The sequence below is a fragment of the Saccostrea cucullata genome, unplaced genomic scaffold (genome assembly GCF_032062105.1).
Source record: "Saccostrea cucullata isolate Sc308-1 unplaced genomic scaffold, CSIRO_AGI_Scuc_v1 ctg784, whole genome shotgun sequence".
In the NCBI taxonomy this organism is placed as follows: Eukaryota; Metazoa; Mollusca; class Bivalvia; order Ostreida; family Ostreidae; genus Saccostrea; species Saccostrea cuccullata.
The window spans coordinates 615,804-678,544 of NW_026935833.1; the positions used below are offsets into that span (position 1 = coordinate 615,804).

Here is a 62,741-nt window from a genome sequence, read left to right on the forward strand (position 1 = left end):
TCAAAGTTCCTCTAAAATACAATTCGAATAATGAGCCTTAAGAACAAAAACAATGTTGAATACTATTCGTTATATCCATATATCCACGTAATAAAATCTTTAAAAAGATTTGAATTATGATCAAATTAATGTATGACATATTATTAGGTTATTTTTTATAAGGGACAGTAAATTTTATGACTTAATTTAACAGTTACCGTTAGGATGTAATAATGCAAACCACTAGTAAACTAATAATTAACTTTTTATTATTCTGTTTTTCCTTTCACACCACTAACTTGTAATTAAATGAATCAAGCGGATATTAGGAATGAACTTGACTTTCAACTACTAGTATTGGAAATGAAATAACACTTTTATCCTAATTATTCGTGGTGTTACCGAACATTCTAAAACTATCTTTGTTTTTCTTTTCTATCGAAAAAGCAGCAGGGAATTGTAAAATAATGATAAAAATAACCCAATCTGACAAAATACAACCCCCACTTTAATCTATATTTTATTGATTAGATTGATGAAAAATAAAGCTTTTAAAAATATTTTAAGAAGTTTGGATGATTCAATTTACATTTTCTTCTTCACAATTTGCTACATTTCTCCCACAGCAAATTAGACGCACCATGAGAAGAGATAATGAAGACACAATATTTACAATTGAAAATAATTCTAATTTTTTGAGGACTTTAAATGGAGCTATTTGAAAAGTCTTTCCTTTTAATAAGAGAGCTTAAATACTGTTTCAAAATTATGAACTGAATTGAATATTTTGTTTGCATAGTGAAGAAACTCATATTTATTCCACGTTCTAAATATCTAAAATTAAGCTTCAAAGGCTATGTTTTCTAAATCTTAACAGCATTTTCTTACAAGACAACGCATTCATTGTTCTTAGACTATGGTAATTATGACAACTTCTCTATAAAAGTTATGTGAAAGAAATATCTAACATTATAAAATTTCAATATAAAAAAAAAGATGCCAAACAGTAATCTTTGAGAAATTCATAAACAAAAAAAACAAAAAAAAAAAACTATGAAGAAGGCATGAAACACGGGCTCTTGAAAATTACAGAGGTGGGATCAGGTGCCTGAGAGGCTTAAGTATCCCCTGTTGACCGGTCACACGCCGTGAGCCCATGATTTTATCAGGTAGACAGAATATTCTGAAGTCAAAATCAATGTATAAAGAAAAGCCTAACAATTGGTTTGGAAAAAGTTAACCTAAATACCCGTTTGACCGAATGAGAGGAATTATATCCTACCAATGTCATTAAAACGATCAGAAAAATTACGAGATGCTGAATTGAAACAGGGTTTTTTCGAAATCTGTGTAAAATTTTCTAAAAGATGACATTTTTTCTCACAACATTTTCATTTCCCCTTTCGAAAGGATTGCAGCCTTTCAATTAGATAAATCCAAATTCCTTTAACCCAAGTATGCTTTATGCAAGATTGATTCTAGGAAAGGGAAGGAGTCAAATGATATGTAAGGCTTAAATTTAATCTGACTGATAGACGGATATTCAGACGGACAAAGAGACGGGTGAACATCGGACAATGGGTTAAATGCAAAGTTTGAGAGTAAACAGCATTATGCCAAGAACACTATAAATTCCTATAAAATAATTTCCATAGTTTAACTCTCCAGGTTTCCAAAGCAGCTAAAATATAAAATATATAAGATGTATGTATAAAGATACATAGTTTATCATTATGTTTGAAAAACATCAATTCCCATTAATTATCATATTATTATATTACTTAAAATATAACATATATAATACAAATGTATAACGATACACGTATATTTTTTTTTGAAAAACATCGATTCACAATATTGTTCCACTATGATATTAAAGGAGGTCATTGAACTCTGGATGAGGGATAAGAAATATTAACTTGATTACCGCCATTACTCTTGTTTCTTGTTGTAAGATATAAAAGATTCTGAACAAGGAATCTTCATTTGAACTTTACATTATCAAAACGATGTTTTGATCTTTAATTTCTTCATTTATTATATTTCTATTTTCATTACTATAATCTTTAAAGAAACTCTATAACAGAATTAATCGAAATTGATTGGTAATTGCAAAATGAAATGATATGTTAAATTGATAGAAGAATTCATACTTACCTGATGGGTCGTACACATATTATTTTTCTAATGTTATTATACTAAACAAGCATCTTTAACATGCAGGCGATTTTTGCAATGATGGAAGTAGGGCGAAGCAATTTACAGGTTTTATTATCTGGAATAATAAACCCTTATATGTTGATAATTTCCTATTAACTAAAAGGATTTCTACTAGAAGAATAATAGTGCGTATAAGTAAACATGTCAAATCGGTAAGTGCATCCCTTATAGAGTAGAAATAGATATTCACAGTGTTTAAACTGTTTCATTGCGCCAATTACGCATCTCGGGTATCTTCTACTATACATGAGAAAAAGATATGTGCAAAATATTTTAGTACAGTGTTTGTTAGTCACACAGTTCAATATGTGTTTCTTTGTGACAAAACTTGCAGAATTAATAAGAAACAAGTTAGAAAAAATAAATGGATATTGGAATTTAAAAGAAGATATTCAAGACATACGTTTTATGAAAAGCATAATCATATTTAATGTGTTTAGAAGTAAAAGACATTTATTGACTGTGGTACTCATCTTATATACGATGTACAAAACTGGTCCGTTTTACAAAAGAACTTAAAAAGAACTAAGACCAAAACTTTAGTTGATTGTATACTTTTGCAAAATTAACGAGTAAATTTAAAATTGCTTTCATGAAAATATCTAACTACATTCCTTTTAAAAAGTTGAAAATAATTTTAAATTTACTACAAATAAAAAAGTTATAGGCAAATAAATTTTGGTTTTAGTCGTAAGTTCTTTTGCGAAATGCTTTTTAATACTAGTAAATATCTAAATATCTAAACGCTGTATAATTATGTAGGGCATCATAATAATTTGATAAAACAAAGATATATATATGATATTTTGGTTTATATTCGGCGAAACTTCTATTAAGAAGAAAAATATTTATATGAGAAATTGGCGGTAAGTATATAATGATTTTGCAGTGAAAAAAATGAACATGGAGAACACAAAATCAACATCTATTATTTAGTAACTTTTTCTACCGGTAAACAGTCTCATCAAGAAATGCAAAACAGAAAGACGGCCACCCGTCAGTCACACAGCGTTACTAACCAAACACTTGTAAATTACAGGAACTAATGACAGTTCTGTGAATCTTCATTTCGGCCTCAAGCAGGCTGTTTTTGACAAGTTGCTACAGAGGGCTTACAAATCACTCACTCCGCAGAAAGACAACATGGCGGGGTGCCTGTGATTACGGAGATGGACCTCCATTTTAGATGTACGTCACCTTCCGTCTATTATTGGTAAGAGGGATTGGATAATGAAGCAAAAATGTCACAATAAGGAATGAAATTCATGAATATTCACAACGTAATAAACACATATTCATGCAGATACAACCAAAAAGAATCGTAAACGGCAGGAGACCTTGGATAATTTGATGACGTCATCATTTTCTTAGCGTTAAAACTTCCATAGGATAGTTGCATTTCTCACTTGGAAAAGCTGTTGCAATAGGAACTCATGAAAGGTAAGACAATACTGATGTTTTTATGTTATGAAATATCTATTCAGATACTAGGATTTTTGTTTTGGATGAGGAAAAAGAAAAGAATAAACATTCAAAAAAAAGAACATTGAATATTTTCTTTCTGAGAAGTAACGTATGTACGTTTTTAAATTAAATTTTAAAGCATATATTTAACCCTCTGTCTTGAAAAAAATTATAATTTTAAAAAGAAATTTAAAAAATGGATAAATTGGATAAAACAAGAAGATTAACAGAAGGAGTTGAGAACATTTAACAAGATATTGTTCCATAAAGAGAATAATTTGTATTTGTTATATTAGTCATTCCATATTTTTATAAATTAAACATAAGGTACTGAAAGTGCATGATTACTTATTTTCCTCTTAGTTTTATTGACTTCCTTTTGCATTGTAAAACTGTGCATGTTTTATTCAAATGATGATATGTAGTCATACGCACATTCATTTATTTCTAAGAGCATATTTGATACTTGAATAACATTTTAATCAAGAGTTATAAATCTGACAGGGATATTGTTTCTTGCTGCTTAGAAAAACTAATCGAAAAGAAATGCTTAATTTTCTTCATTGAAGTAATGTGGGTTTATTAAAACAATTGGAACGTTAGTTTTCTAGATTAACTTATTTAGTCATTCGTTGTTTTCCGCTTATGCGTCCGCGGACGGATTGGTTTTGAGGTAATGGAAGTTAAACAAAACACCAAAAAGTATCAGCATAAAGTAAAATAGTTTACTCTTCAGGGATATGGATTTCTATTTTTACATTCTTTTTCAAAATTTGGTTTGTTAAAATGCATAGCGTTTTTTTTTTAAAAGTATTATTTTTTAGATATACAATGTGTAGAAAATACTAATTTTTTCTTATTAATGATATATGTATAATGCTATAACATTTTCCCCTGTTGGCTTTTGTGTGTTTTCGAATTAAAAAAAGATATAATAATTTCGGTTTTAGGGTGGACGATTAGCACAAAAAGGATGGAATATCCTTATATAGTAGAAGTAAATGTTCGTTACATCCTTGTTCCGACTTTGTGAATCGTTTGACATAACAATTTTATTTCTTCATTCCCGAAATATTTTTTTCTCTGCATTATTGAGGTATAATTAATTCATATTACTCACATCATAAAGAGAATGTAAACAGATAAAGAATCCAAAGAAAATTAACTTGACCTTTACTAAATTGATTATTAGTATAAATAAAATGACGACAGATCAGATCAAGTAAACAAATTATATATCTGTAACTGAGAATAATGAGTACATGAAGGTAATGATACTGATTTTATTGTGATATGGATTAAAGCATTAAATAGAAAAACATGACCTATGTAATTACGAGATATTGATGTTCGCTAATTTACATTTTATTGGAGATCATGTTATCGTGACGATCAGGTTACCTGACTGTCTTCAGGGTTTTAGTTTTTACCTTGCTGCACTTCCTGTTGTTTGTCGGTAGTAAGGTACGAGGGCTGTTCAATAAATAATGTCCTCGGTGCTCAGAAAGAAGCAGACGACGCTTTTCAATGATTAAGTCTTCATGATTTTACTTATTAATCTCATTTAATTCAAACACATTTCCGTAACATTTTTCATCCAATTACTGATAGTTTTTAGAACTCATTTTTGGGTATGACCCTTAGTATACTGGAAATTGGAAGATCCAATGATTTCCTGGACTTGTTTTTCTCTTCTGAGAGGTTTTTTTTCAAATTTGGAAATAGAAACAAGTCAAAAGGTCAAAGATCTGGCAAATATTGTTAATGTGAAAAAACATTAACTTTCTGTTTATCCAGAAAAACCCCTTCTACTCTTCAGGGCATGCGGGTTTGGACGCTGTCATGAAGAAATTCAATGTGGTGGATTTCTGATTCTGGGTCCTTAATAAACCTTTCGATTTTTTTTGCAAAATTTTTTTTTCTAGACTCCTCCAGATATTATACTGTCTCCCCGAATACGAATTTGAACAACAATACCACTTATATTTTAAAAGATTGCATATAAATCTGTCTTTGTGCTCTTGCATACCTTTGCTTTTGTCAGACCTTCGCCGTTTTTATGAAGTACATCTTATGGTAAATTTTGTTTTGATGATTGTAAGCAATAGATTCATGTTCCAATATCTGTTTGAATATAAAACAAACGTGGATAAGTACAATTACAGATATCTTAAAATAATTGTTAAGACTTTCGTACACGCTGTCGTTTTCACTCATTTTTCAAAATATAGGGTGACCTTTGAGTACCGAGCTTATTTACTGTCAAACGTTTCTTAAAAACAGTGTAAATTACTCCCGATATGATGTCTATCAAATTTTCTATGTGTCTTAAAGTCAATCATACATCATCAAATATTATTTGTTGAAATTTGGCAAACAGTACATAAGTTGTTATAATTTTTGTTGGCAAAGGAGGGTTGCCATTTTTGATACCCATTAAATAATTTTTTATCATTGAAATCCACCCGCTCATTTGTCTATAAATCAGGCATCGGTTGCTGTAAATGACACATATTTCAATGAATATTTCTTAGGGATTTTTAACACGTTTTACAGCAGCTTTAATGTAGCCTTTATTTTCACTCTAATTTACTGATTCTTTAACATTCATTTATAATGCAGTGTCTCGAATAGCCCTTGTTTCCCAGCTTCTCACGATGAAACTATGTGATAAAAAGTGGTCACATAAACTGTTATAAATTCAGTAAAGATTCAATAATGAGAGAAAGTCAAGTTTAATGTCATATGATATCTGTATTGTATGTCATACAGTTCAGGACATGATTTATTGAATAGCCCTCGTATTATCAGATAAAGATGCGTGCACACAAAAAGAGAAAAAAAAATTAAGAACATCTAAGAATGTTCAAATAATGACGATTTTTCAAAATCTTAAGAATGATTATAGCTAACTCACTGAAGGATAAAATCCAACATCCAGGAACTCGATGCAACAAATTAAATGTAGAAGGAAGTAAAATTTGCAGTGGATTTAAACTGAAGCATATTTTATCAGTCTTCCTTACTTTTAAAACACATACATGCATGTTTCAGCTTCGTTTTACTGGAGCATTAATGATTTTGAATAAGATTTTTTACGATAATATTCTTGGGTTTTGGGGTAACTAGGGCAAGATCTATGATCTGAACAATCTTACTGTAAGTTACACGAGTAAACTTCAAGTTAAACTACAGTCTCAGATACTATGAGGTTATCAAGGAAAAGAATGTTGATTTGTAATGCCCATAAAGTCACGAATTTTCCGATGATCACATTTTGCTTTCGTCTAGATAGGAACTCATTGATAGAAAATCATATAGGAATTGTACAAACAGGAATCTTTTTCACTCTAACACACTATGACGTCTCGTAAAGAGAAACTGTTTTCTTCACTAATTGTCTTTGCTGGAGAGTAGGTAAAAAATATCAATTAATTTGATACTGTACTCCAAAGTACGTATGACATAAAGAGGGATCAGGGACGTCAGAGAAGACTGCGAGGGTGTTCAAATCCGTTGATTTGAAAAAAAAAACTTCCGTTAGATTTACCTAAACACTAAGAAGTTTCAACAATATGCTTATTTGTGACTAAGCCCTGGAAGATTAAAATAAATCTCAACTGAAATTTTATAAATTAAATATGCTAATTCATCTTGTCGTACAAAACGTTTTACTTCCGATTGCTTTCTGTTTTTGACATTTTCTACTTGACACTCGTATTTCATATAAAGAGCCATACAGCCGCATGTAAAAAAATATTCGGTCTTAAATTATTTAAACTTGTCATATATTTTTAAATTTCCTTTCCCGTGAGTTGCAGTGCTGAGTTGATTTTAACGTCACAGACTAGAATCCCACTGGATGACGTAAAGATTTGTACACTAAACTAGAGGTACTGTGAGCAATGAGCTCACTAAATGATACCCCCGGCCTCCCATATGATGATAATGGTAGTGTCCATGTTTTGCTGTGGGAAACCCAAAATATGTGTTGGAACAAAAAGTAAAATAGGAGGTGCACAATGGCTTTATATAATAAAGATTCTGTGAAAGTTTCATCAAATTTCAGCTTTTCAAGCGGGGGTATAATAAGACCGTATTAAATTGAGGTTATGCTATGCAGTATATGTGTAGATCTTCGTATAATCTGCAATTTTTAATTTCCCTATATGAATGAAATATTATTAAAAGGACATAAAACAAGCATAAAATTAAGAAAGACTCCAGCTTTTGAATTCTTTTATTTCAATTAATTCTATTTGCAACTGCAAAATAATTAAATGTAGGTAAAGTGATTTTTACATTAAATATTAAGATGAGATTAATATATTTGTTAAGAAAAACAATGTCGTAACACTGTCGTTTATCAGTTTGTCAGTATCTATTTACCTAACCATTATTATTTTCAAATATAACACTAAATAATTGTTTTTCTTTGATTGTTAATACAGGAATAAACTCTGTAGCTGCTGCAAACAAAAATAACATAACCCGTTCATGCCGGTTATGCATTTTTCCCTGCAAAAGCTACAATATTGATTCTCAGACTAACAACAGAATTAAAGAAAACATTTAATTGTTCAAGTTAACATCAAATGTTCATTAAAATAAAGATGTAACCTTAAAAAGGGTTTTCAGGGAATCATGAAAAGAATTACGTACCCGTATTAAACAATTACTATTACGAAAAACAATCAGTACTGATATGAAGTTGACATTTATACTCTTTTTGAAGGGTATTTGCAGAACACTCTGAAGAAGCTAAGCATTACTGGAATATGTTTGCTTCAAATTCAATAAGTAGCTTTATTTGTTTGATTATCAACATTTGGAATTTATAATTGTTACCTATACAACATATATCTTAGTAAGACTTCTTTGTGGTGATAACAAAATAATGAATACACAAAATATAAAGGGGCAATTTTCTCCGTTTCAGGTATTATGCCAACAAACTGCGTGTACTTCGTGTTACTGGTGACTCTGGTCTGTGTATACACAGTGCTCGGTAATGACTCCTTGTTACCGCCTAGTCGACCCTCAGCCTTCAGGAGTCCGGCACAACTCAGAAGATACCTGAAAGCTCTCAATGATTATTACGCTATAGTGGGGAGGCCCAGGTAAGAATTCGTTAAGAGGAAATATTTAATAAAGTCTCTTCGTCCTCATTCAGTTAAGTTGTACCAATACTTATGAAAAAACGTTTATTTGATTTAATATCTGAAAATGAAGAAAACATTCTCAGTATTTTCTGTATGTCAAATTATGATTTAAAAAAATAGATAAGGATGAAATTTTTAAAGAATGTTTGCTGACACAAATTGTTTCATATATAGATAATGTACCAGTAAAAAGGGTATTGATAACCTTATAACAAGAATCTATGGTTAGATTGATAATTTTAACTTTTTCGTTTTCCTAATTTATGTAGCAATATACCTGCATATGGGGTTTATGTCACTGAGTTGATTAAATTAGAAAGAACATGCTCTATATAAGATCAATTAAAAAAACGCGATCTAACAAAATACAAATTGATGAAACAAGGATATCAACAGTCTCGTTTCAAGTCATCATTTGCGAGTTCTATGTGATCTATCGGCAAGGGGATGCTTACTCCTCCTTGTCACCTGATCCCACCTCTGGTGTTTTAGAGGTCCTTGTTTGTTCTGCCCCTGATTTATATTATTTGGATGGACCTTTCAGATTGAATACTGTTTGTTATTTTATTCGATTGTCAATACAATGACCTTATCAGCAAATACAATTAAACGTTGAGATTTAACGACATTTCAATACTTTAAATTCTTTCTAATTTTTTGTCACAACGAGATATAACAAAGATTTATATCATCGGAAATTTTTACTACATGTACTTTTACTGCTATAACTGCTTTCTAATTCAATTTTTGCGATATTTAAGAATAGCTGAAATATACAGTGTATTAACTAAGATTAAGTTTCCCAACAATTGTATAGTCAGTTTGGGAAACGATTTAACTGAGCATTTTTTTACTCCTTTGTTTCAAAAACCCTTATTATGATCTATTTAAAAGTAATGGTTTCTACGTGTACTTTTATAAATTGAAACAAAATATTCTATATGTATATCATGTGAATCATTTAGATTTTATATTGTGACAAAGAAAATTTACTAAGTATTGAAATGTTTCTAAATAAGTTTGACAAAATGATAATGAATTATGACGTTAAGTACCCCCTAAAACTTTTGATGAAGTCAACTCTGATTGAGAGGGTATTCGAAAAACACTTCGGAAAAAAAATCAATTGAAAATAGGAATATTTTTTATAATATGTATTTAATTACTTTATTGATTATTCACGTTAGAATATTTGGAATAAACGTGTATCTTGGGTGTAAAAATGTAGGTTTTCTGCAGAAACAGCCGCATCGGTTAGAATTAATCTTATTGGCATATTGAAAGGGTTTAAGTCAATTTTCTATTTTTTTCCTAGTTGAAATAAAAAATTGAGTTTTGTCCCTTTTCACGTATGCTGGTAGAAATATGTTTTTAATTTTTCATACACGTATTTACTTATCATCATGCGCTCTATAAATGAACTTTTTATTAAAATATTTTGAATAATATTATGGAAGGTTAGGACCATTTTTATGATTAAGGTAGATTTTTAACAGAAAAAGATTAGAATCATTTTTTGTCTTAATTTAAATGACGGTCAAAAACAATGCTTCAAAAACAAAAATCTGCCTACTGCATTGAATTCTGAAACTTTTAACTTGAGAAACTGTGAGTATATTTCAATTTACCTTAAGATTGAGTTTTTAATCTGAAAAATAAATAAATCCATTTTTGTTGTGTATTTTTATAGATTCGGCAAAAGAAGTAACGATTATTCATTTACAGACCAAGATGACGTCGATGGTAAGTTAAACAAAGAATCAAGTTTTGTTTTATTTTAAGTTAAATAACCAGGTAAGCAGACTCTGTTATATTTGTTTGTTTTTTTTTTTTTTTTTTTTACATATATGTAAATCTTGTACCAGTGATGTAGATGCAAGGTAGGAATTTATGTTGGTTTGAAATGTTTTATTTGAAATCAGTCACTTATATTTTTAGTTACAGACAAACCATGAAATTGTAGATCAGTAACATTTTTTAAAAGTAAGAAATTTGTTCTAAAACATCTTTAAGTTTTAATTGTTAAATCTTATCCGCGAACTTTCATATTTAATTAAAACAATAAAAACATAAGTTAAGCATCTGTTACAGTGTATATTTGAATTAAATTGCTTCACAAGAATAACTCTGAGAATGTTCAACAATATTTCAAATTATTATATACATTAAGAAAATAACCGAACATAACAAGGAGCACACGCAGGGTGCGACCGGTCGGCATGAGATGCTCACTCTTCCATGACACCTTATCCCACCTCTGATGTTTTGGAGGTCCGTGTTTGCTCTGCTCCTATATAGTATTGTTTTATGGATTATGGCTGATCTTGAAAACTGTTAGTTATCTATACATGTATATGTTTCAATCAAACTATGTAGTTTTTTTCAGGAATGGGGTTTCTATATTCCAGTCGAGATAAACCAGACAATTCAGGACAACAGTGGTGGTAGTCTAATTTACCACACATTTACCACATTTCAAATGGATCATTACTCCTTGAAAAGTGTACTCGTATGGACAGATATGCATGTCAGTGTTCATCATCTAATTTTAGACTTAAGACCGAAATATTATTCTGAAAATACATTACTTTTAATATTGACAGTTTTCTGCCCGGTACTATTTTCAAGGAATGGGTTGGACTTAAGTTTCAATTCAATATGTATTATAAAAATCATTTAAACATATTCATTACATGTGTGGATATATTAAATTTATGAAATAAAATAAAGAAAAAACTTATAATAATGGTTTCCTTTTCCTAATTTTGGTGCATAGACTAACTACATGTGATATGGAATCATCAATGTTCTTGGGGAAACCAATGTTCGTGAATTTCGTGGATAACCTTTATTCACATCCCTATAAATATCTTATATCTCTGTTAATTTTTTTGGTTACAAAAAATTACCCATTAAAAATTCATTCCAACGAATAAAATTTTGTTCAACTACGAACATTAGCTCTCCACAAATTAAAATAATTCCACAACATTCTGTAAAGAAGAATACCAGGTTAACTCTTCATTTAAAATAAATTCTTTGAAGACTTGGAGTTCAAAGCCTGCTTGGAAGGCAGCATACACTGCCCCAGAGGCTGTATTAAAAGCAATTCAAAAAGTATAATCATAATACATCAACAAACGCCATCAAGTTTACACATGATGTCAACTCAAAAGTTTTCTATGGTAACAATGGATGCGGATTTAAAAGCTTACTTCGTCAATGTTTCTCGCATCAAACGATTGAAGGACATAAAGAAAACAAATTATCCTTCTATGTTCAATAACTCAATAGTGTGATGAAGGCAGATTACAGGATCAGTATGTGCTGGTCCCTGCTGACAAAGCTGGTAACAACTTAGAGGAACTGGGATATACATTTTTCTACAAGTGGTAATCTTATCTATATCCACAGTTCCCTTAGGAGGAGATTCTTCAAAATCACATGTCAGTTTTATTACTTTTAATATTCCTAACAACCAAAATGAATTTAGCATATTTACCAAATCTGTATTGGATTCCGAAACTTCATTAAAACCATTACAAACAAAAATGCATTTCAGGTTCCAGTAAATGTTCTACCAAACCTCTTTCTTTACTCCTCACTAATAATAACGCCATGAATGAGAAACCTCAGGAGTATACTGCGCAGTAATATACTCGAGAAGGGTGTACATGTAAATCAGTTGTAGATACTCAATATCCAAGATTTTTTTTTGGAAAAGTTGAAATCACAGAAGTTTACTGAAATCAACCTGAAAACTTACGACTTTTCAACTTTATATACAACTAAAGTGTCCAGACTCTTTGACAGCTGTTTTTTTTTAAAATAAAAATCGAACTAGTAAATTTACTTTCCTTTTTATTAGTCATTTGTAAAATTATTTTGTTCTCTGTACGTATAGTTGATTTTAAGTGGGGAGGGGAACTGGGGTTTTATTGTGGAAAACCTACAATACAGAAACTCTCTAATTTAATAAAATATAATACATACATTGACTTCAGTATACATGCCAAGTCTGAGGTAAATCTACCGCCTAGGTATTCTTAAAGGACCGTCTCAAAATTGCAAAATTATTTTGTTAAAAAGCATTCTGATTGTACACACATGTACGCTGAAGTCGTCATTAAAAGATGCTTGAGTTTCTGATTGACAATGTCTACATGATTTTAGGAAACCAGGTCTTTCAACAATCAATTGGAATTCCCATGGGTTCCAAGTGCACCCCATTTTAAGCAGACCTTTTCTTAGTCATATGAAGCTGAATTCAAATATTTGAGATTCAAAAGCTTAAATGTGAAAAGAAGAAAACAGTAATCTAACAATAAAACTTGACGAGTTTCCTTGCCTGGAAAGGTTATTAAGTATAAGTACTGGAGAAAATAATGCTAAGATATAAAGATTGTATCCAAATGTCACACTTTTTTGTTCGGCTTAGTTTAAGTTTTGATCTTAGTGATTATCGTATTTGAAAATATGATAAATTATAAGAGTAATCTTTCACAGTTAAAGACCATCGACAGATAAAAACGAATGTCAAAGTGAAACTAGGTTTATTCTTTATGTTATAAGATAATGCTTTCTCAATCTTAACCTTTATTTTTTTTCGACTTCGATTTAACTTTCAAGTTTTCTGTTTCATTTAGAATTGGTAAATCGTGGTGCTAATTCACCTAAATAAACAAATACATTGTATGAAGTCTGTGTGACAGAATAATCTCAAGAAACCTAAACTTGACACATATATTTTTTATCTAAATAAAAATCAGTAAAGCTGTTTTCCCCAGTTAAACGTGACCGTCACTAGGATATGTACTTCACTTGTGAAATAAAATGGACGAAAAGAAGCTTTTCTTTTTAACGTACTCCAATGGGTATTAATGCATCATTGCAATATCTGCAGTTATCTTTCTTTCTGCTTAAGCAATAGGAGTTGCATTTCTGAAAATTTCATTTTGCTGTTAAGATATGCTGTTTTGAAAAATCTGTATGTGAAATAAACCTCTATGATAAATAAGAACAAAATAAAGTATTAAATTGTTTCTGAAGACAGAATTCAGTACAATGGAATGTGTAGTATAATTTGTACATGGCGACAATAATGTAAGTTTATAAATAGTTCTTCTACTGCAAATATGAACGAACAAAATTGTTATTTATTAAATGTTATTTCTTATGATATTGTAAAAATTAATTGCAATACTGCAACAAAAATTTCCGACATCAAAGTTACAGCTCATATTGCTTTAAGGAAAATGTGTATCCCTGAAAAGATGATAAAGAGGCGTGAGTCTATGTATGGAGGACCCCCCCCCCACCTCATATTTTTGGAACTGAACTTCTTGTCATGGGGAGAGTTGTATAGAAATTTTAATTGGGTTTGGGCCTCCTACTTAAAATAAAAAGCTGTATCCTGGCAAATGTGTTTTCTCTTTTTTTTCACGCTTTTTTAAAATTATGTCTTCTGGTATATTTTTACGGCTTATAAAAAAGATAAATGGTGCCTAATTACATGTAACCCTTTTAAAACAATCCAAAGACTTTTTAATAAAAATAAAATGATAAAAATAACAAAATACAACTTTTCACAGTACTTATAAACATTTAGGAGGGTTATTAAAGCTGAACAATATCGCTCTTCATCATGCTTCTTTCTTTTCTTTTCTTCTTCTTCTTTTTTTTTTTTTAGAAAGTTTAAATTGACTCTTTACAGGTAAAATTATTTATTCGGTTAATTTGTACAATTTTAATTCATCTTATCGAAAAAAAAAACTCTTTAAAAATCTTAGCAACACTGTTATGTAATAACATAACATGACAATTTTTCAAATCTACTTAGTCATGTCACGCAAGGCTTGTGATACGATACTTATTTACATACTGATTGTTAGGTCATTATTTACACACTTAGTTGTCCACTGATTTTTTCCGTTATTTCCCGATCATGACAAGGAGCACACCGCAGGTGTTACTGGTCGGCAGGGGATGCTCACTCCTCCATGGCAGCTGATCCCACCTCTGATGTTTCGGAGGTCCGTGTTTGCTCCACCCCTTTTTATAATATTTAATCATGTGTAATGTTTGAGCCCAAATACTCTTCGTTATCTCCGTTTCCTCACAGACCCTCCGTCTTATTTGCGATGTTTTTTTGAACAGCCTTTCCATTCTTCTTCTTTTGCTTTTATGAGACTGGATACTGTTCGTTATTTCAAATTTTTTACCATCAAGTTTTTCCCACTTAAAACTGTATTTGCCATTTTTACACAAATACAAAAATCAAATTTGGTATAATTTTTGCATTCTCCGAACTTTTCAGAGATTTGACAAAGGTTTTTCACAGTGCATGGCAAATTGCATCGCTACTTACTATTCTATGACGTCCTGAAAAATGATACTTTTTACCTTAGAAACACACAATACCTGTCTTCTTTTAAGTCGTACGCCAAAAACAATATATTTACCTATACCTTGTACCTTCTACGCCAACATTCATTCACACCGATCGCTCTCCAAACAATGGATGCAGTATCTACGCAGTAAAGATACATGTAATCGGTAATTTGCTACAACTAAACCAGGGGCTGCTCATAGCTGTATATATTTTTGAGACAGTTTTCATATTTTGATCTTGCAAAAAAAACAAAAAACAAAAAAACAAAAAAACTAGCAATTGTTCCCCCTTGGCATTTTATGCTCTTTTAGCAGAAAACAACTATCCAGCCTTTCATGGATAAAAACTAGAAAAAAAGGAAAATGTATTTCCAAAAATGAGAACTTTTTCCCTGAAATAGTCGGAAATCATCGCAGTGTAAAATCAACTGCGTAAAAACCATTTGATTTTGGACTTTCCACATTTTTGTCTTTGTCATATTTTATTTCATACATTTTCATAAAAAAACTAATTCTAACATAAGAAATGAATGTTTGAAATAGATCAATTATTTTATTACAACGTGACATAGTGTTATGTCTCAAGAGATGTTTATTTCATACCAAGATTAAATATCTATTTTTTATGTTCAAAACAATAAAGTATTATGTTCGTATTTAATAAAAATATCTGTGTTTTCAATAAAACATTGTCAATACCTTTTAGATAAATTCATTTAAATTACATGTATCAAGTATAATTTTAAAGCCTGGAATTTATAGCAGTCACTGATTTATCAGGATTCCAGAGGCTGCATGTACCAAGTTTACACCCAACACAAATTTTCCAAGTCTGTCTCATACATTTATAACGTTGCCGTTTTTGAGACATGTCTATTAGATTCGAAAAATATATTAATTTTTCTTTATCAATAGATATGCATATTGGTTGATTAAGAAAATACCTTATGAAAATTTTACCTTAATTTAATGACCACACAGAACCTCTGTCTATATTTTAACCATATACGCTGCTATTTCCTTCTCCCCTTTCGTCCTGGAAGCAACAAATGCAGGTTCAGAAGAATTTTTTTTCCTATTAAACTAGATTTTATGTTTTATCATATATTTTTTAAAATTTTTAACTTTAAATGCTATTCAATTTTTTTTTCTCAAAAATTGACAAGACTGCAATATTTGTTGTGCCATTTATTAGGTATTTAAAGATAACAAGAGGTATTTTGTAATATACACCCAATAATGTCCTCATTGCTTTTACAAAATACTCAAGTTTTTTTGGGCTGTATATTACCTGTTTGTATGTATAATTAAATATTCATTTCTGCTATCCAATAAACTCAAGTTTCTCAATTTTAAATAAAAAAAGATTTGAACTTTCTAAGGAAGAAATTCTTCCAAATCATATGTCAGTTTTGAATATTTTTAATATCCCAAAGAACCAAAATAAATTTGAACTATCATATATATATTGCATTCCGAAACTTCATAAGAATCCGTACAAACAAAGATACATTGTGGGTTCATATATTCAACCAAGCCTCTTTCATTACTCCTCACTACTGTAGTGAAGGAGAGTCTTCTAGAGTATTGTGCAACAATATATTCAACAAGTGGTGTTAATAAGATGTGGATGCTTAAAAATTCTAAGGAACTTTTGGACAATTTGAGATCACAAGATTTTACCAAAATCAACAGCTTAAAAACGAATTTTCAACTTTATACACAACTATTTCCCAGGATGAATTAAAGTCCAGGCTTTTTGATATCATTGACAGCTGTTTTTTCAATAAAAATGTAATCGTAAATTGACTTACTTTGTCGTTGGTCTTTTGCAAAATTATTTTGTTAAAAAACATTCTAAATGTACACACAAGTACTCTGAAGTTGACATCAAAAAGATGCTTGAGTTTCTAATTAAAAGTATGTGTCAAATCATAAAGTTAAATGAAAAATGGCGCTATGTAAGAAATATTCTGTGAAAGTCTCATCAATTTTCCATCAGTTATATACGAGGAGATGTGGATAAGACATTGGTACCCCAGAGTGTAACAGATGAACGTACGAACGTACAGACGGACATCCCGATCACTATATACTCTCCCACTTTTCAAGTAGGGGTTCATAAATATTAGTAAAATCTCAAAAGAACCCTAGCATTGAACAATATTATAGAAATTTGTCGTGTTATTAAGTGAACGAAAACAAACTTAATCAGTGGATATCTGATATGTTGTTCTCCAATAACACTATATTGTGTCTAATTTCTGTAAGGTACTGTAATCTTTGAATGTCCTTTTCAACCTGCATAGGTTCATGATTTACTTTTCCTTTAAGACGTCTAAATATAAGTGAAAAATTCTCGAGAGGGACGTTAAACGACATATAAACAAACTAACTTTTCCTTTGAAAGGAGCAAATTTGAGATGAATCAATTTTCTGGATGACTATAAAGGTCTCTACAAAAACATTTTATAATTATATAGAAGGCGAAAATCCCTTTTGTTCACTAACTTTTTTGTTGTTGTGTATAATTAAATGCATATGTCTTATAACATCAGATTAGAATGTCAATATTTTCAGCCATTTCATATCGGATGTAAATAGTTTTTCTGATATATACCAGCTTACAACATCGCAATTCAGTTCCAGGAAAAAAACAAATAAAGTTAAGTAGTATATTTTGAAAATAGTTCCTAAACTATAATGTTCAATAACAAATCGCATAAATCGTCAAAAAATGAAACTTATTTTAAATTCAAACAAAAACTATATTCATATAAAGTCAATAAGATAAGCCGTTAATGCGTATCAACCACATTTCAATGAATCAATTGCTTTGTGAAATTAATCCTGTTTTAGACCTTATTTCAAGCTCTGATCAGCTTCAAAGATAATTTTGAATAAACTACTTTGATGAAGGGTATACAATCACAAATCTCTTACAACAAATATGGTGGAACATTTTAGATACGAATTTCCTCCACACCCATCTCTTTCATCTGAAATTAGAAAGTAATCATGCGAAATAGACTAAATACTTCTGAGAGAAGATTTACATGGTTGATGTCGCACCAAAAAGTATATTAAAGGATGGACAAAGGTTTAAAATGAAGTTTGTTAAACAATGGATTTTAAAAAAAAATTTATTGTGAAATAACTCCTAACTTTTCACGGTATCCATTGTATTTTTTTTAAAAATACAGAAATAGAATTTTTGTAACATATCGTAACAAAAATATTAAGAGTGTCCATTTATAGATATAATTCCCATCCCTAATTAATTGATCATTATTATTTTTAAGTACGATAATTTAAAATAATACCAATGACATTTATAGAAATATCCGCCCCGAAATATACTTTATTTGCAACAAGCATTCAGTTAATAAAGTTTATGAAAACAAGTTTGTGGTACTTTGTTCGTTGACTTTGTCAAAAACTGAAAGATCACCAAATCATTTATGTACTAAAAAAATCAATTTATTAAGTTTTTGGAAATGTTTTATCCAGGTGTCACATGTGGGAACTAAAGCACCAGATTTAGTAGTATAATATGTTTGATTGATTGTTTATCGTACCTTTCTAGAATATTTCACTCGTATGTAGATGCAACTACATGACTGTGTATGGTTAAATATTTAGACCTGTACTCGGCACTCACGGCCATTTATCAGTGAGATCTTATGCCTTTTTTGTGCCAAAATCTCCTCCTACCCCGGGTCTCATTTATGTATACGGTCTCAAGCGAAGGACCGGTCTCAACGTCCAGTAGTTGGATTCGAACTCAGAGCATTAGGATCATCTCTTTTTTATTGCATGACCCAAATGCTCTTACCAATATTCCACACAAGACAGGCTATTACATTTTATTTCAATCATTAAGAAAATGAAAATCTATAAAAATAATGAATTTAAAACTGAAAGGATGCAAACTGATATATGAGTTGTTAATGTTTTTTTCATGTTTTTGGATCAAACATGAATCAAATACAAAATACATTAAATGTATATTCACAAAAAATCCCCAAAAGAAGAAAAAAGGGAAGGGACAAAAAACAGTGAACACAAAATATATAGAAGAATGTGTCTTATTTCGGTTTCCATCTAGATGAAGTGATTTAGTGTTTTCAAGATTATTAAAGTCAGTACTTATTTATGAAATTCTATCAGAACATAAGTCCTCCATAAGTCTTCGTATTATTTAAAAGCTTTTCATCGGAAAGGGACACCTTTTGCAGATCTGATCTTTTAATTCGATAAAATAGATAATTCAACATTTTATAATTAAATATTATTTAAAATAAATATATTAATGAAATATCTGGAGATAACGAACAGCATTTGAACTGTGAAGTTCATTAAACTTTACAAAATAGGTATGGAACAAAGACGGACCTCCAAATATCAGGGGTGGAATCAGGTGCCATGGAGGAATTAGCATCCTTTGCATTAATACAAAGAAACAACATATCATAGTCAACTCGAAGTTAAAAAAAACACGACCAAGTATGTTCCATATTTGATAATCTTAATGACTATAAAAATACATGGCCAACTAACAATGATAGAGGTTACGACCAAACTTTTTTCCATCGTCACATTCCTATAATTATGTAGTGATATATTCAAATGTGATAACAGCTACAAATCGTGTTTCTGTCTCTTCACTGATTTGCAGATACAGTCCATTATTGGATCAAATTTTGCATGCTTCGTGTCCATTCGTATCCATTTTTAGACTTTTGTTTTTATGCTATTTTTACCACACGCGTTTACCTGATCAACACAGTATGATTGATTGATTGTATATTGTTTAACGTCCCTCTCGAGAATTTTCACTCATATGGAGACGCCACCACTTGCCGGTGGAGAGCTGCAAATTTTTGTCCTGTACTCGGCACTCAGGGCCATTGAGCAGGGAGATATCTTTTTCGTGCCAGCACCAGCACTGCGACACGGGACCTCGGTTTATACAGTCTCATCCGAAGGACCGGTCTCCACGTCCCACAGTGGGATTCGAACCCGCGACATGAGGATTGACTCCTTACTTCGCGACTCTAGAGCAGACGCTCTAACCACTGCGCCACGCGGGCGACTCGACACAGTATGCTGACAAAGGAAGAGACAGATTGTCACCTGACCCCACCTATTTTATTTCGAGGGATCCATGTTTTTGTCCACACGATTCGTATTGTTTAAAAGAATTATAAGAGAAAGAAATGTATTTTTGAAATAGAAAGAGAAAGGTGATTGTTCGCTTTCTTATTCGTACTACAGCAAATTGACACAAAAATGTTTGTTTAGTTTATGGTAGAGTTTTTCTCTCATTTAAATATGCTCGAGGAATGCATGTTCTTCTGACCACGTGTGAGAAGATAGAATTATCTTGTTATGCATCCAACCATTTGTAAGGTTTATTTAAAACCAGAAGTCTCAGTCGAGACTGTAGCTCTACTGGTTTGTACTTATAATAAAGGACGAGAAAAGCAGCAGTTGGGACAAAAACTTTACAAAAGCAATAAATAGAATAATGATCCTTGATTAAGTCTCTTTTTGTGGCAAGATTGCAATAAGACTACAACTGTGGGAGTAGCCTTTTAAAATAAAATTATATAGAATTTTCAATTTTAATTACCATGGCAACATCGATCACGAAATTCAAAACACAAAACTGATAACTATGTATCTCAGTGTAGTGTACTTGCATGCCAAATTATATTATAATCAGACTAAAACTGTATTTGGAGTAGCATTTTGAAAGTATTTCACAGAAATTTCTATTTTTAGTAACCACGGCAACACCGTTCATCGAAATTAAAATCCGATACACAAAATTATGTATCTTAGTGTAGACTACTTGTTTGTGAAGTTATATTGAAATCAGATCAAATCTGTAGGAGGAGTAGCATTTTGAAAGTATTTTACAGAAATTTCTATTTTTAGTAACCACGGCAACACCGTTCATCGAAATTAAAAACAGATATACATATTTATGTATCTTAGTGTAGTCTACTTGTTTTTGAAGTTATATTGAAATCAGACCAAAACTGTAGGAGGAGTAGCATTTTAAAAGTATTTTACAAAAAATTCTATTTTTAGTAAACACGGCAACACCGTTCGTCGAAATTAAAATCCGATATACAAAATTATGTATCTTAGTGTAGTCTACTTGTGTGTGAAGTTATATTGAAATCAGACCAAAACTGTGGGAGTAGTTACTGTAGCATTTTCAAAATTATTTTTACAAAAAGTTCTATTTTTAGTAACCACGGCAACACCGTTCGTCGAAATTAAAATCCGATACACAGAATTATGTATCTTGTGTGTGAAGTTATATTGAAATCAGACCAAAACTGTGATAGGAGTAGCATTTTAAAAGTATTTTACAAAAAAATTCTATTAACCACGGCAAAATCGAAATTAAAACACAGAATTATGTATCTTAGTGTAGTCTACTTGTGCCAAGTTATATTGAAATCAGACCAAAACTGTAGGAGGAGTAGAATTAAAAAAGTATTTTACAAAAAGTTCTATTTTTAGTAACCACGGCAACACCGTTCGTCGAAATTAAAATCCGATACACAGAATTATGTATCTTAGTGTAGTCTACTTGTGTGTGATGTTATATTGAAATCAGACCAAAACTGTGGGAGGAGTAGCATTTTAAAAGTATTTTACAAAAAATTCTATTTTGAGTAACCACGGCAACACCGCTCATCGAAATTAAAACCAGATAAACAGAATTATGTATCTTAGTGTAGTCTACTTGTGCCAAGTTATATTGAAATCAGACCAAAACTGTAGGAGGAGTAGAATTAAAAAAGTATTTTACAAAAAATTCTATTTTTAGTAACCACGGCAACATCGTTCGTCGAAATTAAAAACAGATTAACAGAATTATGTATCTTAGTGTAGTCTATTTGTGTGACAAGTTATATTGAAAGCAGACCAAATCTGTAGGAGGAGAAGCATTTTGAAAAATTGTTTACAGACAGACAGACGGACAGAGAGACAGCCTGACAGACGGACGGACGACGGACGCTGGACGCATTACTATCGCATAAGATCTTCTGGTCTCCGACCAGTAGAGCCAAAAAGGGAAGGTTTAAGCATTCCTAAATATATTAAAGCATTTTTGTAAAACGTTTATCGAAATATCCTTTTTATTTCTCTAGCAACTAAGAATGAGAGATATGGATAAAAAGAACAGTATTTGAGCTCAGAAGTCCATAAAACAATACGAAAAAGGAGCAGGGTAAACAAGGACCTAAAAAAATTTCAGAGGTTGGATCAGATGCCATGTTTGAGCAGGAGTGATCATCCCCTGCCGATTGGTCACCATCTCTTGTGTTTTTGCCCTGTTCACGACATGTTTTGTTACTAGATTTTTTTAATTTGGTCAACATTCGTTCTATTCACCATTTTTATTGCAATGTACAAAAATATTTTCTTGATAAACCAATATTAAAAAGTGTACTTTATCAAAAAATATTAACAAATTATATTTATTTTTCTTAATATTTCATATACCAAAAAATATGTTTCTTAAGATCTTTATATTTTCATTGCCTAAAATTCATTAGCAAACAAAAAATAAACCAACAATAAGTGCGAAATAGTAGATTAACAATTAGAATGAAAAAGTTAACGTCAGTCAACATGCTTACTTTACGGGAGACTATGAAAATATTTTTTCCCTTTTTTGACGGTGGCTTAGAAATTGTTGAAAAACCATACGTACATGTATATCCAAAAACTTCCTCTATTTTGTCAATGAGAAAGTTATGTATCTTTTCACTATCATCTCTTGAGTAATTGTACTCATTAAAAGAATGCTTTTAAAAAATAATTTTCAACCTGCAAATGACAAGGTAAGTAAATTTAGAAATTCTTTTGCGATTGTCCATTCAAGGTAGCTCAGTCTGTAGGGCGCTCGCTCCGTGATCGGGAGGTCGTGAGACCCAAAATTGGTATCAACTGTTCCTTCGCCTTGCACTCGGCACTTGAAGTGAAAATTGAGGGTCATTCGAATGAGATTTCAAAAACCGAGGCCCCGTGTCATGGCAGGCGTTGGCACGATAAAGACCCCTCATTGCTCAATGGCCCTGAGTGCCGAGTAAAGGTCAAAATTTGAAGCCCTTCACTGGTATATGGTGACGTCTCTACATGAGTGAAAATTTCTTGAATTGGACGTAAAACAGCGTACAATCCATTAATCAATCGATTGAAAAAAACAACTTTTTATGACATCAAAATACCTCTATTACTTTCTCTTTGGGAATGATTGTATAAAGAGAAGTCTTTAAGAGGTCACCATAGTGGATGAAAAATAAGGAGAAAACGAACAGTATTCAAGAACAAAAGTTCATAAAACAATGCAAAATAGGAGCAGAGCAAACACGCACCTCCGACACATCAGAGGTGGGATCAGGTGCCATGGAGAAGTGAGCATCCGACCGGTCACACCCGCCGAGTGCTCTTTGTCATGATGCTAAAATGTCAATTATCTGCAATGAGTAGTTGCTGAGAAAACTGTGGCGATTTTTTTAATGTGAAACATATGGAGATAAAGAACAGTATTCAAGATCAAAAGTCCACAAAACAATACAAAGTAGGAGCAGAGCAAACACAGACCTCCAAAACATCGGAGGTGGGATCAGGTGTCATGGAGGAGTGAGCATCCCCTGCCGATGCTTGTAGATATAATTAAACTTTGCTGTTTCAACTTTTGTAAGAATCTCTCCTTGTTTCTTCTGATCACACTTTATTAGCTACCAAAATTACCTAGCAAATTGCAACTTCACCTTGAAATTTTCATCCTGCAGGATGATTGCTGTCGTACACAAAATAATCCTGTTATTATCAAACAACGAGGATTGAGTTCTTTTATCTGTAAACAACTTAATTGTTTTACCATTTTTTTTTTCAAAAAGATTTAAATTCGAAGAAAATGTTGCTTCAACAAACAATAAAGGTAACATTTTTTAGATCAAATCATCACAATGTGAATATTTGATGTTTTGTTACCGTAGGACCAGTTTTTAAAAACTCGTCACACAAGGATCACTTCTGTCTTGTGTCTAGAAGACGCCTAAATGATATTGCATCAACTTGTGACATTTAAATGCACTTTATGTACATGCTTTATCGTTATAAAATGTCTGAGATATGAAAGTCACTTGTTAACACAGATATACACAGATTTCCTCTAAGGTTTCTTATATTATCAGTGCTTCGGATCATTTAAAGTTTGATCTCCGTCGCTTTTTGACATATTTTATCACTTTTTCCGTGAGTTGTTAATATTGGAATCGTAAAATTGTCCATTTTGCGGAATTTAATAGTCTAGCAGTTGGGGTGTTTGACCTTCTTTTGTTTGAACAATAATCATTTCTAGCTCTTCCTTCCAGTATGGGATAACGTCTGAGTACCTTTTAATGTTATTAATATCAAAACAAATAGCTTATTTTTGCATTTACTTTTTCCTATTCCCTTCATGAAAAATATGGAAATAACGAACAGTATTCAAATCAAAAGTCCATTAAACAATACAGAATACGAACAGTGCAAACACGGACCTCCAAAATATAAGAGGTGGGATCAGGTGCCATGGAGGAGTGAGCATCCCCTTCCGACCAGTCACATCCGCTGTTTGCTTCTTGTTATGATTTGGAAGTAACGGAGAAAATCCGTCGACAATTGAGTGGGTAAATAATGGACTTACAATTAGTATGAAAAGCATCAGTCAAAATTTGACTTAATGATAAATTGCATTTGCTGACTAGGTTATGGTATCAACCATAGAACTATAAAATGATGACGTTAAACGAGACTGTTGGTTTTCTTGTTTCATCAACCTGTATGTCAATTACCTAAAGGATACCGGAAGGATATATTGACAACATTTATCAGAGAACAGGACTTAAAATAAAATATCGGAATCCCAAAACGCATTTATTGTGCTCCTTTCATAAATTCATATATCTTCCAGGGAATCAAAATAAAAAGGTTTGGATTCTGCTATATCTGTTTCAAATTTGGCTGTTTTGCTAATATTATACAAAAAGAAAACTAACATCGAAAAATCTTTTCAAAAATGAATTCATGTTAGTCTGAATCTTAAAAGTGTGAGCCCGACGAACTTTAACTTGAAAACGTCCTAAACTGCAAAACTAAATATGTACAGAAGACATTAAAAAAACCAAATCTTTTAATAGAATACTGTAAACTATCTTTTAACACAATACTGTAAACTTTTTTAAGGGTTTGAAAGACATGTAAATATATTTTTGTCCCGAAAATACCATTGAATTCAAAATTTATCGTTAAAAATCAGGTGCCATGGAGGAGTGAGCATCCCTTGCCGACCGGTCACACCCGCCGTATGCGTGTGCTCCTTGTCATGATCGGGAAAAAATCCGTCGTCAATTCAGTGTATAAATAATGGACTAACAATTAGTATGAAAAACATCAGTCAGCATTTGAAAGATTGATAAATTGTATTTGCTGACAAGGTCATAGTATCGATTGAAGGATATGGAGACTGCGAACAGTATTCAATATCAAAGTCTTTAAAACAATACAAAACAGGAGCAAAGCAAACATGGGCCTCTAAAACATCAGAGGTTGGATCAGGTGCCATGGAGGAGTTAGAGAACATCCACCATAGAACTTATGAAATGAAGACTTTTAACGAGACTGCTGATATTCTTGTTTCATCAACTTGTTTGTCAATAATTTATCTCGTTTTTGAAACTGTTAATACGAAGAGCATGCTCTTGCGTATCTAATAAACTGAGATACTTATAGGGTTGACGTTCACCCTATATTCTACACAATAACAATTTTCTTAGACCCTTCTTAAGTTTCATAAAAATACAAATGGGATCTTAAGGTTCATGTCGTGGGCCTTTATAGACTATATCTGACTCAACTTGCTCAAGCATAAAACACATGAAACTCATGATTTGTATATAAGAACACTAAATTGATATTATAAAAAAATGAAATGCTTGCAAACCTGAAAATTTTAAATCAGGGAAAGTGATACAAGGTAGATGTCTTAGCCAGTAAGGTGTACTACATGGATATACATATCTTGACTTAGGCAAATATGATATAAGTTATAAATATGTAGCTATTTCTTATTTCCCAGTGTTTCCCTGGATATACCTGTAATTTCTGGGAATTACCAGTATTTCCCACCTCTTGGGAAATACGAGTATTTCCCACTTTTTTGCCAACCCTGTTGTGCAGGTGATGAAGGTGTATTGTTGCATTAGTAAGGGAAGTTGACGATAGAAAAGTTAGTCATCACGTTCATCACAGAGCTTGGTTGTTAGAATACCATTAACGACTTTTTCAAGTAAAACATCCAAATATGAAACAGTTGTGTCAGACTCTGTGGTATCTTTTATCTCAAGTTCACCAGGATATACCGTATCGACATAAGAATGGAAATTACTAATGTTAATTGACAATACGTCGTCGATATTCCTAAATGTCGACATATGATTTATAACCTGAATTCTTCAGACCACTTCGTTAATTCTTTAAGATTAATAGGATATTTTTACTAAAATCTTCTGTGAGGTTTTAAGCAATAAACTAAACTTAATTATAAAACTACAGTGTAATACAGTGTAATAAAAAATTTGGATATAAAATTCTTTTTAAATCAGTTCGTGATGTATATATCTTTTTTATATACCTAGAACTTATCGAGTATGGAACATGATTATTATAACCGTTAAGTTACATCAGACAAACTAACGTGATAAAAACTGTCGAAAGTACTTTTAATGATCAAAAAGAAAATGATGTAAGGCAAGAAATTAATTACAGTTATTTTTTTTTTCTCATCAGTTTTCTTGTACGTTAGGCATTGGTCTGTCTAGAGCTTCTTTAACTTTTTAATTTACCGAGAAAATCTGAGAGAAAAAATGGTTTCATTAAGACATGGAATCTTCACAATAATTTAATTGTTTTCTCTTATATCAAAAATGAAAAAAAAAGAAAGTAAGTATTAATAGTAGTTGCAAGTTTAAAAGTCGTATTCTTGTCGTTTGTCTTTGTAGGGTTATCATGTGTCTAATTAGAAACAAATATCTAACTTTTGATGGTTATCTGGCTATACGGTGAAAAGAGAAATGTCGAAATACAATAAATCTGCGATGCATCATTATTTGTACTTTTATACGAGGACGGTTCAATAAATAATGTCCTCGGTGCTCGGAAAGAAGCAAAAGACATTTTTCAATGATTTAGTCTTAATGATTTAAGTTAAATATTTCTATATAAAAGAAAATGGTAAAATATTTTTATCTAATTTTTGATTGTTTTTAGATCTCATTTTTTGAGTATGCCCTTCGTATACTGGAATATGGTAGATCCTGTGATTACCTGGACCTGTTTCTTCTTTCTGAAAGGTGTTTTTCAAGTTTGGAAAATGAACCATGTGAAAGGGTGACAGATCTGGCGAATATTGTTGGTGTGACAAAACAATAACTTTCTGTTTATCACCAAAACACCTTTACTCTTCAGAGACTGTGGGTTTGGACGCTGTCATGAAGAAATTTAATGTAGTAGATTCCTGATTCTGATTCTTTAATCTCATAAACCTTTCGATGTTTCTTAAAAAAATTTGCAATCTAGGCGCCCCCCATGAATTAAAAATCCTCCCTGAATAAGAATTTGATTAAGAAGACCACTAATATTTAAAAAAATGGCATATAAATATGTCTTTGTGCTCTTGCAATTCTTTGCTCTTTTAAGACCTTTGCTGTTTTTGTCAAGTGCATCTTATTGTAAATTTGTTTTGAGGGTTAAAAACAATGGATTCATGTTTCATTATCTCTCTGAATTTCAGACAAACGTAGATAACTACAATTTCTGATTTTTAAAAATAATTGTTCAGATATTCTGAAACGCTGTCGTTTTCACTCATTTTTAAAAAATAGGGTGACCATTGAGTACTAAGCTTTTTTACTGTCAAATGTTTCTTTAGAATAGTGTAAACTACCCCCAAATTGATGCCTATCAAATTTGTGTTTTAAAGTCAACCGAACATCATAAGTGATAATTTGTTAAATTTTGGCAAACAGAACATTGGTTGTTGTAAATCCTTGTCTCCAAGGACGGTACCCATTGCTGATACCCATTATATCATTATTTTCATTTAAATCCACCTGCTCATGTGTCTATAAAACATATATTTGTTGCTGTAAAGTTCACAAATCTCAGTGAATATTTCTTTGGGATTCTTTTCAAGTTTCACGACAGCTTTAATGAAGCGTTCAATTTCACCCTACATTTAGTTTACTGATTCTTGAACATTCATTTTTAATGCAGTGTCTCGAATAGCCTTTGTTTTTTAGCTTCTCATCATGAAAATATATATTGAAAAGTGGTCACATAAACTGATATCAATTTATTAAAGATTCAACCATGAGAGAAAGTCAAGCTTTATACCATATGATATCTGTGTTGAATGTCATACAGTTCAGGACATTATTTATTGAACAGCCCTTGTATTCTCTTTAGTACCTATTATATTGAAGGTCTATTAACCAGTACGTACGTTTATAAGAATTTTAACAAGATATTAAAATGAATGAATCAGTATTACAAAAGTAGGTTCTAACTCCTATGGTTATGCAGTTAAGTTGGTTAACAGAAGTTTTAACAGAAAAATGTGTAAGGAGATCACGCTTTCTAATTAAAAAGGAAATTTTCAGACTAGCATTGGTCATACATTTTAAGTTGGTTAAACAAATGTATTAAGAGTTTAAAATTTGTAGTGATAACATATTAACAATTCAAAAATGGATATTTTAAAGAAAATCATTATAAAGAATCATGAAATGATTTAATAAGCGTCATAAATGGATTAAAATATTGAATGTTTCAACTATTGTTGAATTTATTTTCGTTATATGCAGCCTTGAACATGCACGTTTACTGAGAATAATTCTTTCTTGGTAATTTTTTATTTTGAATTTCTTGCATCAAAATGAAAATATATATATATATATTAATAGTAATATTTACATTTTAAATGGTTCTATATCTGCTTTTTTGCAATTGCTCTTATACACTTAACTTTTCACATATGCGATCCAAAAAAGTAACGTCGTCTTTCTTTTAAAAACGTTATATACAAAATTTAACACACTAATATCTCTTTCTTTTTTAATCTTTTGCCTTTCAATGAAATATAAGGCGATAAAGAAAAAATATTCGAGCTCAAAAAATACAAAATCAGGAGCAGAGCAGACATGGACCTTTAATTAACATCAGAGGTGGGATCAGGTGCCTTGGAGGAGTGAACATTCCCTGTCGACCGGTCACACCCGCCGTGTGCTCCTTGTCATAATCCTGAACTAGCGGAAAATTCGTGGAAAAATCATTCTTTTATAAAGAACGCTTTTTAAATTATCAGTATAAATACATACGTACATTGTAGGTTTAAATTGTCTATCGCCTCACGATAAGAATGTTTCCGACGTCGTTATGACGTTGATTTTTGGCAAATTTTCAGTTCATCCGCATTTCTTTTACCATTCACCTGCTTTTTAAATTTTTTTTTAACATCTTTATTTAGATTTTTTTAATGCGATTTGTTTCAGGTTGTAGCATTTAAATCATTCTTATTTTGTTTACATGTTATTTGTAAAAACATTTCATTTTGAGAGAAACAGATATGTCGATGAAAACGAGAAAACTTCGCTACATTCATGCGGCGTGGCAATAGACGAGACCAAACAATGTCTCAAGTTCAATATTTTACAAAGTGTTACATGTATTTGTATATTATTTTAGGTAATATCGTATTCGGAGAAAGAAAAATTTCGATTATCTAACATTTTAAAGCAGTTGGATTAACTCTCATAGCATATGTGATGACTTTAACTTTTCAATATCACCTGCATACGGGGTTAATCTCTCTCAGCTGATTCGATTTGCAATAGCAAGCTTCACGTATGAACAAATTCTAAAACGGGGTAATTTATCAGCAAACAACTTGATAAAATAGAAATATCAGCCGTCTCGTTTAGAATAAAAATTTCTTAATTTGTATAGTCGATGCAATGACTTGTTCGCAAATACAATATATTCATGAGTCAAGTGCTGACTAAGGTTGTTTATACTCATTGTTAGGCTATTATCTACACACTGAACAGAGCAAGAGTATGAACAATTTCTCAAACGAGGTAAATTATTGACAAACAAGTTGATGAGACAAGAATATCAGCAGTCTCGTTTAAAGTCATCATTTTGTAAGTTCTATTGTCGATGCAATAACTTTGTCAGCAAATACAATTTATAATTGAGTCAAATGCTGACTGACGTTTTTAATACGTATTGTTAGTCCATTATTTATACACTGAATTGACGACAGATTTCCCGTTATTTCCCCATCATATCAAAGGTGCTCACGGCGGGTGTGACCGTCACCGGTCGGCAGGTGATGCTCATTCCTCCATGGCACCCACCTATGATGTTATGGAGGTCCATGTTTGCTCTGTTCCTATTTTGTGTTATTTTATGGACTTTGATATTGAATACTGTTTGTTATCTCCATATCCTTCATCTGCCACACTGTCATACAAATTGACATAAACCTTTTTAAAATGAGTAGCAATAGCCTTTGTCTATCGGAATTGCAATAGACAAACATACACAAATAAAACACATATAAATTTTTATTTGATATTTTATATGTCATTTTAAGCTTTTATCATTTTTTTACAAAACAATTTTCTCACAACTATTCATCTTTTTTTAGCTTAACATATCTAATAAGTTAATGAGAGAGAGAGAGAGAGAGAGAGAGAGAAAACACTTTTTCTATATATATTGTAAGGTATTGGTACAAAAGGGTTTGTCATTGTTTTATTTTTCTGATAGAAATATAAGTATATAGGCATATACATTGTATAAATTTTTGCTTGAAACAAGAAAAAAAAATTATTTTCGTTTTCTGTAGTCGTTCTGATCCAAGTTCAGACTTCATTGAAGTCTTAAACATGCGTTGTTCCAAGTATTTCTTGTCATAAGCAAAAGCCATGAGTAATACCTAGAGAATAATGGAGAAGTTTTGCTATTATCAAACTTTTGTTAATTCATAATAAAAAGGTTAAATCAATTCTAATTCAAAATTTTAAAAAGTATAATTTTTTCCCAAGTTTTATTAATGAAAAACTATAGCTATTTTATTTTCAAATATCAAGATGGAAAGTGATAACTTTATTTTCTGTAGTTAAACTGTAACATCATTAAATCAATTTTCCTATGTTTAAAAGGCTCCTTACAAAATTGTTTTCTGACATAAGAATCTGAGGTTCGTTCGTCGGCTCGTTTGCTGTGCTGGTGTTCACAGGCTCTCACACAATCCTGATATCTGTCAATCATGGTTATCAAATAGTTTCCTACAGGTTCCAGTCGACTGTATCTCTCAGAAGCAGCAATTAAAGACTGAACGAAGGCTGCAAACGACATATCTGTAATAAATAAATAAATAAATAAATGACAGAAATTAACAGAACGTAGGTATATTCGTAAATTTATGATAGTAAATTGTTTTTTTTAAATTTTTACCTAGAAAAGTGTATAAAAAAATACTAATATGACTTTCTGTGGATAGAAATATAACACTTAAGAAGACCATATATTGCAATTGAAATGTATTTTTAAAAACATGAAGGTAGAGTAGGCAATAATTAAAAGTAAATGTATATGGTTGTTTAAAAAGATAAGTCTTAAGGTAACATTGCGTAAAAACCTTTGAAAAATATTTGTTAAGATTCTACCCTTTTCAAGACAATTTAGGCCTGAAACAAACAAGAATGTCATAAAATGCCACAAAACGGACATGATTCTCGCTTATTACTAACATCAGAAATTACAGTCTTCCGGCGATATATGCTATAAAATCATTGAAAGCTACATTAGACGTTATTATCCCTCAAGTTTCCTTGTGTGTGAAAACCGATTATGTGTCTTTACGATTTTTAAAATGCCTAATTTGTCTGGCCAGTCATTCTTAAATGCCCTAAGAAAGATAGAGCTCTTTAAAACGACGAAGGACATCAACCAATATTTGGTAAATTAGACAAGCTCCGACTTATATTGCCGGCTTTGAGAAAGCTCAAATAAAAAATGCTGAAAGGATTCTACGCTTCTTTTAAATCTGAACATTGCTTCTAAACACTAGATTAGATAGAATCGGTGTTGCACTTTTGAAGGACATGTCAACACCAATCAGTATTTTTTCACATCAAAAATGTCAAGATAGATGTATTTGTATATATTTCAAAGTCTGATTTATAAAAACAAAACAAATAAGCTTCTCTATTATCACAATTGTCTGATACTTCTGCTTTACAATAATATCGCATTATTTCGCATTATTTATTTTAAAGCGATTATTTTATTGGATTATAATGTCTTATTGTTATAGTTGCATAAGAAATCTTTCATATTTTTAAAACAAAATATGTACATATATAAAAATTGAAAATGTTCTTCTAAACAACGTATCTAGGTCGTATTTTAGCTGCCCTGTTCATACTCTGAGTACATGTATTGTCTTTGTTTTTATGATAATAATAATAATCATAATAATAATAATAATAATAATAATAATAATAATAATAATAATATAACTAAGGTATCTTCTGTCTAAGTGATCAATACATAGCGTTTATGGCGGATCTGAGTGTTCAAAAGGGAATGTCAACTCCTTTATAAGGCACCTGATTCAAAATCTATTATTTACGTGTTTATGCCCTTTTCATCGATTTGTATTGTTTGAAGTTTTCATGATCTTGATAACTGTTGTTATTTTAACCTTTTTCATTATTCTTCAGATTTCTCATGTCAGTCAAGATTTAGGTATATTTTTTAAAATCGATATTTCATTTATTTATAATTTGAATTTCTGTTAAATTTTCATTTAATATATTCCATGTTGATAAGAAATACACTGTACATATGGCAATAATTGAAGAATTGAACAAATAAACATTCAACCAAAATAAGGTAAAACGAACTTTAACATACCATCTTTTCCTATTCGTTTTGACATTCGATGCCATAGTTGCTTAAGTCGACCTAAGTTAGGAGTGGATGATTCACATCTTGTTTCACATAGAATAGTCGTGGCAGGTTGGGGTAACACTGTGGCCACCACTAAAGAGAATATGCTGAAGGCATACACTAAACCAAGACTTTTTTGACACATCACCTGAAAGAAAATATTTCATAATATTATTATCATCCCATGGGTACCAATTGCACCCATTATTAACAGACCTATTTTTGTGTTCATATGAAGCAGAATTTGTGCAAAATCTTATTTGTGAAAAGAAGAAAACACTTGCTGTGGCCTTCAACTTGAAATTAAGATATATCGACGGCGTATTGTCAATTAAAAATGGTAATTTCCATTCTTATGTCGATACGATATATCCTGGTGAGCTTGAGATAAAAGATACCATAGAGTCTGACACATCTGTTTCATATTTGGATATTTTACTTGAAAAAGACGTTAATGGTAATCTTACAACCAAGCTCTATGATAAACGTGATGACTTTGACTTTTCTATCGTCCCTTTGTTATGCAGCAATATACCTTCATCACCTGCATACGGAGTTGATTCGATACTCAAGGGCATGCTTTACGTATGAGCAATTTCTAAAACGAGGTAAATTATTGTTAAACAAGTTGATGAAACAAAAATATCAACATTCTCATTTAAAGTCATCACTTCGTAAGGTCTATGGTCGATTGAATGACCTTGTCAGCAAATACAATTTTTTCATTGAGTCAAATGCTGACAGACGTTTTTTCATGCTAATTGTTAGTCCATTATTTATAACTGATCATGAATTGAGGACGATTTTTCCGTTATTTCCCGATCGTGACAAGGAGCACAAGGCGGGTGTGACCGGTCGGCAGGGGATGTTCACTCCTCCACGGCACCTGATCCTATGTCTGATGTTTCGGAGGTCTGTGTTTGCTCTGCTCCTATTTTGTATTGTTTTATGGACTTTTGATCTTGATTACTGTTCGATATATCCATGTGTTTCGTTATTTTAAGGCGGTTAAGTATTGAAAAATTGGTTCAAGCTGAGTACATCTCCCTTTTAATTGTAAAATCATTAACAGTTTTTGAGCAAAGCATTCATATCGTGGTTATTTTTGCCACCTCTAGTTAGATTAATTTTAGGGTTACTCTAAGGCAACTTGGTACTAAAACTGTATATAAACTAGTAAAATTTTCATAGTAACTGTAGTATGTGGTAACGAAATTTTGTGATTTTACAGTAGAGTTATAAGAAGATGAATATTTCAGTTTTCTCTAAGTTAACATGTGTTATTATGCTTTGATAATTAGTATTTATTTCAACAGAGCCCTTCTCTAAGCATAAAATTAGGCTTACTACTTCTCTGTTGTGAAGAAAATTCCCAATATGACGCTTAGCCCTCTAATTGAATTCAATGAGCTAAACCTAATTTACCATTTATGCTCGTCTACAATATATTATCAAGAGTATACGCCATCGCAATTTAGATAATTGTTAAGTTTCAACATCTGATTACCATTGGACTCTCACATCAAAACTAAGAAATAAGATAAAATCCCCGATGAAGATTTATGACATAACTAGCCTAAAAGGTTTAACCAAAACCCCTGCTATTTAACTGTGCTAATGCTGACTGATAATGAGAAATAATCTGCTATTGGGCAAAGAAAATTTTATACATTTCTTTTCACTTCTTCAACAAATATCAACTAGATTTTTTTTAAAAATATACATGTTTTTCCATAAATGAAAGAAACTAAAACCACAGTGATGATAATTAAAACCAAAAAAAAAGTTTGAAAATGAGTTTTTCTTCGTCACGGCACTAAGTCAATAAAGATTTGGCTCCGTCATTGGAAAGTCTGTTGTTGGCTCTTCTTGTTAGATGAAATATATGGAGATAAAGAACAGTATTCTAGATCGAAAGTCCAAAAAACATTACCAAATATATAGGAGCACAGCAAACACCTACCTCCAAAACATCAGAGGCGGGAGCAGGTGTCATAGAGGAGTAAGCATCCCCTGCCGACCAGTCACACCCGCCGTGTGCTTCTCGTCAATATAAATGGACTTTTCAGCTTTATCGAAATTTGTTTTCTTCATCCTCTTCACGGACTCTCCATCTTATTTAATAGAAGATCAAATGTCTACTTTGTAAAATTTAATCAGAATATTTTGGAGACCAGGTTTTGTAGACATTATTTTTAACTCATATGGTTCCCTGGATAAAAATAAAACTCCCTTCACATCTACTGGACGGCATCAATTAAGCTTGTAAAGATGAATTGACTACTACTTAACAATTAGGAGGAGTTTGAGGAAGTGTGATAGACGGATGGACCAGGATAAAAAAAATAAAACTCTCGTAAGAAAGAGTAATGCAGAAATAATTAGAGGATGAAGTTAATAATTAGAAAAATATCTTTGTAATAATAAAATGTTATTTTTATAACATTTTGGTGTATTGCATTCAAAAAATATTATCTAAAAAGCTAAATTTACTTCTATTTTAATTCTCTTTTAAATATGAAACGAGACTTTTTCTGCTGAATAAGCTTGTCATTAGAACTCTTCTACTCATTAAGTAGATTAAGAGCCAATTATATGTCAAGATATGCACACTCTTTATTGATGACCTGCTGTTTTTGTTCGATACTAATTTTTTTAGCTCGACAGCTGACTTAAGATATCAAAATAGAAATCAAATACAAGAAATGAAAAAATTGGATACTGTTGGATATCAACGGACATCTTGGTCTCTCAGTCAACTGACAAAATTTGGTTTCATAAATATATTCCAAATCTGGATTCTTTGACGTTTTGCTTCAGATAAGACATCAAGGTTATAAAAGCAGGTCAGGTATAGTACATCATCCTCGTGTTCGATCAATAAAATGGGAATGGTTCACATCTTACACTTGTCTGAATGATAATTCTGCCAAGTAAACACCTTCACGTGCATCTCTACTGATTTTCTAGTAAATAGCATTATTGTCATTTCACTGAAAACTTTTGAGGCCAGAATGAAAAGGGTGTTGATAACAAACAATGATCGATTAAAAATATTTAATTGGAGTACATTATTCTTACGCGTCTTGACAATTTCAAATTTATAAAATTTATATAAAATTAAGGGCAGTAACGGATGATTTTGTTCCTTAATTTTGAACATACCAAAACCTTATTAAATTTTTTTTAAGTAGTTGAGAATTAACATTTTTTGGAAGCAGTAAAAATAGGGATGATGACTGACAATAAAAAATACATAAACATGAAAAATTATAGTTACTTATATTCCCTATACTTCTAGATAACATCTCTATAGTTTGAATGAAGTCTGAAGACATGAACAACATTCATATGAGAAGATAACGAATAGTAATCAAGCTCAGAAACCCATTAAAATAATACAAATTAGGAGCAGAGAAAATAAGGAGCTCCGAAAACGCCAGAGATTAGATCAGATGCCATGGAGAAGAAAACATCCAGTGTCGACTTTGTAACAAATTCCGTTGGCTTCTGGTCGTGTTTGAGCACACGAAGAGATCCATTGATAATTATTGTGCAAATAATGGCTTAACAATGAGTATAAAACCGTTCACTTCAGCGACAAACTGTGTGCAATATAATAAAAGTCTACCACAGAAACAGATAGCCGGTTATTATTGAGCTACTTAATTCTTGCACAGGCAGGAAAAGAAATGTTTTGCGACCAAGTTTTAGCTAATTAAAATCACAAGGAAAAATATATGAGCATTGTTTAGGAAATATTTTCAGCTTGATTATGGTACAAATAACAATATCATTGGATAATTAAAGATTTCTGGAAAATGCCAAAACACGAAACGTAAAAAGAACGAAAGACGTAACTTTCCAGTGCCGATTGTTCTGTATAATTATATCCTGGAGATATAGATTGAAGAGAATTAACACTCATACTTTGCCTAACAATGGCTCATTCTTTATAAAGAGCAAATAAAACCCGAGAATGTGCCTTTAAGAAGTTTTTGTCGAGTACGTTGAGCTTGCACTATAAGTTGAAAATTAGAATACAACCCAGACGAAGGAATAATTGTATTATTTTGTACTCTAAAAATAAGATGAAGAGGCAATCTGTGATGAAACTTCTATTTTGGAGGGTTTATATTTTGAAAAAAAAAAGTGCGTAATAACTGATTTCGAGTAATTGTATGACCTTTCCTTTTTCTTCCATTTTTTTTTTACCACAAAAGTAAATTTTTATTCTTTTAGCAAACAAAAAAAAAAGATATGCGATGAATACGTGTTATTATAAGAAAAATACTATAAAAGTTTAAGGATAACTGCAAGTGTCTTGGATTGTTAGATTTTAATGTCGTTTTTAAGACTGAAATATATTTAAAGTGTTCTTAAATAAGCTAGGTTGTGTGACCATTTCATTTACTATTCATAGTTTTCATTTATACTTTGCAATAACGTTCTTCTACTGAATCCAATAAAGATATAGATCTGTTTTTCTGTTTTCATAATTTTTTCTAGAAAAAGTAAACGTTATGTAAACTTAAAATGTTACACTACCTTCAGCGTTGTTATTGGTGATATCATTGCGGATGTTTTAATTTCTCTCTCACATGCTTCTCCAAGTCGAAAAAGAATACTCCTACCAAATTGATGGTACGAATATCTTGGAGCATTTTATAAGGGATGGATATCAATATTTTATCACCAGAGAGCCTATATGATACTCTTTTTTTCATAAAATGCAAATTAAACGGGGAGGATCGGGATTTCCCCCAACCGCCATTAATTGCTCTCCGAGACAATCGTGCAGGGCAAACGCAGAGGGATTGTGTGATGATCAACAGCTTACTAATTTTCTTAATTACTTGATCATATAACTATTTAATTTGTCATTAGGTCTTCGCGATTTTTGGGTAATGCTCTCTCCTACAAATTGCTAGGAGACAAAGGGAGGCTCAGTCGACTGCGTCATTGACATCCAATGTTGAAGAATATGTTAGTCACTCTTGGTGTTAGCAATGTTAAAGGATTATTTCATCACCTACACTGCATTTAAGCAGGTGATTTCTTACTGAAAATGAAAGACATGAGACCCTTAATTAATATAATATACTGTGTCTAGAAAAAGGATGCGTTTATGGAGCTTATCATTTGGTGACAGTTTATTGATTTAATATTATTTACTTAAGACTATTTATTACATATATAAAAGAAATGTTTTCTCAATGATTTCATGGAGTACAAGTTTAAGGCAATTTATTCTAGATTATCATTTTAAACCATTTTTATAATAGCTTTACAAGATAAATTGAGCTTCCGAATTTTGTTGTCTGTAATACGTTTGACAGAAAATAGAATAATTTTAAAATAAATATTTACTTGATCAGAGATTTGAAGTTGTTTTTGACGTTTCTATTGTCTTCAAATTCTTTCTAGATCATCAGGAAATTTATATGAGAAATAATCATAGCTCAATTCTGTTTGTAAGCGTTCATCATCACCTTTTATTACCCGAAGGAGAACATTTATCATAAGTAAAAAAAACTTGTTCTTTAATTTTTTATAAGTTATCCTATTACTAATAAACTCAACCAAAAATAGTCCATAGACTTCGTGTCAACCTGCAAAAAAATCGGGTAATGTGTCAAGGTCTTTACCTATCAAATATTGCTTGCATGGATTTCTATATTCGAAGGCTTAAAACTCTTATTCTTGATCTTCAAAAATTGGCAGATAAGATTTTCAACGCTTTGGGCAGCGGACGTCCTTCAGGAATTTCCTATGTTTAGAAAATCAGTAAAAGAAGAAAATGGAAATAATGAAGAGTAATGATCCTTTTTTTTAAAATACTTTTAAGGTACATGATGCACTTTTCTTGGAGAGATGGTATAAATTGGATGGTAACAATTTGAAAATATTTTAAACAAAAATAAGCAACCAAGAAAAAAATCGCATACTGACTCTACATTTATATTGAATGACTTTTGATGTAACATACAGAAATAAAGAACAGTATTCCAGATCAAAAGTCCATTAAACAATACAAAATAGGAGCAGAGCAAACACGGACCTCCAAAACATCGGAGAGGGTGAGGTGCCATGGAGGAGTGAACATCCCCTGCCGAGTGGTCACACCCGCAGGGTGCTCCTTGTCATGATTGGGAAATAACGGAAAATCCGTCAATTCAGTGTATAGGTAATGGACTAACAATTAGTATGAAAAACTTCAGTCAGCATCTGACTCAATGATAAATTGTATTTGCTGACAACGTCATTGTAACGACCATAGAACTTGCCACATGATGACTTTAAACGAGCCTGCTGAAATTCTTGTTTCATCAACTTGTTTGTCAATAATTTACCTCGAAGTAGAATTTGTTCATACGTAGAGCATGCTTTCGCGTATCTAATCAACTAAGATATGTAAATTCCGTATGCAGGTGATGAAGGTATATTGCTGATTAAGTAAGGGAGGTTGACGATAGAAAAGTTAACGTCATATCTAAATATGAAACAGATGTGTCAGATTCTGTGGTATCTTTTATCTCAAGCTCACCGGGATATATTGTATCGACATAAGAATGGAAATTATCATTTACAGTACGTCGTCGGTATATCTAAAAGTGGAGTTGAAGACCACAGTAAGTGTTTTCTTCTTTTCACGCATAAGATTTTGCACAAATTCTGCTTCATATGAATATAAAAATAGGTCTGCTAATAACGGGGCGCAATTGGTACCCATGGGAATTCCAATAGATAGTTGGAAGACCTGGTCTCCAAAAACAGCATAGATATTGTCAATCAGAAACTCAAGCATTTTTTTGATGTCATGGTACTTGTGTGTACAATCAGAATACTTTGTAACAAAATTATTTTGCAAATGACTAATGACAAGTTAAGTAAATTTTCGAGTTCCATTTTAATGAAAAAAACCGGCGTCAATTACATCGAAAAGCCTGGATTTTAATTTATCGTGGGGAATGGTTGTGTATAAAATTGAAAAGTCGTAGGTTTTTAAGCTGTTAATTTTGTTAAAATCTTTTGATTTCAAATTGTCCAATAAGAAATCAATTACTTTTACAATTGTTTAGCCTTCCATAATCTAAGCACGATCAGATTATCAGTATGTGTAATTATTAAAAGAAATCATTACATTCAATGTGTTAGTGCAATCGGTTTTTTCTGAAGGGAGTTTTGGAAAATAATTTCCTAAACTGTTATTAGCAAATACGTGTGACTGTTGACAGATTATTTTGCAAGATAAATTTTGTTCACAAGTATTTGCAAAATTGATTATTACATTTAATGTACAATTATTGAAGTTTCTGCTTCAATAATCTCTCTGCTACCACTGCACGTGATATGATGTGGAGAGAACTACTAGATAAATCACCTATAAAACATTACATTTCAAATCAGTCTGTTTACCTCAAATTATAAAATTCGTGTCTTGTAAATTTCACAACCACAACTTCACAAGACCATTTACGAATGTCAAATAGTTGCACTTCTCCCAATACGATATTACAACTACCGTCTTAAAATTGAAATATTTCAATATAGCAAACATTAATTTAAGATCCAAAAGGTCATTTTGGAGAAGTATTCAACAAAGCTGATATCTGATCAGTCAGTAACTTAACTCTGTGTAAATGACAGATTTCATGGATGTCATGGATATGATATCACAATAAATGTTATATTAGGCCTTCAATATAGCTCAAAGTCATACAATCTATCAAGAAGTCGAATATTGACTGAATTTTTTGACCTAGTTAATAGGGCACCATTTACACACTGAATTGTCTACATATTTTCCCGTTCACACAATCATGACAAGGAACCAAGGACGGGCGTGAACAGTAGATGCTAACACTTCTATGGCACCTGATCCGAATTTTGATGTTTTAAGAGAATAGTTACAATGGAATTTGATTTTGGTTACTGTTTGTTATATCCATATGGCTGTAGGATTTATCAACGCTGAGATTCCACCCCTTGCCAGGGGAAGGTGACAATTTCATTTTTTGGACCTTTATTTTGCACTCGGGAACTCAGGGCCCGTAAGCAATGAGGATCTCTAATAAAACGCTAACCCGAAGGACCGTTACTCACGTCCCGATACGATATTGGAACCCGGGAAGTAAAGAATTCTCATTTCGGGAAAGTAAAGCGAATGCTCTAAGTTCGAACCTCTGCGTCGCGTGACGCGCACTCCTTTTTTAAACGTGTTAAAATGTTCTGCGTTTTGGTGTTATTAGTTTTGGTAAAATTCGGAGGTTAAACTACAATTTAAATAATGAATCTTACAAACAAAGACAATGCTGTTAGATGGGACTAGGGCATTTTGGTCGTGTAATCGATCTCATGCTTTCTTCACTTCTAAATCAACCAGGTCAGAAGGATATGGTTTCATATTGCCCCTCAGTCACTTAATTTGATATTTAACGTCCATCTCTTACATGCATTTTTAATCCATTCTGACAATTAAAGTGGCAAGGTCTTCTTTTGCTGTTTAGCCCGATTTATGGTGCAATTTTCCACAGAATTCATAAAAGTTATAAAAAAAATTGACGCTAGTTGAAAGATTGAGGCTTTCAACATTTTGACCTGTTTAATATAAATTGTTTTTGGGTAGTCATAATAAACTATATTCACGTAAAAAAATAATGACGTGTCCAGCAGGACTATAATTGTACGATAAAGAACATGTTAAGGTAGTACCATACATATATCAGATAATCGATATCAATCTCCGCATTTTAACGTTTGGATCATATTCACTGTGTGACGTGGAGAACAGTCGTTTGGATGACACCTATAAACCGAGGTCCCGCGTCCCAGGTGCTGGCACAAAAAAAAACTTCGTTGCTCGATTGCCAAAAGTGCCTGGAAAAGGTCTATACTTTTGCATGAAACATATAGAGATAACGCACAACATTCAAGATCAAAAGTCTATAAAACAATACAATGTAATAATAAGAGCAGAACAAAGACGGACCTCCAAAACATTAGTGGTGGGATCAGGTGCGAGCATCCCCTACAGTTACTATGAAAATTTTACTAGTTTTTATACAGTTTTAGTACCAAGTTGGCTTAGAGTAACCCTAAAGTTAATCTAACTAGAGGTGGCAAAAATAACCACGATATGAATGCTTTGCTCAAAAACTGTTAATGATTTTACAATTAAAAGGGAGATGTACTCAGCTTGAACCAATTTTTCAATACTTAAAGCGGCAATAGGGCTGCAAATCGTGTGCTTTTTCATTCAAAATTACCCAATATATCATTCAGGAATAGGGTAAAAAGTTGAAGTAAGCATTTTGAGAAAAATAAATATTCTCTCCTCATACAAAATTAACGTAATTAGAATCTGCCGGAAAATCAAGGGTCGTACAACTTAGATCTGTTTACTTGTACCACGTGAATTCTAAAATGGCACGTGCATACAATGTAGGGTTTACAATTATAATTGAATATTAGGTAAAAGCAATTCTCAGAATCAAAATATCTTAACTCTCCGGTAAATTAATAATAGTTAACATTTTAGTCTGCATTCAGACGAATTTAACATGATTAAGTACAAATGTTGACGTTTTGTCTATTGGGGTGCAGGAAAGGAAAATCCACCAAATCATACGTCATCGCGGCAAAATGTCAAACAAAATATCTTTCTGCAGTTCCAATACAATTTGCACTTCAAATGGCAATAATTTCTATATGTCATAAGTACATTTTTATGTTGAGTTTACACTGATTTTTTTTTCTTTGAAAGCCTTGGAGATACGAGAAATGATAGCATGTATCAACAAACCTGCTGTAGTGTAGAATCTTCGCGAGCCCCACGTTAATATCGCCGAGATCCCGTTTCTTCTTCATCGAATGATTATATTAATCTCCCAACTAAATTTTTGTCAGGAAAGTTGCTTTTTAATTTCAAGCCCTATTTTTAGTTTTGTTTTTCGTTTTGGTCGACTTTGTCAATGTAGCAGGCCTACCGGGCTTCCCTCTCTTACCATGCTGTTTTGTTATGAAAACTATACGCAAGCGTGTGTAGCATGGAATGTGGAACCTCGAACACGTTGCGATGTATATATTTATGTACCATAAATAGTTATTAATTTTAATGAAATAATCAGAATTATTCACTTATGAAATTTGTAATTTTCTGAAAGTGTATACATTTATGAGTATGAAAAAAATTCCAAATCCTACAGGAAAATTTTAACAAGTCTGTTTTTGTAGAGATCATGCGCCATATTGTCACTTTAACCGCCTCAAAATAACGAAACATACGGAGATATCGAACAGTATTCAAGATCAAAAGTCCATAAAACAATACAAAATACGAACAGAGCAAACACGGACCTCCAAAAAATCAGAAATAGGATCAGGTGCTGTGGAGGAGTGAGCATCCCCTGCCGACCGGTCACATCCGCCGTGTGCTCCTTGTCATGATTGGGAAATAACGGAAAAATCCGTCGTCAATTCAGTGTATACATAATGGAATAACAATAAGTATGAAAAACTTCAGTCAGCATTTGATTCAATGATAAATTTTATTTGCTGACAATGTCATTGTTTTGACCATAGAACTTACGAAATAATGACTTTAAACGAGCTTGTTTCATCAACTCGGCAAGAGATGGTGTTTTAATATTTTCGTACGTAGTGCATGTTTTTGAGTATCGAATTATTCGGGAGACTTAAACTCAATACACAAGTAATAAATAAGGGAATCTGAGGACAAAAAAGTTGAATTCATCACATTTGTCATTATGTTTTGGTATTTGATTATCAATTTAACTCTTTTTCTAGTAAACATACAAGTATAAAACAGACTCTTTATTTTTTATATGGAGTTTAAAGGGGTATATAGAATCGCCGAAGGAAGAAAATGAATACTTTTGAGATAAAACGTCGTCGTGTGATTATTATTTGGATTTTTAAATGATGAAATACGCATTTCAAATTCCCCAAGTCTAAATACTGAATACATAAACATCAACTTCAAATGAAATTGTTGTCATAAAAAATGTTATGCCCGCATGTAATGAAATATATGGAGATAACGAACAGCATTCAAGCTCAAAAGTCTATGAAATGATACAAAATAGAAGAGACAATATAGACCTCCAAAACATCAGAGAATGAGATCAGGTGCCATGGAGGATCTAGTGAGCATACCCGCCGTGTGCTCCTTGCCATGGTCAAGAATTAACGAAAAAAATGCGTCGACAATTCAGCGTCTCAGTGTATCGACCATAGTACTGACTAATGGTGACTTTAAACGAAATTGCTGATATTCTTGTTTTCAGCAACTTGTTTGTCAATAATTTACCACGTTTTAAAAAGTGTTCATACATAGAGCATGCTCTTGCAAATCGAATCAACTGAGATATATGAACCCCGTCTGCAGGTGATGAAGGTATATTGCAGCATAAGTAATAAGGGAAGTTAACGATGGAAAAGTTAGTAATCAAATTTATCTCTAAATGAATTATGTTAAGCATAAAATAAATAGGTGGGAACATGTCCATGGGCCTATCATGTTATATTTCCAAAAATAGTTTCATTATAATTAGACCGTACGAAGGTCATTCAATAAAACTCACGGCTTATCACTCAACATGTATAAACATTTCATATTATTTTTCATTTTCAAGAAGTTAAGATTTCATAGTCAAGAATTCTATTAAAGAAGTCATAAGCACTGCATGCTTTATCTCCTGTCTTTGCAAAAAAAAAAAAAAAAAAAAAAAATAAAATAAAAAAATTTAAAAGTGATCACGAGCACTTCTCCGAGATGAAAAGCGTTGGCTCTTCCAAGAAGCTTAAAACGAGGGCGTACTTAAAAACTGTTTTTCATCATAAAAAAATTGAAAAGCCTATATGATAGGTATGGTTTTGATATGTGAAAAGACTAGTCTTTTCCGCTGTTTAGCTTTCAGCTAAATAAAATATTTAAAAGTAAAAGATCACATTCGACCTGGACGATTGAAATCTGTAGGGATACTAAAAATTCTGATGCTTTAAGAATCATGATGTAAAATGCCAGATTGGCGGAAATGCTAATTTGCTATAGTTTGATCGATTTGTGAAGATTTCAATCCGAAAAGCAATCTTTTAATTTTTTATGCAAAAGAATAAAAATTGCAATGAATTGCTTTTAAGCATGCATACTGTATAGAAGGTCTTCAGAGAGTAGTGAGTATACGTTACGACTAAATGTAAACATTTGTGTTTTGAATAAGTGTTGATCCGATTCATAAGCCGAAAGGCTTATCTTTCTAGATGACATAGTTCTTCAGCGATTTTTGTAACGAAGTGCAGTTTTAAATATATACCCTTTTTGCATCTTCTTGGATGAAGTAATTTTTTTTTAACAAACTTCAAATCAATGTAGTGACCATGTTTCTTTAAAAATGAATTTCATAGCAAAGACAAGTAAAAAAAGAAAATGCGATTTTTGGTGATTGGTAGCTATTAAATAGCATTTCTTATGAATCTCTTGAAAAAGAAAATTCTTTACTTCTACATTCGACATATACATGTATCATGGTAAGGTAAGCCGTATGCTGCATTTCTTATCGAACGACACTCGTACATTGAAGTTTCGTATTAAACAATTTAATTTCGTAATAGGAAAATGCGCATTACCTATCTTATTCCTCAAAAATATTCACTGCTGTAAAGGAGGAATTATGACACGTAGTGTGATACTTTTCAGGTATTATACAAGAATACTTACACTACTTAAAAAACCATTAAAGTTGCATATCCAACAGAGTGGTAGAAACATTGGTTTCCAAAGACTTCATAATATAAGGGACTCCCTAATTTCAATATGAATATCAAAAAGCAAATGCATTTAAGCAGCAGTACCATCAATATTACGTATGCATTGTTTCTGTAAGATATGTAGTTTCGTCGAAATTGACTTGTCGATGATCTCTTTAACCTTGAAAAGTGATGAAAAATGACACTATATCTGACATTGACTATGACATGTTATGGATACTTGTGATGAAGTATGAATTGATGGTAAACATGTACTTATTTGGGCATTTTTCTTAGTGTGCTTTAAAAAGCTCCATTACATAATTTTTTTTTAAAAATTTCACCACCTTGCATTACTTATCTCATTTGCTCAATATCTAAGCCGAGTTTGGCTAATGACAAATAAACTGGAAATAATTTTAAAAGTCTACTTTAAATAATGTTTGCACAATTATGAACCTTATATTGATTTTGATTGCAAATGCATGTTCACATATGTAAAGCTTTGCGTCTGGCCGAATTTTAACTTACCTTTCATAATTTATTGTTTTGCTATTGTGCTCATACTTATACTGACTGCAGAACACTCAATTTACCATCAAAGGCAAGTTATACTTCCTTGAATATATTTTTTTTCTTTTTTGACCCCACCAAACCAATACTTTCATGATATGATAAAATAGAATCTACACTTTCGGGTTTTATTTCTGTTCGCTAATGTGCGTCAATTCTAACACGTAAGCATAGATTATATCTGTTCCTTCGCTAAGCATACGACATGAGAAGTGAAAATCTGTGGAATGAGACATAAGTAACTGAGATCCCAAGTAACAGTAGAAATCGACACGATAAAGAACTCTCACTGTTTCACTGGTTAACATCGAAGCCATTCACCAACAATGTCTCTCTATGAATGAAATATGCTTGATTGGGACGAAAACACACACACACAAACTTCAATCCCTGATCCGAGAGTTAATTGCCCATTACACGATGTAGTTACAAAAAAAATATCTTTCTTAACATTCTCTCCATGGTAGAGACCAATTAAATAGTTTGCGTTAAATAAACAATATCAGTATATGATCATCTGTATAAGTTTCAATGAAAAGGGTGCCAAAACTTCGGAGGATATATTGACATCTGCATCACTTTTTTGATAGAAATAACAATAACTTGGTTTCTAGAGAGGTACAAAATCTTCACATGCTAATCTTTGTGGAAATAATTAGTCAGATTTACATTTCCTCATTTAAAAATTGAATACAGAGTTTGTTTAAAATTTTCTTCTAGAAATTCCAAGATCATGTGAAAAAAAAAGATAACCAACAGTGATTGGACTTAAAAAAATCGACAAAGGACATAAATCTCTGAAAAAAAAACCAATAATGTATTTTAGATTTTAAAATATATATTAATTTTTTTTTGAGTCAAGTACAAAATAAGACGAAAATAGTCCCATCCACATAATCTGCAGTAAATCAGTTTTGTTATAATACTTTTGAAAGATCGTAAATATTCATGTATAATTATATCAATTATATTCTAATATAGATATATGTTCAAAACAATATTACTTTTCATTACTTTTAATGAATATTAACAAGCACTTGCAGTTGATTTCATTGTTCATATGTGCCTAATTGAATATTACTTGATTTCTGTTGAAGACAGTATGTTTTCAGCAATGGTCTATCATTTCTAATCATTTCTACTGCTTCTATCAACTACGATATTCAGAGGTATTTATACAAGGCATTAGCAATAATTACATTGTATCTTTTATCCCTGTGTTTAAACTTTCCTTATGATTAAATGATTGGAACGTGTCTGTGGGTCAGATTGTTCTGTTTCTTCAAAAAATCACCAATCAGCAAAAAAATTATAAATCTATTCTAAAACAAATCCCTTAGAATTGCCCTTGTCAAACAAATGTCCAAAATCAAAAATAAGTAATTATGAAAACATAGGGTCATTGGAATATAATTATGTTATTTTGATCAGCAAAAGATACAATTGCAAATGAAAATATGATTAAAAAAGGGCTACTTATCAATAAATAGCGTAAGACCCCCTTCAAAAGAATACCAATATAAAACGATTAAGAGTTCCGGTATTGAGTTTTTTATGTGTATAATCATGCTTAGTACACAGAGTAATTACTGTCACAGTCGCCAAGAGAGAATTATGTTGGATTAACACAAATGAGACCGAGAGTGACAGGGGAACATTCGATATCTTTAAACAAGGAGTGAAAAGTAAATTCCAATTGATCTTTTGACAACTTAAGATTAAATTTATTTATAGGAAACTTTTTTAATGCGTTTATCGGGATGTGACTTCAAATTGTTCATGTGATCATACCCCACAAAGACCTTTTCAATATAAAAGTAGTCTGCCTCGTTTGAGCAAACTAAGAAACCACGCTTGCATACCAAATCCGAAAATCACATCCAGGTGATTGTTGAATATTACTACATGAAATATATGAAGATAGCGAACAGTATTCAAGCTCAAAAACATATTCAAAAAAATACAAATCAGGAACAGAGCCAGCACAGGTCATTTACTCATCACAAGTAGAATCAGGGGCCATGGAAAAGTGAGCATCCTCTGCCGGAATTCTCACAGGTATCAATTGCCCCATTACCATACTCATTTCTGTATTCACATTCTCAATCTTATACATGAAAAGAAGTCATTTGCTGTGGCCTTCAATACAACATGAACATATATCGACGACGGCTTACCTTTACACAATCTTCATTGTCATATCTACGTTGCTTCTATGTAAATTTAAATCAAAATAAAAGGTACTAAACAGTCTGTCAAGCCCGTTTCATATTGGGATATTTCACAAGAAAAAAGCCCTTATATTAATGGTATTTATGGTTTTTCAATTGATAACCTTCCTTTTTTGAAGAAATATTTACCATAATCACCTGCATTTTGAGTTAATTCGATACGCAAGAGCGTTTGATCAATTTCTAAAACGAGACAAATTACTTACAAATTATTTGAGGATCAATTATATCAACATTTTTATAAAAACTCAATACTTCAATAGTACTATGGTCCTTATAATGAAATTGACAGCAAATACAAGCTATCATCTAGTCGAAAGTTGACTGGCGTTTTTATATAAATTGTTTGGTCATTATTTCCACACTGAATTGTCTACGAACTTTTTAGTTTAGCCGATCATGAAGAGGAGCACACGGTGGGTGTAACCGGTCATCGGGAGATGCTTACCCCTTCATGGCACCTGATCCCAGGCATGATGTTGTAGAGGTCCCTGTTCTGCTTCTGATTTGTATTACTTCAGGGGACATTTGAGAGTGATTGTTGTTCTTTATTGTCATATTTCATGTTGAAATTTTTTTGCGGTTTTATTTTCGAGTTATAGTACATGTAATTAGCTGATTTTTATCTTTAAAACATATATGTATTTTCTTCATCGGTATAGCGTTCAGATATTACTGTATATATCAAATTAAATACTTACAAAGACTCCAATTTAAGTGATAGACCGTAGATATGTCAGTGTATAAATATCATGAGATATATTCTGATATAAATCCTCAAAACAGTTCATATGAATTTAATTTTCCGCTGAAATAGGATTTTTGTATTTCCCACTCGGCGTTAAACACTAATTAAGTAATCAATCAAAAAGTTCAGTACTTTTTTTAAAAAGAGAATTCAGTGAAATCAGAGGAATTTGTCTAAACATCTAGTTGCTGTCTACATTTATTTAAACTCATTTGACATTCATAAAGAAGACACGAAACATTTAAATTACAGCAAGACATAATAGTCAGAAAGAAAAAAATTGCTGTTATTAACCATAGTTTACGATAAACGTGAGTTAGATTGTGATAAACTTCCTTCCACTGTCAAAAAATCACAATACCCTACAGTTTTATCCTATTATTGATGCATACGTATATGAAATATATGAAATAATGAATACACATTCATTTCTATAGGTAAAATGTCAAAGACATGCGATAGATTTTCTCTTCATTGTGAATTCTTTGTTATATCGAGTGGATATATATTTCATACTGAGGATACATGTTTATCACAGTTTCTAATATCTTGATTAAACCTTATTAACGTCTGCAGTGTATGAAACAGAACAATGAACCTGCGCCTAACCTGTAATATTTTCATTTATTACTAAGTTTGCATAATTTTTGAGTCAGATTTTGTTTATATTTGATACTTTGAGTTTTGATATGTCGAGACTTGTGAAAATCCAAAACGTAATAAAAGTTGTTTATTTATTTCGCATTTGGACCTTTCTGTGAATGAATTTAAATATGCAGCATGGTTCACAGTGTGATTAAATTAATTAGATAACTGAAAATGAATTTTGATATAAATTAAGAATTTGTGTTCATTATTTCATATAATTATTCCATGTATGTATGCATCGATAATAGGATAAAAATGTAGGGTATTGTGAGTTGAGCGCACTGTTAAAATGTCGTAGGATTTAAATCTTTATTATAAATAACAAGGCAATGTTCGATAGAATTTAATTTAAAACTGTTTCCAAGTTTTAAAACGAAATACATATACATATACTAGTATTATTAAGATTCGAACAATTAATTTCTCTTTCAATAAAGGTAATTAACATTAAAACTTACTTTATAATCGAACAATATTGTTACGTGAGTATAATCGACCCTTTGTCTTAGTTGTAAAAAAAAGTCATAGAACAAGTCTCACAAATACAGCATTCAAAGAAAAATCTATCTTTAAGAAAACATAAAAGATAAAAACAACCAAGATGGATTTTACTCTTTACCTATACTTTATAATTTTCAGTACATTGGTTTGTTATAACTAAATTTTGCTTGACAGGCGCAGTCGATATGAGTATTTAAGTTTTTGGAAGAAAATTAAAAAATTTCGAAAACGTTTATGATTGTACACTCAATGAAAGTAGTTTTCATTTCTTTTACATAGATTATTTAAATTCATAGTGATTTTGACTTTCAAAAATAAAAGTACTCACCTTATAAATAAAAATTTATCCGACAATCCAACACATCAAGTAACTTTTCTTATGCTGGTTATCATAACCTTGTGTTTTTCTGAACTGTGAGGACCATTTTCGAGAAGATAAGGTTGGGCTTTTGAGGATACAGATTTTGAACACTTTTTTATGTTAAGCGCTTTATACGCAATATTTCACGGCAAAATGCACCTGACCAATCAACGTCGGTGTTAGATTATGGCGGCTACGCACTCTTTTGTCGCTGTCGTGGCATAGTAGATTTCAATTAAAAGCGTTTGTTCTCCAATAATCAGTCTTTAAGTACAATCATTTAGCGATTCATCTTTCGTCATCAAAGACACGAGCCTTCAGGTGACCTTGAGAACGACAGGTTCTGGGATCGATTGTTTAAATGTGTAGGCATTCACAGCTAAGATATAATATCCAATAAGTTTACAACAAAGTTTAATTAACTAACATTTAATATCGTATTAGACAATTCTATTTTACTGTAACATTTCAATAAAATATCGTTAAAATTATTTTTTTAAAAACCGAGAGTATCAGAAGCAGTTATAGAATTTCAACAATACAAAGTTTATAACATTCATAAACAATATATCACTAGCACTCTTTCTTTCATTTTCCACTTATTCTAAGACTGCTTGTGGTCGGAAAATAGCTCTTTGGAACTAATTTTTTGTTGATTTATAAGCAGTCTTAGAATTTAAGTTGCAAGCAATCTTACAATTTAAATTATAAGGAATTAGAGCTTGTAGTCGGAAATTATAAAGTCATCAATCGAGGTCAGAAAGTCACAAATTTTAATTAACTTTAGTATTTGGATAGTTTTTTTCTGAATAAACTTTATATTTAAAATACAATGTCATTCTCAATAACATTAAAACGCCCCTTTTGAATTTAAAATGGATCCAATGCCAAGGTCATATATGTATAATTGTCATTGATATTAAATATGGCAGAGTGGCTTTGGTCATAAAAGTATTAAAGCTCGAAATATTGTGAGCAGTTGGTGTAATAAATGTGCATAGTTTTCTCATTTGTGGCACAAAATAAACGCCTGCTTTAAGACACTGACGTCTAACAGATCTAAAACCGTGGAAAACATGTAAGCTCTTCAAGCGTTAATGAAAAAGAAGTCACCCACCAGAGTATAGTTTCCCTTGTATTTTAGGAAGTATTAACAACGATTTAGATTGTTTGCTATTTGTGTTTTTCACACTTTTTGGATATCTTTCTGGTTTGACGCATTTAAGTTGTTGAAATTTGATTATTTCTTCTACACCTAATTTGGATACATCACCTTATATTACATGCTTATGTGAGTATGACACTTTTGGAATATCTGAAATGCAGGTTACCTTAAGATATAGGAATTCTTCTCAAGAACGTGTTTTAGAGCTCGTAATAAAAAGATCTCTGTAATCTTTATTTGATTTTCATCATTTAATACTATCTTTGTATTCGATCGAAAAAATAAGCGAGTTATCACATAAAAAATAAGATTATAGGTACTCGTTCTTGAAATTTATTATACATCTTTATGTAATTATGTGAAATTTGCTATTCCTGGAGGTATGAATTGATTGCAGTTTTATTACGATGCTAAGAACTAAGCAATAGACAATGGCTTATATTACAAGTAATAATTTTTTAGTTTTATAATTCAATGTCTTCAAGAAAGTCGTACAGCAATTAAATCTTACTTCTTGTATCCTTGAGACACATCGTATGCTCCAATTAGACAATAAATCTATATGTTAATGCAGTATTATATACGATTTATATACTGAACTAAGTATTTGTTCCAGTTCTAAGGAATAATTGTAGGAGTTATTCCCACATTCTGATTAATGACAAAGAGATTGAGACCGCGAAAGCCTAAGGATGGTTTAAATCTAAAAACTGGGCTTAATGGCATGTCCAAGTAATCGGAAGTATTGATTTTGATTTTTGGTTCAATTAGTGGAGGCTTAGCATGTCGGTCAATAATAAGAACGATTTCAATAAAAAAGAAGTGCACATGTCACACAATGAAAATTAAAATTACACCAAAAAAAAACACCAAAAAACAAAAAAAATGGGATTCTATAAGAATATGTGTTGAAACATAGCAATATTTTATTTCGGTTCGTATTATTAAGTCATCATTATGATGTCATACCAATTTTTTACACTTTGTTTATAAAGTGACTTTGAATATGGAACATTACGTAAGCGTAATCAATTGTAATACTGGAGGGGGTGATTGGTCGTAAGTGGGTAATTTCTTCTTCTGGTCATCTTATTTCACTTTTTGAGATCCGTCTTTTATGCCCTGTTTACAAATTTATACTGTTTATAAGATTTTTAAAATTCAATTCCCTTAAGATTTTTATTTGTTGTTTTTTGTTAAATTTAGGATTTGACCATTAGATAACTTCCTATGCCAGAAAGTTGACAACAATAAAGTCCTTGGACTTTTAAGATATTTTTCTTTTGAAAGATTTAAACTAAAGCAAGAGATTATAATTAATAAACTTATGTGTGCATTGAATAAAGGAGTTTTAAGATTATTGCTGCAATAAAGATGATTATTAATGAAATAAGAAGATAACACACAGTAAGCTTTCTATATAGTTCATTTAAACAATGGAATGTATGGAGACAAGAACAGTATTCAAGCTCAAAAGACCATTAAACAATATACAATTAGGGAGAAAAACTCAGAGGTGGGTTAAGGTGCCATGGAGGAGTGGGAATCCCCTGCCGACCGGTCACACCCGCCGTGTGCTCCATGTCAGGGAAGTTGACGTTTGAAATGTTAAAATCATCACGTTTATCATAATGCTTGGTCGTTAGATTACTGTTAACATCTTTTTCGAGTAAAATATCTAAATATGAAACAAATGTGTCAGACTCTGTAGTGTCCTTTATTTCAAGCTCACCGGGATATATCGTATCGACATTAGAAAGCATATGGAAATAACCATTGTAATTGACAATACGTCGTCGATATATCTAAATGTCGAGTTGCGGGCCAAAGCAAGTGTTTTCTTCTTTTCACATATAGAATTTTGGACAAATTGTGCTTCATATGAATACAAAAATAAGTCTGCTAATAACGGGGAGCAATTGGTACAAATGGGAAGTCCAATGGATTGTTGGAAGATTTGGTCTCCATAAACCACATATATATGGTCAATATCAGAAACTCAAGTATCTTTTTGATGTCAACTTCGGAGTACTTGTGTGTACAATCAGAATGCACAGAACAATAAGTAGGATAAATTGATTTATTTTATATTGCTTAACGTCTCATTTGAGAATATTTAACGCGTATAGAAACGTCACCGTATACAGGTGAAGGGCTTCAAATTTTGAGCTTCACTCGAAACTTAAGGCCATTAAGCAGTGAGAGATCTTTATCGTGCTAAAGGCTACCGTAACAGGAGGTCTTGGTTATTAAGGTCTCATCTGAAGGACCCGCAACTTTCACTTCAACGGTGCCGAGCACGTGGCGAAGGAACAGTTGCTACCTATTTTTTTTTTATCATCGACTTAGGTTAGATCTAGACAAGGCCAAGATTCGAACTCACAACCTTCCGAACACGAAGCGATCGCTCTACCGACTGAAAGATCAGTATGGAAAACACCAGTCAGCATTCAACTTATTTGCTGACAAGACCATTCATTTGAAGCGACCATGGAACTTGCGAAATGATGACTTTAAGGAAGCTCTAAACACTAACAGAAACTGGTTTTCTTTTGACTCTGAGAAAAATACTGTATACAGGGTTATTTTCGCCCCGCTTTATTTTCGCCCTTTCACACTTGGAAACAATTTTGCCCCGTTTTGAATTCGCCCAGTCACAGTTTTGCTTAAGGAATTGTATTGTATATTTTGTATTCGCCCCTTTTTAAATTCGCCCAAACGAGGTAAGGGCGAAAGGGGCGAAAATAAAACGGGGGCGAATATTTCCCTGTATACAGTATGTCGTATAAAGATATGCATATTGAGACTTCTTCATTCATTTAGAATATAGGGTACGTGCCTTATTTGCGCAGGAAAAATATTCAAAGACAATGTACTATTTGTGAGCAGAAATCACTGTTGTCTACTGACACTGGGAAAATTAATGAAAATAATTAATTAAATTTCTTACTCTTGGTCTTATATAATGCTAAAAATATTTTAATCTAATATAAGTTATGTAATTAACGGTAAATAACAATTTCTTTCATCTTACATCTAAGGGCAGATCACTCTGACTGCATAAAATTACTCAATAGATAGAGCTCTTTATCTATGCAGTGTTTAGAGCGTCCTTAAACAGATCAATTGATATTCTTGTGTCATCAACTTGTTCTTCAATATGTTACCTTGATTTAGAATTTGTTCCTACGTAAAGCATGCTCTTCTGTATCTTATTTACTATTTACTTTGACATTGATACCTGTAGTAAGTACGGAGGGACAGAATTGATAATACATAAGAAAAAAACTTTTTAGTGATCATAGGCATTGTGGTTTTGGCACAAGCTTGTGAAGTTCGGTATTTGAGGGTAGAGTGGTTGTCGGATTCATCTTGGGCAACTTATATGCTCATTATTTTCGTTTAAATAGATGTGAGCTAAATATTTTTATTGCAAAAGAGCTTTCGTATATTGCCCCAGTGTAAAAGTAAGCCGTCGTCTGTAAAAGTCAGCTTTCTTTGCGACTCATTGCACTGAATTATTGCCAATCAATTATCTTGGTCTCCTTTATAATTTCATTGCATAATATCCCCAAAACTTAGATCTTTGAGTGCAAAGTCCAGTTGCTTAATAAATAAGGGAAGTTGACGATAGAAGAGAAAAAATAATAATATTTATATTTTTCAAGCTCTGGTATATCAAATCGACATATGAAAGAAAGTATCTATTCTTACAGTTAATTGATTATACATCGTCTACATATATATACACCGAGTTGAAGCTACAGCAAGTGTTTTATTCTTATCACGTTAAAGATCTTTATACTTAAAACGATTTGCTTAAATTGGGGCGAAATTGGAGTCCATTACAAAATTCTGAGAGATCCCTAAAATAACTATAGCTAACTACAGTTTATTTGAATATAGTATTACGGAAATTTGGAACTTTTATTTGCTGTACTAAAACTTTGGAACTTTGATTTTCTCTAATAGAAACTTTAAACCTTTGATTTACTAAAGTAGAAGCTTTGAAAGTTTGATTTACCGTAATACAATAAAATCGTGAATACTTTTAAAGTTTACTCTTTAGACCGATAGACAATTAATTCAAGATTTGTAGTTTGGGTTTAATGCTGATAAAGTTTATGTTTTTTGTATGAAGAAAGGAGAATTTAATAATTAAAATTAATATTTGAGTCATTTTGAACGAAAATTCTGTCAAACCAGTAGGCATATTTTACGTAAATATTGCGACTGAATTAACAACATTGTGAATTTAAATTAAATCTAAATATACCCTCACCCCAACCCCAGCCCCCAAAACGTCAAATTAAGCAATATATCATTTTAAACGTTGACACTTTGTTAGAATGGATTAAATGTATCAGAACTATGTTACAATCGAGTATTAAAAGACTGGGGGCAATTTAAAAACCATCTATCCTTCTGTATAATAATCCAGAAGAGTAAAAAGAATAAGATAGATTACATGATCGGTACGTACTGGTCCCTGCTGACAAAGCAGGAAACATTGAACATTGTATTCGTTTGTAAGGCTCGTTATATGAATTGTATTTTAGAAGAACTTGGATTTAATTCTACAAGTCGCAATCCAAATTATATCCATAGTTCCCTTTCTAAAAAAGAAATTCTTCAAAATCATATGTCAGCTTTGAAAATTTTTAATATCCCAAACAACCAAAATGAATTTGAATTAACATATATATATTATTATAACATATAAGCTAACAAACAAATTCTACGATAGACGTGACGACTTTAACTTTTCAATCGTCAACTTCCCTTACCTATGCAGCAATATACCTTCATCACCTACATACCGATTCTATATTTCTATATTTCGATACGCAAGAACATGCTCTACGTATGTTCAATTTCCAAAACGAGATTAAAAAAATTGACAAACAAGTTGATGAAACAAGAATATCATTGTAAGATTACCGTTAAGGTCTTTTTCAAGTAAAATTACCAAAAATGAAAAAGATGTGTCAGACTCTATTGTATCTTTTATGTCAAGCTCACCGGGATATATCGTATCGACACAAGAATGAAAATAGTCGCCCGCGTGGCGCAATGATTAGAGCGTCTGCCCTAGAGTCGCGAATTAAGGAGTCAGTCCTTACGTCGCGGGTTCGAATCCCACTGTGGGACGTGGAGACCGGTCCTTCGGATGAGACCGTATAAACCGAGGTCCCGTGTCGCAGTAGGTGCTAGCACGATAAAGATCACTCCCTGCTCAATGGCCTAAGTGCCGAGTATAGGACAAAATTTGTATCTCTCCACCGGCAGGTGAAAAATTCTCGAGATGGACATTAAACAATATACAATCAATCAATCAGAAAGAAAATACTGTTTATCATTGAGTCAAATGCTAACTGGCGTTCTTCATACTCATTGTTATTCCATTATTAACACACTGAATTGACGATGGATTTTTCTGTTATTTCCCGATCATGTTAAGGAGAACACGGCGGGTGTTACCGGTCGGAAGGGGATGCTTACTCCTCCACTCCTCCCTGACATCTAATCCCACCTCTGATGTTTTGGAGGTCCGTATTTGCTCTGCTCCTATTTTTTATTGTTTTATGGACTTTTGAGCTTGAATACTGTTCGTTATCTCCATAAATTACATTCCATATTTCATGTAGGTTCAATAAACATATTTGGAGTTCAAATTTTTTGTAAATCAATTAAGTATTGACTCATATCTGGTATGTAACAAAACTTTTTAATTAACGTGATGACTTTTACTTTTCAATTGTCAACTTCCTTTAATTATTCAGCTTTAATTTACACCCTCAGCATCTTTATACGGAGTTTATATCCCTTAATTGGTACGGTACGCAAAAGCATGTTAAACAATTTCTGAAGCGAGTTAAACATTTAAACTCCATTTATTTCATTACTATAGTTAAACCTTAACAAACTATAGTGAAAACTTTGAAATTTTGATTATCTATAGTAAAAACTGAAAACTGATTTTCTACACTTAAATATTTGAAATTTCGACTAACGATAGTGAGAACTTTTAAAGTTTGATAAACAATAGCAAAATCTTTGGAAATTTTATCTTCCGCACTTAAAAATTCGAAATTTATGCACACAAGAAAATTTGTTTTTGATCTTAATGAATAAAAATTCATAGAAGCTTCAGAAAACGTTTTATTAATACGACCCCTCCCTTTAAAAGTACCCAAAAAACCGAATTTTGATGAGAGTTTACTTTTATGCCTGTAGACTGATAGATAATTTATTCACACTTATTCAAATATATTTAAAATGTAATGCTGATATAGTGAACGTTTTAAAGGAAGAAAGGAAAATGAAATATTAAAAAATAATATTTGAGACATTTTGAACTTAAATATTGGCTCCGTCAAATCAGTAAACATGTTTTTTTTTCTAAATGTATTTATGCGAACGTTGCTTTGAATTAAAAACCTTGTTAATTTGAAATAAATCAAAATATACAAAAATCCCCATTCCGCAATAAATACTTTTATAAGTTGATAAACTGTAACGTAAATTGTGATAAACTGATCTAAAAAAGTAAAAACTGTAATACTTCGATTTACTATATATAGTTAGAATTTTTGATTTACTATATTGAAAACTTTGAAACTTTGATTTACTACAGTAAAATCATTGAAACTTTGCAGTACTAAAGTAAAGACTTTGAAACTTTTATTAACCAATCCCGCACACAAAATACTATGGTTAACTATAGTTAACCATAGTATTTTGTGTGCGGGATTGGTGGACGATAATGAATTAGTTGCTAGTGCCCAATTCCCGGGAAATATCGGTATCTATATGAGAACATTTTTTATTTTTAATACAGTTTGTTGGATAGTTTTTATTTAACTCTGGGCTTATGAAACATTTATAAATTTGTCTGCAATATACGCATGTAGTGAAATTTAATACATGTATTATGTTTATACCTGTGCTAGAACGAAACTTAAAATCTTTCTGCCACTTAAAAATACAATGATACATATGCAGAGATATATGATGCATTAGCAGAGTAATCATTGATTAATAATTACATCAAGAAAAAGCAATTTTATGAGTCCGTTAATTGTATGAGATTCTTTCGTTACCAATAGAACCAAATCATTGTTCAAACATCTAAAGAAAAACCCACTTAAAAACAAAAGAAGTTCAATAGTTGTTAGTAAGTAATTAGTCGTGAAATATGTTGTACCAAAAGGGCAAGGACTACTATGATTGAGTTTGTCTATCTTTTTGTTAGTCAACGTCTCTATAACAAAATTTTGTTAAATCCAGAATAAAAGTTTCCCTCACGTTTATCATTAGATGAATTTAAATTCATACTTACATTACCTGGTTGTTTAAGGGCACAACAGTTGAAATAAATGACATTCGTTAAACAAATTTATACATGAAGATACATTAATACCAGCACGTTAATATTCCGTCCCTGTTATGGTCTTCTTCATACTTTATGTATACAGTGTAAAAAATATGTATTATCGTAAATAAAGTTGTTTTTGGGCTGAGGTCGAATTATAGCTTTATTATTTTTTTTGATTTTTCATTAAATTCAGAATGTAGAAAATTGAAATGAAATATATGCAAACAAAATTCAAGTCCAAAAGTCCAAAACATCAGAGGTGGGATATGGTGCCATGAACGGGTGAGTATCCCCTGCCGACCTATCACACCCGCCATGTGCTCCTTGTAGAATCGGGTAATAACGAACAAATCAGTCGTTATTTCAGTGTGTTAATAATGGCCTAGAAACAAGTAAGAAAGAACGTAAGTCGATATTTGACTCAATGATAAATTGTATTTGCTGACAAGGTCATTAAATCGACCATGGAACGAAATGATGCATGAAAACGATACTTCTTATATTCTTGTTTCATCTACTTGTAAGTCAATAACTTACCTTGTTTTAGAAATTGTACATACGTAGAGAATGCTATGATAGAGTATCGAATCAACTGAGAAATATAAACCCCGTATGCAGGTGATGAAGGTATATTATATAAGTAAGGGATGGTATCACAAAGCTTGGTTGTTAGATAACCATTAACGACTTTTTCAAGTAAAATATCCAAATATGGAACAGATGTGTTAGACTCTGTGGTATCTTTTATCTCAAGCTCACCGGAATATGTCGTATCGACACATATAAGACTGGATATAACCATTGTTTTTGACAATACGCCGTCGATATATCTTATTAATGTCGAGTTGAAGGTCACAGCAAGTGTTTTCTTTATCTGGCAATAATGACCATGAATATAGATTTATTAGCTCACATTTTATGCTAACTCCCACTAACACTACACCTTTGTTCCTCTGACTCACATAATATGACCTAACTTGCGATCCGTGTTTTCTTCTGAAACTGAACCTAATCTTATTTACTCTATCTCTTTTTGGACCCTTAATAGTAAAAGTTATTAGAATTCCATTTAAAAAATCGGCCAATACATGTACAGACAAAATTAATTCGACACATCAATATTAAAAGCTTTGTAGCTTTATAAAAATGTTTGATGTAATTATGAAAAAAAAGAACTTGAAAGGTTATCAAGCATAAAACAAGACTTTCTGGCGTTGAAAAAATCTAAAATTGAACACTTGTACGAGAAAATATTAAATTTCGCAAACGAATATCATCTTTAGAGACATTAGGATTAAGAGAAAATTGCACCTACTCATTGAAAATGTTTTCCCCTAACCTTATGATATAGTTTTTACGCTATTGCTAGTGGCAATATTGTGTGTAAAGGGGATTACAACTAAATATCTTACTTAATAAAGGGGTATTACGATAACATGATCTAGAAACAAGAGTAACAATTTTACTTCAAGTTTTGCTTCTCATTATTGAAATAAAAAAAGAGACAAAAGTATTTTATGATTTTTATCGTCTTAGTGCATATCATATGGAGGAAAAGGGCGTTTTCTGTTCTCATCCCCTAATAAATTTCACGATATTGCCTTATTTTCATTGAACCTTTTAGCAGTATGTAAGATAAAATGGATGATGAAAGTTTTCATCAGCATGACATTCTATTCGGGGGAAAACCAATATTTCTCATTACGGTTTTTCTTGGCTATTACCCTACGCCCATCCAACTGTTCAGAGTTAAACGTTGTTTGTGTCTCTGCACTAACGAAGGATAATGGTCTATTATGTAAATTAGGGTAATATTAGGTGGAATAATTTTTCTTTTGTTTTAAATATTATTTAATAAATAACATTCAATAGGCTCTTTAAGGAAACAGATATTACTCAAACCATCCGATTCTCTGGTTAATGTATGTATTATGCAGAATAACGACAAGGAAAGCTTCAAATCCAATACAGACTCTTTAATCTAAGGCTAGTAAAAATAGATTGAGATTATAAGATGAGCTATAAAAATCGGGATGATAAAATCGATGATCTTCATTTAAATACAATAGGAATTGATTTCTAAAGCATTGTTTTATGGAAAAATTATCATACAAAATATTCAATTTAACCTAAAAAAAAATCATTTCTAATTTTAGCATATTTTATCAATAAAAGAAAAGATACCTCAAGGTTACCACTTTTATCCTTTGCTCGCCCTTATACCTTTATGAATGTAAAATAATTTCTTTTATGACTATGGGAAAAATAATTTTTAGAAGGATATGAGTAAATTCACTCAATGACAAGCCTAGGAGAAACGGAAGTCGGAAGTTTCAGTATGTCATTTAATTCTCAAAAGTTACGAAATTATTATCAAATCTACCACCACTAATATTGCCTTTGCAGAATATTTTATGTTTAGAATCGTATTTATATATTTAGAATACTTCAGGGTATATTGAAAGTAATTATTCTATAAAATAGTAATTTAATTTCAAAATGATATTGTGACATTGGTAGATTAAAAATATATATATATTAATGGAATGATGTGTATAAGTTTATTCAATGGCTTTTAGCGAGATATGATGCATATGATGAATGACCTCGCCTACCAGACAAAGACAATTTTGTGATAATCCTCAGAAGGCTATGTGGCCAATCTCAGGAGAGACAAACTATACAATTACACTTATAATTCATAAACTATCAAGTATTTACATGAAAGGTTAGAATTATAACTATTTTAGGTGCAAGGAGGGGACATTAATCTAGATATAAGACAATGTTTCATGGGTGCAAAAGAGTCATTATTGGGAAAAAAGAGAAAAGTTTTATTATCCCTCATATTTCAAATATGAATATTCATGTATTTTTTACAGTTGAGTCCAACATGATCTGATTGATTCCTCATTTGTTAGCCTTTATTGTCATAAATAGGAGGAAAAATCTACGAATAGGATTATTTCGTCTGAAATGTCGGTATTTTATGAATTTTTTAAAATAGATATCACAAATTTTAATATTGTAATAGATGTAACAATGAAACAT

General features: G+C 31.5%; 2 protein-coding genes across 3 annotated transcripts; one reads left to right on the top strand and one right to left on the bottom strand.

Annotated features, from left to right (window-relative positions):
• The first annotated feature begins 3,317 nt into the window (after window positions 1-3,317).
• LOC134243866 (pro-neuropeptide Y-like) lies at window positions 3,318-11,561 on the top strand. Its single transcript, XM_062726091.1, has 5 exons — window positions 3,318-3,412; window positions 3,503-3,639; window positions 8,603-8,783; window positions 10,516-10,568; window positions 11,212-11,561. The coding sequence occupies exons 2-5, from the start codon at window positions 3,633-3,635 to the stop codon at window positions 11,271-11,273; spliced, it is 303 nt and encodes a 100-aa protein (XP_062582075.1). The 5' UTR covers window positions 3,318-3,412; window positions 3,503-3,632; the 3' UTR covers window positions 11,274-11,561.
• A 19,535-nt stretch (window positions 11,562-31,096) lies between these two features.
• On the bottom strand, window positions 31,097-51,298 carry LOC134243867 (uncharacterized). Of its 2 annotated transcripts, none has more exons than XM_062726093.1 (4): window positions 51,115-51,298; window positions 33,279-33,462; window positions 31,529-31,717; window positions 31,097-31,293 (listed from the first exon to the last, which is right to left on the bottom strand). In XM_062726093.1, the coding sequence occupies exons 2-4, from the start codon at window positions 33,457-33,459 to the stop codon at window positions 31,268-31,270; spliced, it is 396 nt and encodes a 131-aa protein (XP_062582077.1). In that variant the 5' UTR covers window positions 33,460-33,462; window positions 51,115-51,298; the 3' UTR covers window positions 31,097-31,267. The 2 variants fall into 2 exon arrangements, with proteins under 2 accessions (XP_062582077.1, XP_062582076.1); XM_062726092.1 differs by lacking the exon at window positions 51,115-51,298 and adding an exon at window positions 37,863-37,935.
• Between the last annotated feature and the right edge of the window lie 11,443 nt (window positions 51,299-62,741).

Coding starts and splice junctions, on each gene's coding strand:
- LOC134243866 (XM_062726091.1), top strand. Junction 8,784..10,515: donor GCTATAGTGGGGAGGCCCAG/GTAAGAATTCGT, acceptor GTATTTTTATAG/ATTCGGCAAAAGAAGTAACG. Junction 10,569..11,211: donor AGACCAAGATGACGTCGATG/GTAAGTTAAACA, acceptor AGTTTTTTTCAG/GAATGGGGTTTCTATATTCC.
- LOC134243867 (XM_062726092.1), bottom strand. CDS start 37,889: ATGATATCACCAATAACAACGCTGAAG. Junction 33,463..37,862: donor CACCAATAACAACGCTGAAG/GTAGTGTAACAT, acceptor ATTTTCTTTCAG/GTGATGTGTCAAAAAAGTCT. Junction 31,294..31,528: donor TTATGTCAGAAAACAATTTT/GTAAGGAGCCTT, acceptor ATTATTCTCTAG/GTATTACTCATGGCTTTTGC.